The sequence below is a fragment of the Ursus arctos genome, unplaced genomic scaffold, assembly GCF_023065955.2.
Source record: "Ursus arctos isolate Adak ecotype North America unplaced genomic scaffold, UrsArc2.0 scaffold_14, whole genome shotgun sequence".
NCBI lineage: Eukaryota > Metazoa > Chordata > Mammalia > Carnivora > Ursidae > Ursus > Ursus arctos.
Window position 1 is genome coordinate 116,215 of NW_026622808.1, and position 52,223 is coordinate 168,437.

Here is a 52,223-nt window from a genome sequence, read left to right on the forward strand (position 1 = left end):
AAGACAGAAATCACAAAAGAATCCGTTGACATGTTGGATGACAAAACAGTTTAAAACGTCTGTGGATAAAAACGCCCTGAGCAGAGTTAAAAAGGCAAAACACAAACTGTGAACACAATTGACAATACAGAAGCCACAGAAAAGACCAATCTCCCCATTATACGAAGGGGTCTATCAAATTACATAAGGGAAGAACATGGTCCCACACCGCAGTCCTAATATGAGTCGCACAACGGTGTAAGATGGCGATACAGTCAGTGTGCCCTCGCGGTCTACAGAAAAGCGTGTACCCTCTCACCTGGAGAAGCCACGGTAGGAATTTCAGCGGAGGGGACAGGCAGAGATGTGCAGCAGCACTCGTGTACGAGATGTCCTTCACAACCGTTTCTACAATCGGGGGAATGCAGGGGACCTAAATGTCACACAACAGGGACGGTTTGATCTATCAAAACCGCCGAAGTCGTGTTTCGGGAAATGTCTCCCTTTGGCAGGGTGATACGAGTTGAGATAAAAGGCAGTTTCTCCTCTGACAGACGGATAACTGGACCGCAAACTGGGACACCCGTGTTGGAACACAGTGGACAGTGTCTTCTCTCCAACGCGGGCTTACCAGACAACCCAGAAATGATTCTCTTAGACGTTTACCCAAGAGAAATGAAAACGCGAGCACAAAAACTTGGGCACACGTGTTCATGAGTTTTATTTACAATAGTCAAAAAGTGGAAATGACCCAAATGTCCATCAGGTGATGAGCAGATAAACACGGTGTATCCATACAATGGAGTACTATCGCCACTAAAGAGGAACGAACGTTTGGCTAAATCTCAGAGACATCATGTTAAATGAATGAGTCGAGACACCGAGGGCTAGCTACAGGATGATTCCATCTATACAGCAGTCTGGGACAGGCAAAACTACAGTGACAGAAAAGAAATCAGTGTTTGCTGGGAGCTGGGGGTGAGAATGGAGGTCAATTGCAAATCAGCAAGAGGAAGTTGGGGGATGAAGGAAATGTTCTATATCTTGACTGTGGTGGTAGCTACACCGATGTCCATATTTAACAAACTCATCAAAATGTCACTTAAAATTGGTGGATTTTGTTGTCTATATACTATTATATTTAGAGACAAATATTTTATTGTCTATGAATTATACCTCAACAAAGCTGAGGAGTAACGGTTTTTCTGAGCATGTTCTTAACAGCATGGTTGGTACGAGCTCAATTTTGTGTAAAACATAAATAGTACACATCTCTGTTGGTCAGGAGAGACTAAGATACGCTATGGTAACAACCCCCCACAATCTTGGTGGCTTGAGACCGAACTGAGGTGTGTCTCATACTCCTGTCGCAGTCTCAGATAAGTTGGAGGACTGTCCAGGGCAGCTCTCCTCCACATGGTGCATCCAGGCAGCCGCCATCTTGTGGCTCCACCATCTTGACACATGACTTCCACAGTTACCACCAACAAGGGAAAAAGGCTGGAGGAGAGTTCCAGTTCCTACCTGTGTCAACTTGAAATTAACCTAGGTCACGTCTGCTAGTGGTCCGTGGCCAGAACAAGTCACCTGACCCCGCCCCAGTGGCAAGGAAGACTGGAAATGTGGTTCTTCAGTGAGGACTAGTTGTTTCTGCCCTAATACTCCAAATACGCCTTGCTCCCTCCTCCCCACACAGAGAACACTCCCTGCCCTGAAGGGAAAACATCTACATCCCACCCAGGCATTGCCTCCAGCTGAGAGCGCAGGATCTGTGAGCAGCATGCCCTGGTCATCCTCTGTGTGGGGCTCCTCTTTGTCCAAAGCCTTCTGAACTAATGCCACAAGTCACATACATGCAGTATACTCCAAGTGGAACAGGGATCAGATAATCACAGTAAGCATTTCCATTTGGAGTCCATCAAGACATTTCAAAATTCATCTAGAATTTCTAAGAAAAAACTTTTAGAGTTTCAAAAATTATGGCAATCTTGAGAACCCACCAGGCACACTCTGTGCAGCCCCTACCTTGAGGGTGAGAAGGTTCTCGACTTAAGCCCTGAGTCGTCTCTCTGAGAGAATCTCCAAGTGCAGGGTCCTCTACAGCCCCTCTCTGTGCCTTTTGGGGCTACTCTTCCCCCACCCCCACCCCCCACTGTGTTTTATTTTGCTTCTTGGCCATATCTGGAGTGAGCATTCTCACTTTATCAGTCTGCTTCCTGTCTCCGAGAAGGGGTGAAGACTCAAACGTCATTTCATCCCATTTGAAGTCGCAAATCATCAAAGGCTTTTGTAGGCCAGGCCTGGGATTTCCTTGGAATTATATTCCCTTTAAAAGCCTAGCAGGTGGGGTGCACCCCAGTGATTCAGTTGGTTAAGTGTCCGAATCTTGATTTCAGCTCAGGTCATGATCTCAGTGTCCTGGGATCGAGCCCTGTGCCAGGCTCCATGCTGGGCACAGAGCCTGCTTGAGAGTCTCCCTCTGCCCCTCCCCCCACTTGTGCACACGTGTGTGTGTGTGTGTGTGTGTGTGTATGTGTATGCGTGCCCACGCACTCTCTCTCTCTCTCTCTCTCTCTCTAAAAACATTAATTCTTGGGATGCCTGGGTGGCTCAGTCAGTTAAGCATCTGCCTTCAGCTCAGATCATGACCCTGGGGTCCTGGGTTTGAGCCCCGCATTGGGCTCCTTGTTCAGTGGGGAGCTTGCTTCTCCCTCTGCCTGCTGCTCCCTGTGCTTGCTGTCTCTCTCTCTCTCTCTCTCTCTCTGGCAAACAAATAAATAATCCTTTTAAACAATAAAAATTAATTAATTAATGAATTCTTAAAATTCACTAATTAATTCAAAGCCCAACAGGCATCCACTCTATCTGCCTCAGGTCTGTTCCGTGTGCTGGTTACTACATGTGAACTTCTTGACAAGAAATAATTCTCACCTATATGCCTTTGCTTAATCACTCTGGGTCTACTACTCTCAGTTGAGTGGTTGACTCTATCGGACACAACAGGTGAGAAGGCCATGCCCTACTGTGATATTGCCCCTCGATCACCTTAATCAAATGAGACATGTTACCCAAAGCCCTTTAAATACCACCTCTGGCTGTTGGGCATGGAGAAGCACCGAGAGCATCATGTCAGCCCTACTCTGTCCTGAACTTCTGACTTACCCCAACTCCTGTCCATTCCTCTTGAGCTGCTTTCTTCCTTGTAATCCTTGCCAAATGCAGTCAACAGTTGCAAAGAAATTTTACCTGCCTCTTCTGTTCCAACCTCTTCCCCTAGAACAATAAATCCAGGAGTTCCTTGTGCTTTCCAAATTGTCAGAGGAGACAGGTTTGTGAAATGCATAACACGGATCTCCATCTTTCCAGTCTCCAAATCAGAGTCCTTACCGTCTGCCCCTCCAGTGCCCCCTCTTCCAGGACTTTGTGATGGCAGCAATTCTCCTTCGTATCAATTTCTTTGTGAGTCAGAATAGGAGAGGCTGTGTTAATAAGCCCCAAAAGTCCAATGGCTTACTGCTAGAAAGGTTACTGTTTGCTCACGTTCGGTCTGATATGGCCAGATGGGGGATCCAAGACTCAGGGGTCCAGGCCCTTCCATCTTGGGTGCAGCTGTGTCTTCTGAGATGACCACAGATGTGAAAGAAAGAGCCGGAAGTCCACAGCCGGTCTTCGCTGCTTCAGCCCGGAAGTGATATATGACTTGCGGAAACTGGGAGAACTCACCCCACACTCCCAATGTGGGTGAGCGCAAGTGGCCCACAGAAGGATCTGAAGGGGCCAGAGCAGCGCAGGCTCTGTGAACTCTCAGGACTAATAAACCATAAGTCCCTTTCGGGGCAGGGCCCCACTGAGAAGGATCTGCTGAGAGGAGAAGCCAAAGTGGGCATAACAGAGACAATAGGAACCACAAAACAGAAACAAGAGAAAGTGGGGGGGGGGGAGAAGGTCTACATAGAAGGGAAGAGGGGATACAAGACCTTTTTTTTTTAACATTTCATAGACACAACAGAAGAGGGAACTCTAGAGCTATGAAGCTAACGATTCTGACCCCGACCTCCTCTGGAAAGTTCAGAAAACTCCTTTCATATAAAAATGAGAATCAGAAAAACTTGTCATTAAATCCCACACAAAGTTATCTTCATGAAAATTAGAATAACAGGCAACGTCCCTGCAGATAATGAGGGTACCCCCAAAGCGTGCGCCCATAGAACGCATGCCCGAGAACAGAAAAACCGTACCGTAGTACGTAAAAATGAGTCAACAGAAATTTTAAAAGGAATAAAAGACACACACGAGTAACAAATCAAAATGAAAAGACCTCAGAAAAGATGTGCTAGGACTGAGGAGAGAATCAGAAATACAAGGAAGTCCTCATTAACCGAAAAGGAACACGAGAGCACATAACACACCAGATGCACCTAAGGAAATGAGAGGTGAGTTGTAGGGGCATTGAGACGAAAATGGGAGCGATAACTGGGATTCCAGAAAAAGTGCCTATGCAGAGAAGAGGCAGGAAGAGCTAACATACGTATAATAGAAGTCCCTGAAGAAGATAACCAGGCTGAAGATTCAAACTGTAAACACTGCAGTTAACACACACACACACACACACACACAACAACAACAACAGCAAAAAAAACCTTTCCTGAAATGACTAACTTGAAACGATATTGAACACCTGGAAAGTCTGGCCCAGAATACCCGGCAGAGGACATGTTCCACGGATGCGTTTGCGAATGCAGGCGGAAATGACAGTCACTTATCAGGAAAATCAGGCTCTCGTCAGACTTACCTACACCAACACTTCCTGCCACTAGAAGGCTTATTTACAATGAAGGGAGTACAGCATGAGCCCAGGATGGTTTATCTAGCCAAACGGATTTCCAAATATAAAGGTTATAAACAGCTTTCAACACGCGAGAACTCCAAGGATATTGTTCCTGTGGGCACCTTCTGAGACCCTGTCGGAAGAGAAGCTCAGACAAGTGAAATGACCAGAGAAACATGAACAAAAGGTGGGCGAGTGGTAAACATATGGACCACATAGGTCCTTGGACAGTTAAGACCGAATCGTGGCTGTAAGAGCGATAGCATAGTCTGATGCAATACAGCCGCCAGGTATTTGAGGGACCGCGAGAGGAGCGGATAAAAACTGGGATCAGCTCGCCGACTGCCTCGCGGATCAGGTCTGCGAGGAAAAGGATATTAATTCAAATCAGATGCTGTGGGACGAGGGTCAGAGCAAGTTCCGATACTGCTCGTGGTAGAGAACCAATGGGCAAAAAGAGAGGGGACAGGACATTATTTCATACAGAGATGAGTATGAAGGTAAAACGGGAGCAGATATAGGAACCTTTCCTAAGGACCAAAGAGATAAAGCCAACGAGAGGGAGAAAATAAACACCGTCCTGAAAGACCATTTGTTTTGAAAACTTACATGGGTATAAATGTGTCATAAAACAATATGACAGAACTGAGGCTACACGTATTGATTATATGGTCTTAGCTCACCTATTAATAGAAAAAAGGTTTTTAGGTTGGCTAAGGAAGGAAACTCCAATACTATGCTTGAAATCTCTCCGGAGTGATGGCCAGAACATACCGTCCAGTGAAAAACTGTGAGGTGCGGGCAAGTCGCTGTGGTGTGGCCATCGATCTAGTAAGGGAGGCGGACGCAGGCAGACAGGAGCCAGCTTATGACAAAGACACAGAGGAAGAAGGTTCCGATGATCCGTTGTCCCGTGACTACCCCAATGTCAGCCTCAGACGATCATTTTATTATGAGCTGATTCCGTGGGTCAGGAATTCAGGGAGGGCTGGCTGAGCGGCTTTTGCTTTTCCCCATGGTGCTGCTGTAGGGTCGTTCACCGGCATCCCGGGGGAGGTGAGCGGGTCTGGAAGGGCCGGGATGCCTTCACTCACGGGACTGGTGTTTGGTGGGGCAGCAGGAAGGCTGGGCGGCCGGGGCCTGTGAGTCGCTGCGTCTACACGTGGCCTCTCCAGCAAAGGGTCTGGGAGCGGTGAGGGGTCCAAGCACCCGTGTCTGGAGCGAGTCAGGGTTAGGCTCTGTGGCCTTGTACAGCCCGGCTCAGAAGGACCAGAGCATCACTTGGGCCACACTCTGCTGGGGGCTAAAGCAGTCACAAGTCACCCAGAACCAAGGGGGGACACAGAACACATCTCTCAGTGGCACGAATGTCCGAAAATTCCTGGCCATGTTTCACAACCGCCCCCGAGGATAAACCATATATTGTTTTAATGATTACCTGCAGGGGAGAAACCCTCAGTAAGGGTAATTATCACAATCCATTGAAACATATGAACCATCTTTGAATCTATGAGTTCATAGGTATTTTTTTGATCCCTACTTGACCACCGTTGGAAGACCAGGGACATCTAGACAGCTATTACAGGGACCACACAAGCATGTATTCTTCCTTTCCTTTATACCGCCAGGTAGGCAAAGAGTAGCGAAAGCTAAGTTTCTCTCCGTAGGAACACAGAAATGAAGTAGTGATAACAGAATGAGATGTCACCAGTTTGCAACCACTAATAAATTAGCAATCACTCACTGACCGTCAGCAGCTGCTCACGCCGCAGAGACAGCGGGACGCGGTGCCTCCCGCGAGAGGAACACGGAGCTCTCCACCAAGAGTTCTTGCCAAAAAAAAGAAAAAATCCAGCCTGCATCTGATGGAGTCTCTAGCCCCAGGTCCCAATCTGCAGGAAGTACACAAACCATGGGAAACTCTACAGGCCTTTCAACCCAGGTTCTCCAACAAAGAAATTACAAGGAAACACACACGGCCGGGCAACCTCCAGATGAAACATACTTGGGAGATCCGTCAGCCAGTGGGACGTGGGGACCTCATTCAGATCCTGCTTCAGACCAGGTTTTGCTGCATTTTGACATTTCTGAGACTGGGACTGGATACGTGCTGATATTAACGAATGATTGTTGCACGTGAGGCATTAAATAATGATATTACTACTATTTTCTTAAGAAAACGTTCATAAGGACACTCTGGAATATCTGTAGATGAAATTGTATGATGTCTGGGATGAACGGGGTGAATGCCCCAATAATTTGGGAGGTAAAGAAGTAAAGTGGGCAACGGTAGAGACAAGACCGGTGTGCACCTATCACTCTTGAAACTGGGTGCTCGGTACCTGCTGGCTCATTACTTGCTCTAATTTTATGTATGTTTTGAACCTTTCATAATCAAAGGCTATGTGTGGGGGCACCTGGGTGGCTCAGTCCGCTAAGAGTCTGCCTTCAGCTCAGGTCATGATCCTGGGGTCTTGGGATTGAGCCCCGCATCGGGCTCCCTGCTCAGCAGGGAGTCTGCTTCTCCCTCTCCCTCTGCCTGCCGCTCTCCCTGCTTGTGCTCTCTCTTTCTCAAATAAGTAAAATCTTTTTAAAAAATAAAAGGCTTTGTGTATAAATTTTTGTACCATAAAAAACTTTATATAGAAAAAAAGGCTGGAAAGATATACATCAAAATGCTAGCTATACACCGAAACTTACACAATGTTCTGTGTCAAGTATGTCTCAATAGAAATAAATTCTAAAAAATGCGAACCATAAATTGTTCTGGCAGATGGGATTATAGGCAAGTTTTCTTTTTAAATTGTTCAATAGCTTCTAAAATGTGTACAATGAACACACAGCACTTTAAAAATCTGGGAAAGGAAAATTAAACCAAACCAGCATACCCTTCCCAGGGGGCAAAGCTTTCTCCCGGGCTCTGCAGGTGTGCGGGTAAGTTGGCAGAACCGGGCCAGGAAGCCATTTGGCTGCACACACCGTGGCCCTTACAGGCAAATGTGCTTCCCTTTGCCCCACTTCTCTTCTGGGAATCGTGCCCAGGGAAATCATCTAAACTCTGCACCATTAACCAAGCTGCCGGCTCAACGATGTCCACGCCGGGGTTCGTCACCGGAGCAGACGCTTGGAGTCAGAGGCCACATGCAACAACAGGGGATTGTCTCAGTAAAGGATGGAACGTCGTGACGATGGAATGCTAAGAAGCCCTCAAAATGGTGATCATGGGTCAGAAAGCCTCGGACGGAACGCTGCGTGAACCAAGGATGCACATTGGTATGTCTGACATGATCCTAGTTTTGCAAACATACGTGGAAAATGGGTAGAGCCCAGCGATCAGCCTCACAGAACAGCCCATCATATTTTTAATTTAAATGCCTTTGCTCCTTATAAGGGAAATCTGGTTTTCTCAGAGCTCCTCTGGAATTCCTCGGGAGGCAGACGGCTCCCTTAACCCCCACTTGTTGCGGTGCCCTGTGACTCTCACACCATCAGTTTGACTTTGTCTCTTGCAACTGTTCCCACTGCCTGTCTGGTGAAACTCCCGTGGACACCTGGCCCCTTCCCTTCATCGGTGACGCCCTCCCAGGCTCCGCTGTGTCACACCGTAACTGAAAAGTGGAGAAGCTTGAGGGTACCCTCACTACAGGCAGCCCCCCTCTGGCCACTCCTGTCCCTGGTGCACCGCACATCTGCAGAAAACGTCACAGCTTCCTACAGCCCCCCTGCTGTGCCAGCCCTCCAGGACAGGGGTCCCCTTTACACATCCACAGAATTCTTAGCATATTTTCTTCAAGACCATTCTCACTGAAAGAAGAATGCCGTACCAGTACCATTCGTGCCCTTATCTGTGGTGGGACTTGATAGATTTCCCCCATCTCGACTCCCCCTCCTTCTACAGGCCTAGACCCCTGGGGCTCTACGTGGGGCTCTGGCTGCCAGTACAAAAACTACACTTCCCAGCATCCCTTGCAACTACAGATGACCATGTGACTGAAGTATGGCCAATGGGATGGGAATCAATGACGTACCACTTCCAGGTTATGCCCTTCCAGGGAAGGGATACGCCGCCTCTTCATCTCTGCCTCCATCCTGCCTCCCAGAACGTGGGCTTGGAGCCCAGTGACCGTCCTGGGTCATAAGGACGAAGGCATCAAACACCCATAGGCATAACAGAGCAACAAGATGGAAGGAGCCAGGCCCGGACACCATGACGCTGCCTGTGTTGCCACAGATCACTGTCCCTCAAGCTGTTGTAGACCAGAAAATAGTCATCTGTCTGGTTGAAACCATCATCAGTGTGGTTTTCTGTTGTTAATAAGCAGCCAAACGTGCATCCTAACTGATAAACTTGCTCCATCAAAGTGCCCCCGTGGCCCCCAGCGCCAGCAAGCCCTCTCACGTCAGCTTCTTCGAGAAGCAGAGTCCGAGACAAGGATTCAGCTGCAGGTGATTCACGAAGCGAGTGCTCGGAGCCGAAGCCAGTCGGGGAGTGAGGGGAACAGGAGAAAGCCGGAGAAGCCAGGCAAGCTTGCATTTCGGTCCCGGCCCGGGCCCGACCCCAGGGAGCTCTGTCCGTTTGCACTGTCTTAAGGCAACGGGCTGGGCTTTCCTGCCGCAGTAGATTGGCCGAGGGGAGCCGGGAGGTGGGCATCGACTCTCGGTACTTCCACTTTGCTGTCTGCGGCGATAAAGGCCCCCGCCATTCTCTGAAACAGGCCCGAGATGTGAGTGGTCAGTCAGCACAGAGCAGAGGGGATCAGGTATGTGGTTCCCACAAGGAGGTCCGCAGGCTCTGGTCGGGCGCCAACAGTGTGCTCTGTGTGGGGAGCTCAAGCCTTCTGGGACTGTGTGATTCCCACCCTGTCCACCTCTTTTCCCAGCCTCCTCATGCTGTGGCCCCAAATGAGATGAAGACTGACACCCCCAAAGGTACTCCCCCGGGACCCTTAGCCGGGAGTGCTGGCAGATGCCATGAGATCTAGCATTCAGGAGCCCAGTAAACCGTGCTCGCATTTTCCCAGAGAAAGCAACAGGGCCCAGCACATGGGTCTCAGAACGTGGAGAAACAGAGAGGCACAGCACCGTGCCCCAGGCCACACGGCTAAAGCCGAGGCACTGAGGTGGGTGCGTGAAGGGAGGAACAATGTTACAGAAAAGCCTACAGCGGTGAGAACCTGGAGAAGCTGACCCCAGGCTCTGTGGGGAGCCAGGAGAGCTGCTGGGGGCAGGGTGGCCCCACGCGGGGGGGTTTAGGGAGAATCCCTGCAAGGTCTTCGGGTGTCATTCACTGAGCATTCCTGCAAGCTACAACCCCGACCTCTGTTGGCTTCTGCGTCCCCCACTGTACTTCAAGGAGTCACCTTGCGTTCACCCCGGAGCGGACACGGAGAGAAGAGGGCTTGGGAGAAAGGAAGCCTGGGAGATATCCACAGGGAGGTGAGACCCAGGCCGGAAGGAGCCCATATGGGGTGTTTTCTCCCCACAGTTCCCCGGGGGCTCCTGGAGCTCTGTCCGGCTGGGGAAGCCTGGGACAGCCCCGGCCTGTGTCATGCCCTCTTGAGCAGCGCGCTGGCCCAGGGGAAGCTCCTGGGCAGAGGCGAGGAGTGGGGGGCGAGGGCGGGCACGGCAGCTGCTGCTGTGGGCAGGTGCAGTGATCGTCCGGCAGAGGGGCGAGGGGCTGCTCCTGGCCACACTGCTGTAAGGCCCTTTGACCCGGGGCACAGAATCTTCCCACTCTTTCCAGCTCTCTCTCCTCTTAGTTCTGAAAACAGCATTTGCCAATGTTTGGAGACCTGTGTGCTTTCTTTATTCTTACAACTTCAAGACTTGAATGACATGGAGCTTTTCATTTAAACATTGGCATTATATTTACTCGGTTCCATTAACCCACTCCGGGGGGAAGGGAGGTCTTCAAACACCTGAGAGGGCAAGAGCAGCCAAGGAGCGGCCAGACCCCACTCTGAATGAGGGCCGGACCCTCCCTCACTCAGCCCTTAGAGCCCAGCTACCTGGGTTGGGATCCCCGGCCTGCCCTTCATCACCCGTGTGACCTTGAACAAAATGCCTAGCATCTCTGTGCCTCGGTTTCATCCTCTGTAAAATGGGAACCCGCTTCCTAGGGCTGTTGTGAAAGTTCAGTGCAATGCCCCACGCACAGCGCATGGAACAGCGTGAGGCACAGCATAAGTGTTGCGTGAGGACCAGGTCAGCCTCTGCTTCAAGGGAGCGGAGTCCAATGTAGGAAGCGAGCTTGGACTTGGACTTGGACTTGGACGTGGCCAGGCAGTGTGATTGGGGTTTGGGTAGAGGGAAGCGAGGGGCCATGGGAACCCCGAGAAACAAGCAATGAATACAGGAGAGCCGCACAAAGGCAGAGTTGGAGGAAGTAGGTCTCGACGGATGCTAGGAGGTCGCAGGCGGAACAGGTGAGGGTTAGCGAACATGGGCCTTGGGGTGGGGTGGCTGGCCAGCAGCCAAACCTCGTCTCACCTGGGAGACGGCTCCTGGGTAGCATCCCAGCTGGGCAGTGTCCTGTGTCCTACCGCGGAGTCTGGAAGGACCAGACTTTGGCTTGGCCAATAGGCCACTCCTGCCTGGGACTTTGAAGCTTACTATTGGACAAAGGCCACAGTAGACTCCCGGCCAGGCTGGTGTGGAGGCCCAGGCCCCTGTATCTTCCTTAAGCAGCGAAAGTCCTCCCACCAACTCAGTAAGCCGCCCTGAGACCGGGCCAAGAGATCCCCTCCCCCCACCCTTGGTTGCTTGCAACCAAGAATTCTGAAGGGAATTTCCAGCAGAAAGACCAGAACGAGCAGGAAATGGAAGGGAGGGACTGCTCCAGTGATCCTGGCCCTTGCCCCCCACCCGAGGCCCAGCACCAAAGCCTGTCCCTCGGCCACACTTTCCTCGTCGACACTCAGTGAGATCGTACAAGGAGGCAGGCTGGAAGGGACTCCGTTGGAAAACCAACACAACTGAGCCCCGAGAAACGGTGATCTGCTCAAGGTTGTCCATAGACGGGAGGCACCAAGGAGGCTCCGATGGAGGGTCCCACACCTGGCCAGGCTCTGCCCTGCTGGAGTCAGAGGCCCCGGGACCCCGAGATGGGAGGTCTGTCCCCGTCTGCCATCGCGGCCTGTGAAATCTGACAGACCCAGGACAGATGCTGAGACCAAGGTTAAAAGGCAAGCCTATCTCTGCCGTCCTGGGGGACTACGGGGAATGAGGTTTTAGTTTAAGAGCAACTATGAGAACGAGGATGAATCTGGAACCCACGGAACACAGTGCCTGGTGCTCATAATACCCTGAGAGGCCTGGAGCTGCCCAAGAGCAGCGGGTAACAACAGGAAGCAGAGGCACGGGTTCATTAACTGAGCACCTACTGTGTGCCAGGCCTGTGATGGGCCTCCAGGGTTTCCTTGAAACCACCTACAATCCTGCAAGATCGATGTCAGCGCCCCCAATTTGCTGATAAGCACACTGAGTCTCCGAGACGTACTGTGACATCTTCAAGGTCACACAGCTTGGGGTGACAGAGTCAAGGGAGGGCTGTCTGACCCAAGAGCTGGGGATGGAGGGTAGATAGGCCTTCAAGGAGGTCGGGGCACGGAGCAGGGCTTGGACGTCCAAAGGCCTTATGTAGCAGACAGGACAACAGCTCAGAAAGGCGCTATTGTTGTTCTTAATGTAAGTCTGACTGCCTCTCTCCTCCGCTTAACACCCTCCAGCGATGTCCCGGAGGCCCTGAAAATGAAGTCTGGAGTCTTCGTCATGGCCTGCAGGACCCCGCAGGAGCTGCCCCTAACCCTTGATTCTCGTCCGTGGCACCAAGGCCCCTCCCATCTCGGTACAGACTATTCCGGGCAGGCTCTCTCCACGCCTCACCCACTTCTTTCCTCCTCCTCCCCCTGCCACTCCCCTCACACGGAGCTTCTGAGGCTGCGGACTCTCCCTTGGCCGGGACCCAGTAAGGGTCCCACTCTCACCTGTCGCCTTCTCTTTCACGACACTGAGTGCGGTTTGTATCACTCTTAGCCATACATTTGGCCAAAGCTGGCTCTCGGGGGAGTGAAAGAAAGCTTCGATGGTACAATAACTTGTGGCCCTGCGTGACAAAATCTTATTCCTTATACTGTATCTCCCATTTGGGAGAAATTAAATGTAAATAATTTACCTAATTAATCAAATTACTTATAATTATGTTTAATGAATGTAAATGATTTAATTAATTAATTTAACGTGGTGTTTCTCCTTAGGGAGTGATCATGGAAAAGAGGTCGGAAACGCCGCTTCAAGCATCTGGCAGTTGGCCGGTGCCCGCTCTGATGCCCTCGCTGAGCTCAGCAAGGGCCGGCCCAGGTGGCCTCAGCCCCGCTGGAGCTCGGGTTCTAGAACGCAGCCTGGCGCACAGTGGGTGCGCAGACAGCCCCTTCCGTGTGCCAGGCCCTGCGGGGAGCAGTCCAGACCAGGCTGTGCCGTGGAGAGTCCCCACTGTCTCCTTCGCCTGCACCCCCGGGCAATGGGGAGCCATGGAAAGGAAGGACTTCCTGGGCTGGTGCATCCCCACCAGAGGTCACAGCCGCCGCTGCCTCCCGAGCCTGCTTCCACCTGAGTCTCGTGGCGAGGCCGGCCCAGTACAAGAATAGAGCAGCCCACAGCTTCGGCGAGCCTGGAGGGGGCGGGCGCCGCTGAACCTCGCTTGGCAGGTGCTCACGCAGGGCAGGGCCAAGCTGGGCTGGGGGCGGGGGGCAGGACTCCCGGGTTGCTGGGTTCCCCCAGCTCTGCTTCACTGTCTGGGGGGCGGCGGGCAGGGCCAGCCCCTCACTGGGCCTTTGTCACCTGCAGGAGAACCCGAGTCCCCCGGGCGTGAGGAAGCATGAGCCGCGATAAACATAGCACAGCTGATGTATATATAGACCCTCCCACCTGGTTTCCAAAAGGATTCGAATCGGCTTTCACAAGAGGCAAAGAAATGAACACTTGGAGCGTGCCAGGGTTTACACATGAGGCCCTCACGTCACAGGCCTCAGGGAGTAGAACCGGGACAAGAAGCGTCTCTGATCCCTCCGGGAAGCACGTCTAAAGGAGAATGAGCTCCCCATCGGGGGAGGTGTGGGAGCAGAGGCCACAGACCCCGGGTGGAGGGGGTGGAGGGGCTGGCGGGGGAAGGATCAGCCCCTCACAGGAGGGCTGGGCCCGGTGCTGCGTCCCTGCGGCTCAGTTGCCGCCCCTGCCACAGGCAGCCGGGCGGCCTGGAGCCATTTGCCAGCCCCTCCCCCCTTCCCTGGGCCAGAGTTACGCAAACAGGCTTAAAAACTGGAGCGGGGGAGTAAACCTTACTCACGGTGGTTCTCGGAGGCCTGCGCTCAAGTCCGCAGCGCCACGGGAGCCCTGCCCTCAGACCCCGAGCGAGGGGGGATGTTTGGTGCAGCTTTGGTGCTGCCTGCTGTGTGGCCTTGAGCTGCTAGCTTCCCTTCTCTGACTGCAGGGTCCCCAGGCGGTACAGTCACGGGGTTACCTTGTTCCTGCAGAGCCCTCCGAGGACTGATGCCCCAAAACAAACAGAACTGCAGCACCCCCTCCCCCGCCCACACCTTGGCACGGTTCTGGCAGGGCTGGGCTCCCGGGGCCCCACTGCCTTGGTTCTAGGTTCAGCCTTGAGGCCAGAGGGCACCTTCCCTGCACCTGCCATTTCCTGTCGGTGCCAGAGCCCCCTCCATTCCAGGCTCTGAGCAAGACAGACCCATCCAGGCCCTAGAAGAGCTCCCAGTGTACTGGGAAGAAAATGTGCTAGGGTGAAGGGATAGAGTGACAGGGGGGTCAGGGAGGCCTCTGTCAGGAGGCCGGAGGTAAACAGACATCTGATGCAACCAGGAGGACATCTTGGGAGAGTGCTCTGGGCAGAGAGAATAGCCAGTGCAAAGGCCCTGAGGTGGGTCCAGGCTCGGTGTGTTTGAGCGCTGTGTGTCTGAAGACCAGGGAAAAAGTGGGAGAGTGGTCAGAGGGCGTGCCAGTTGGTGTGGGCCTTCTGAGCCATCAGGAGGCTTGGACTAGGGGAGGTGGGAGCCACAGCATAGTTCTGAGGAGAGGAGAGACTGGGCTGATATTTAACAAGGGAGGCTGCCTTCCCTGGCCTTTCCCTGGCCTCCAGAAGGGAAGTCGCCAAATCTTCCTTCTAAGGCTGCCTTCCCACTCCTGACCAGGCCTGAATGCTCCTTTTTTTTTTTTTTTTTAAGATTTTATTTATTTATTTGACAGAGAGAGAGACAGCCAGCGAGAGAGGGAACACAACCAGGGGGAGTGGGAGAGGGAGAAGCAGGCTTCCCACTGAGCAGGGAGCCCAACGCTGGGCTCGATCCCAGGACCCTGGGACCACGCCCTGAGCCGAAGGCAGAGCCACCCAGGCGCCCCAGGAATGCTGCATTTTAACGCTACCCGATGAGGACGCGCTCACCACTGTCATTGCAACAGAAAGTCCACGTGCCTCTGCCATCTGTCTATCAGTGTAGGGAGACTCATTAGCCCCAGGGATAGGCCCCCCCCAGACCGCGCTGCCTGGAGAGAAGCAGAGACATCCAGCCCTGGCACAAGAGCCTTTGACCTCCACATCACAGCCTGGGGACGTAAAGAGGGGACCCCGCCGCCTTCAGTGAGGTCATAGGTTATACACACTGTCGAGGGCCCCGGGACAGTGCACGTCCTTTGTAAATGTCAAAATTATCTGCACACTGGCAGCCACACTTGGACGCCTGGACACCCTTTGTAAAAGCGGAAGGACTCTATAAATAGTAACTGAACCTGTAAACAAGGGCTGTTTGAACTAGTGCGCGGGAGTCCGAGAACTCTAAAGTGCTTTCTGATGGGGCCAGTACTTGGCAAACTACAAAGTGCTTTATAAGGTACTACAGGGCTTTGCAAACGTAAATTACTTTGCAAACTGCGTCGTAAAGAGCCCCGAGCTTTGCAAAGTGCAAAGTCCTTTGTAAACCCTATTGCGCTCTGTCAACTGGGAAGCGGTTTGCCAGCTCCCGAGGGCTGTGCACCCGTGAGCTTCTGCAGATGAGTCAGGCCTCTGCCCTGTCACTCTGCATCAGCCCCACAGCTCCCTGCTCGGCCCATGCACGCGGGGAGAGGGCTGGGCGAGCACGGGCGGGCCAGTGGGCGTAGGGTGCAGAGACTGAGCGCTGCGCGGAGAGGTCGGAGCCTCAGCGCGGGCCCCCCGCCGACCCGACACCCTGCTCCCTCTAAAACCTCGAGTGCGGATGAGGGGTGGGGAGCGGAGAGGGTAGGCAGGACGCTCGGAGGCTGGGCGGGGCTCCGGGGACACTGGGGTCAAAGTCGGGGCTCTGCCGCCTCCTGGTGGCGGCAGGAGGAACGACGGGGGCCGCGCCCCTGGGACTCGGGTCCTGTCGGTCCTGTGCGCGCACACGCGTACTCTCACAGGCGCGCGCACCCACGCGCCTGCGGGCTGATCCGCGCACGCGCATACGGCCACGCGCGCACCCACACACAGGGCTTCGGAATTCATTGACGCCCTCGTCCTTCCCTTGCTGTATTCATTCATTCGCGTTTCCATTCAACGCAGGTTGACTGAGTGCTTGCTAGATGTCAGCACTGGGGACACAACAGTGGCAGGTCAAATCTACCCAGATAACAATAAAGACGCGCTAGCTTGGCTGGACCAGATCGCGGGAGGCCTCCCTGAGGCAGGGGCGCGGCCGCCCAGGAACGTGGTGGGGGTGCCAGGCAGCTACAGGATCTTGAGCTGGGGGGCACTCCAGGCAGAGGCCGGAGGTGAGGAGAAGCTGCCTTCACGAGGGAAGGAGGGAGGAGCACAAAGTGCCTTGAAATGATTAAGTGCTGTGCCAGGGAAGGGTTAATAGGCAGAAGCCTGTCCCACACTGCCGGCCAATTTGGGGGAAAAAGACTTCCTTTCTGGCTAAACTGAGGCTGAGAGGAGTGTGCACAAAAGCAGAGGAGAGATGGGCCCCAAAGGGATCAATCAGTGCCTCCTTCTGGGAACATGCCCCAATTTCCCACGGAGGACTAGGGAGGCTCTGCTCTCAGACCTTGAGATGTAGGTAGGCGGACTCTCTCAAGTTTGACCCTCCCAGCCTGTGACTGGCAGGACGAGCATGTGACCCCTTCCTACGGAGGACAGTCAGCCTGAGACTTCTGCAGGAGCTTTGCTAAGCGGGTGGGAGCCACCGGCAGCTGACTTGTCCCCATGAGGGAAGGGTGAAGCCGAGACAGAGGAAACAGAGCTAGGCTGGACACAAGTTCTTCAGGATATTAACCAGGCTCCTGGATCTAACTATGCCTGAAGCCAGTTCTTACATGAGCAAAAAAATTCCCTTCTGCTTCATTCTGTTGGAGGAGGGTGTCAGCCCTAGCCCAGGCCTCAAGGATCACGGGATTGCAGAGCCACCCTGGACCCTGGCAAGGAGCCTTCCTTGAGCTGCCCCCCCGCTCTCCTCAGAGCCCTCTCCAGGAGACCTGTATCTGTCCCCAGGCCTGTTTCTCCATCTTCCAAGGTGTATGGCTTTGAGCAAGTCACTTCAGCTTTCTGGGTCTGTTCTCTCATCTGTAAAGTGGGGATAACGTAACCTGAGACAATAACGTAACACCCTGGATGAGGTGACCGCGTCAAGGCCGGGGCGCAGTGTTTGCCCTGTGTTCAGCCCTCTGTGCCCCTGGCAATGCGGTCTTCACCCGCGGCGGCACCGGCAGTTCCGCCAGGGGCCCGGCCCGTGTCTGCCGCTCTGCCCCGAGTCCAGCACCGGGCCTGGAGCCTCAGCTGCGAGCTTCAGTGTCCTCACATGTGGAAGGTTCTGTCCCGTGCAGGGCCTGAGGGGCTCGGCAACCACCCCACCTCCGCCGCCACCCCCCCCCCCAATCCTGCTGCCCTGGCCCTGGCCCTGGCACAGGGGCAAGAGCGCCTCCTACGGGCCACAGAGCTTCACCAAGGCGTCGGACTCGCCGCTTGGACACACAGTCTCACACAATCTTTGTCCCACTTTTTTTTTTTTTTTTTAATTAAAACAACAATCAGGTAACTGCCCCAAACCATCAGGGATAAGACCCTGGGCAGTCCTTTCTTCAAAAAAATATATTTTCTTTTTCCTTTTTTTTTTTTTTAAACAACACCAAAAGCAAATCCACAGCCCCTGTTGAGCTGGTCCCCAAGGAGAGTGAGCTAGACAGCTCCCCTAGCACCTCTCTGAGCAGAGACCTTGGGACCATCCCCCTAGACCCCAGACTGAGCAGAGAGGGGTGTCTCCACCTGCTGATCCCTAGAGGGTAGGAGAAAAGTGATCGGCTCCACACCATGCAAGAAAAAAACCAGCCAAACCCACAAAGCAAAAGAAAAAAAAAAAAAAATCAAGAGGATAAATTAAAAAAAAAAGTGAAACAACCCCCCCCTCCCGAGGCAGTGGGCAGGAGCCAGGTTGAGCCCCATGTGCCCTCAGAGGCCCTATTTGCCAGTGCTGGGGTGAAGGCGTGGGCAGCTGTCGTCTCACTCGTGGGGGCTCAGGAGGATTCACATGGCTCATCCCCCGACTGTGTCCCCCGACGCTGATGCCAGGACAGAGGTGTGGCCACCCTAGGCCAAAGTGTGCAAAGTCCTTTCAGTCAAGAGATAAAAAAAAAATATACAACTTAGGTGGCATCCAGGGCTGGGCCCGGGCAGTTTCCCACACTCGGGCACTGGCTGCCTTCTCTGTGAGGGGCAGCTCTCGTGGAGGCCATCAGGCCCGTCCAAGTCCAGGATCTTGGGGGCTGGAGACTTGGGGTCCAAGGAGCAGCAGGGGCAGAGGCACTGGTGGGGCCCATGTGGGCCTGGCCGGGGGCCCCGGTGGTCTGGTTCTTTGGCACTTGGGACCAACAGCCCGCTGCCAAGTCCGGCAGGAGCGGCCCCCTTGAGTCTTCCCCCAAACCCCCAAGGCTGCGCTGGCAGTAGCTTACGGTGTGGGCAAGTACTGGCCCAGCAGAAGGGGCGTGGGGCGCGGAAGGGCCAGAGTGGAGTCCACGGCCCCGCCCCCTACGAGTCCTCCCCCAGGATCTCCTTCACAAAGGCAGCAATGTCCGTCTTCTTGGTTTTGTGCAATGTGAAGAACGGGTGCTCCTGGTGGGAGAAGAGAAGGCAGTCACCTTGGGTCCGAGTCCCCAAAGCACCCCCGGCCCATGTGCTCCTCCTGCCCCGCATACCTGTCCCTGCCTGGCAAACTCCTACTCATCCTTCTAGGACCTCCCTGTTCAGGAAGCCCTCCTTGTTAGAGATGGCGTGACGGCTTCCTCCTCCGTCCTCCTGCAGCCCTCCTCCGGCCACACTGACCTCACTCTTCCCCACCTGTACCAGGCCTCCAGGCGAGTGGAATGCCCTCTCCATCAGCAGGTAAGTCCTTGCAAGCCCGGTTCAAATGTCACCTCCTCTGTGAGGCCCTCCTTGATAGCTTCGGATAAAATGGCTCCCCTCCCTCCACCATCCCCCACCCCATCCCTCTGCACCATCTGAGGGAGCACTGCCTGTGTGCCCCTCCACGAGGCCTGGTGTGGAGGAGAGGGGAGGAAGCCGGGCTATGTCTGAGTGAACATCTGAGCGCCCGAATGAATTCGAACAGAGGCAAGCCAAAGGTGCTGCCATCTCTGTGCACAGGGCTGTGGCCTTCTCCCCAGACCCCACCAACCCACCGCTGTGCCCGCACTCACCATCAGCTCCAAGTAGCTCATGCGCTCCGCGGGGTTCTTTCTCAAGCTAGGAGAGAATGGGGCGGGCTGAAGCCAGGCTGGCATAAAGGAGGTCTCCCGGCCGGCCAAGCCAGGGTGGGCTCACCCCTAACTGGGCAGTGAGGACACATTTCCTCCTGGGGCTCTGGGAAGAAGGGGTGGGACTGCTCTGGGGGGCTCCTGAGGATGGAGTGGGACCTGGGCGTACACATTACAGAAAGACTTACACCATGTTTCTTTGCCCCTTGGAGTATTAGTTTTTTTGTCTCTAGAGTGATCTAGGGGGGGCGCCTGGGTGGCTCAGTCATTAAGCGTCTGCCTTTGGCTCAGGGCGTGATCCCAGAGTCCTGGGATCGAGCCCCACATCAGGCTCCTCCGCTATGAGCCTGCTTCTTCCTCTCCCACTCCCCTGCCTGTGTTCCCTCTCTCGCTGGCTGTCTCTCTGTCAAATAAATAAATAAAATCTTAAAAAAAAGAGAGAGAGAGAGAGATCTAGGGAATTCCCAATGATCCCAGCACCAAATGACACTGAAACGCAATAGTTAACAATCGCATACACGGTGTCCTTAATCAGGAGGGACACTCCTCATCATGGTCCGGGGACAGGGCACGCCCCAGTGTAAAGGGCCAAGGTGACCAGCGACTCTGCTTGCCAGGCTCATTTGTTTTCAGTCTTTCTTATTTTCTCATAAAAGAAAGAAAGGATACAAAGTTTCCTCTGAGTATCTCTTTGCCCACGATACAGATATGTTCTGTCTTTCACTTCTGAATACCCTGCAATTTTATTTTTCAAATCTCTTTCAAAATCCAGGAGTTGGGGGGTCCTGGGTGGCTCAGTCGGTTTAGCGTCCGACTCTTGGTTTTAGCTCAGGTCCTGATCTCAGGGTCCTGGGATCCAGCCCTGCTTCCGGCTCCGCGCTCAGCCAGGGAGTCGGCTCGGGACTCTCTCTCTCTCTCTCCCTTTACCCCTCCCCTCCCCTCTCAAATAAATAAGTCTTAAAAAAAAAAAAATCCAAAGGGAGGGAGTAGGGAGATGGGGTGGCTTGATGGGCATTCAGGAGGGCACGTCATCTGATGAGCTCTGGGTGTTACACACAGCTGAGGAATCACTGAACACAACATCGAAAACTAATGATGTACTAGGTGTTGGCTAACTGAATTTAATTAAAAATAAATACATAAATTTTTAGAAGTCCAAGAGTTGGTCAGAAGAACTTACTTTTCCCTCTCCCTCCTTCCTTTCTCCCTATTTCCTTTGTAATCTCGAATATAATTTTTTTTTTTTTTAACAGAGCTCCCATGGGCATTCTTTAACTGGGTACAAAGTTCTACACATCAGTAAAGCAAGTCTGTTTATGCTTTTCAAGCCCTCCGTTGCTTTGTTTTCTTTTCCGGGCTACCGGGTCTGCCCATCTCTAGGAGGACTGTATCAGTAACTCACCAGGACCACCGTTTGCCAGAGTTTCCTTGGGCTCTACTTCTGCCCTGCATACTCTGATGCCGTGTCGTTTGGACGTGTGTTTGCTAAATGAGAAGGGGCCCGGGCCCAGGGCGGAGCTGGAATCGGGCCGGGGCAGGGAGGGGGCGCCAACCGGGGCTCGGGGAGGCCCCGGAGCCCCTGCAGGGCTGCAGACTCACCACTGCGCAGTGAAGTCCACAAACTCAGGAGAGAAACGGTCGGCGGGGAGCTGGGGAGACGGCTCCTCTACGACCTGCTTCAGCTGCTGGAACGGAGTCCCCCAGGATTCATACGGAAAGCGGAGGATGGCCATCTCGATCTGCAGCGAGGCGTAGCGCGGGTCAGAGGCGCGCACCCGGCCCTCGGACGCAGGGCGTGTGGGGAACCTGGCTGGCCTGGCTTGCCGCCCAAAGCCGGCCCACAGGCAGCTCGAGGGGCAGGCACATGACGTCAGAGCACAGATCAAAGCCGCGGGAACGGCAACCGTTGGTTCCTCTGACCCAGCCGGCACAGACCACGGCTCACGAAGCACGTGCAACCCGGGGCTGTGACTGGTGTGAGTATCATCGGGCTTTGAAACCACCTCCATTCAGAAGGCTTTCCAGAAAAACCCACGTTCCAGCTTATCCGGAAAAATCAGAGGAGCTGGCCAGCCTGGGACACCCTCCCACAAGGCAGCAGTGGGCACAGGCACGCGGGGCAGGCAGTGGCTTCCCTGCTCGCCGCAGGCCTCCCCTCCCTGACGTCCCCACGGGGACGGAAGTATCTGCCGCCGTTTCTTCGGGCAGTTGTTAGGACAGAGCAGGCAGATGGGAAATGCAATTATCCTCCTAAGCCTGTCTCTCCCCGGAGCTGTAAACCGTGAGGCCGGCGTTTGGTCAGCCTCTTCGTGTTGGCAACAGCCCCCCGGGGCCCATCAGGAACTGAAGTTGGCAGCTGCTCCTTCTCCTCCCCCCCCACCCCACCCACCCTCCTCCTCTGGGAAGACCTCCCCCTCCCTGCTGAAGCCCTGGACACACGGCCACCAAGGCCTTGTCAATCCTGCTGAACCCAGAACTCCCTGCAGGTGACATCCAGGCCACCTGGCCTCTGGACCCGCACCAGGCCCCCCACCACATGCCTCGCCTGCAGTTGGCGGGAAGTCATTTGTGGAAAAGACCAGCTATCTTACGACAAACTCTGGGTTCTGATTTTGACTGCCGAGTTAAAAAAAAAATCAGGTCAGCCCAGGCCCCCGCCTAGAATAGCACAGCGACTTCTCACTGACAGGCCATAATCACCATAATGAACACAAGAGACCTCAGCTCAAACAAGTGCTTCGTGTTGGCAACTGGCGGCTGAACAGCTCACTAATTATTGTGCTAAGAAAGGGCCTTCCCATTAGGCTAAAGGCCCCTTTCCAGCCAAGACATAAACACACCCCACAGATGAAGGGTGTGCGAACTGCAGCGGGTGGGGTTGTGACCCGGTGTGTACTTTCCCAGCACAAATTCGGGGTGCTTTTTCCTAGAATGTTCACCGATTCCAAGCAGCAGAAGTGAGGGTCCTGTGTGGGTTTCCACGGAAGGACCCAGTGGCCTGCCGGTTACCATCAGGAAAACCGAAGACTGTCCAGACTCTTGACCGTGTAATCCTCCTCCCCCCCACCCTGCCGCCCCTGCTAATTTTTTCTAAAGAGCTCAAAATATGCAAAACAAAACAAAACAGCCTCTGGGCCCAAAATGTGTGGTGCGGGGTGACTTGTAAGAGGGAATATTAGGAAGCAGTCGAAACAGCCAGCGCCAGCGACCGGCTGAGTCCCGGCCATGACCCTAAAGGCCACGCTCTGCGATACCCCATTCAGGCGTTCACATGATCGGCATCTGCTCGACACCCGTCGTGGCCAAGAGCCTTCCCAATCACATCCCACGTCTGCACGTTCGGCAGCCGTGGTCACGTGCCCGCAGACGGCCACCCGGGACGGGCTCCGAGGCCGGGGGAGAACCACCCGCGTTGGCAGGCCCGGCACCCAGGGCTTCACCAGTCCCTCCCCCAGGTCGGCCAGGGATTTCGAAAGGGAAGAGGAAAGCAGACACAACTGAAACGTCCCCGCATCAGGGACCGGCTGGGCAGTGCCGGCAGACGGCGTGCAGTCTCTTGAAGAGATGCCCATGGGGGATTCTGACAACCCAGAGAACATGAGTGATATGGTGCTAAGTGAGAAAACCAAAATAAAAACCACAGAAAACATCTAGAAGGAAATGCACAATGTTAGCAGTGGATGGTAGGGAGCAGGGGCTCAGTGCCTTTGATGTTTTTCTCCCTTTTACTTTTCCTCTGTGTTTTTAGGCGGCGTTTCTAGGGCTTTCGTAACTTCTGGGGGGAAACCAAACCTGCACTGCGACAGCCGGGTTCTCCTGTGCTTGCACGCCAGTCCCCCATCCAGACACGGACTCTACTTGCCCTTGACCCTGGCCTGGCCCCGGACGCTTTGAGCAACAGGAGGCAGAAGCGACACGGTGCCAGTCCTGGAACGGGAGAGCCCCTCTCTCGCGGAAACCGCCACAAGACTTCGACAGCCCTCGAACCCAGTGAGCGGCTGGCCATGAGGAAGTCACAGGGAGGCCCCACGTTTGTAGAGCCTTCCTGGACCTTCCAGCCCAGCCCAGACCCGGCCAGAGCCAGGTGGTGCAGAAGAACTGCCCAGCTGGTCCCGCCCAGACCGCAGAACCACGAGAAAGAACCACCTATCGTCGGCTTGTGTCACTAGGTTCGGCAGCAGTTGGCGACACTGCACCTGCTAACAGAAACATGCACCGAGCACACGCTCCAGCCCGAGTCCCACTGCAGACATGAGAACGTCACGGGGATGTGGTGGGTCCCCAGTCATGACGGACGGACACACGGATGGGAGGAAGGGATGGAGGGAGGGGAGCGGGGCTGTGTACGTGTCAAGGGGTCATGAGTGGGGTCTCTAACATCCAACCAGTTCTGTGTCGTCTGGAAATCCAGCGAGAAGTTGCTCTTATTTTTCAACTCAGGAGTTGGGAGACGCTTATCTGCAGGTACAGTGAGCACCTTCAGACTCTGACCATTCCTCTCCACTTCAGAAAGGAAAACGTTCACTTGAGAAAGGATGGTGTCGGCATTATTAAGACAATTGGAAGGTATCATCCAATTCCATGTCTCTGACAAAATCGGAGACTTTGCTTTTGATCCTTTCCTAGTCACTGCACACAGACACCACTTACACGGTGACGGTCACACAATGAGGAAGGGGGTCAGGATAATAAAACTGCGTTATCAGTAAGATCCAAAACATATACGTTGACCCTGAACTCTCACCCACCCCTTCTCCGACCTCCCCTTGACTCTGGCCGCCCAGGCACACACTGGGCACCCCCTGCCCACCTCAGGGCCTTTGCCCCCAGAGCCCTGCGAGGCCCTCCCCTACCTCCTCAGAAACTTGTGCTGCTCTGCTCCCACCCCTGAGTCTCCTCTCCATACCCCTTCCCACTAGGTACTTCGCTGGTTTGGGTTTTGATTACTGATTGTACCCCCCCAACAGCAGGAGGCCGAAGGGGCTGGGGCAGGGAGTGTCACCATGGAATCGTCCACACAATGGACACTCCCCATTAGCTCCAATGGCTGGGATGGGGATGGGGGCCGATGACCCCTCCGCCAGCTCAGTCGGTCCCTTGTGCATCCGGGGGCCATCACGACAACAGCATTTTCCTGGGTACCCTGGTGGGGGAAACTCGCATTCTGGTCTTTTTCCTGTCGCTTCAGCCCATTCTCCACATGGGAACCAGAATGGGCTTTCTAAATTGATATCTAAATAAACCTTGACCCACACCTGAGCCAAGCCCTGACTCAGGCAGGGGTAGGCGTTCCCTGGGCAGTTCCAGAAAGAACAAGGGGCACAAGGGCCCAGCCCACCTCCTGGACCACAGATGTGGGCATCCCAGCTGAACTAATAAGGACTGGGCACCCGCCCTCACCCCTCCCGGCCCCCACGGCCCCCACGGCCCCCACGGCCCCCACAGCCCCAGGACTGACAGCCCACCCACCCCATCCCACCACACTCAAAGAAATGCACCAGGACCTCACGAGCAACAAACTTCCTGCCACAAAAAAAAAAAAAAAAAAAAAACCTTAAGATTTTTGCCATTTTCCTTTTTAAATTATTTGGGTACCAGGAGCTCACTTAATGTGGAATTGACTATGACTTCTCAACAAGCACCAGGAGCTCTGGGGCAAGTCTAACAGACGAGTTATCACAAACTGTCAAGAACTTTCATGAAGGACACACCTCCCCACTAGGGAAGGGCATTCCACCACTACAGATACACCCTAAGTTTTGACGGCACGTTTTCCTCTCAGATTGTGAAGCCAACACTTTTTTTCAGGCCGAAACTATTTGACGGGCCCGCCAAAAGCTCCGGGACTGAGCATGGCCCCGCCCTGGCCCCACCCGACCAGCGGCTGGACCCAGCGCCAAGCAGTTACCATGGTGATGCCGAGGCTCCAGACGTCGGACTTGACGTTGTAGCCTTTCTGGTTCAGCTCCGGGTTGATTCTCTCGGGCTATGAAAAGAACCAGAGAGGCGTGAACACCCACCTCACAGTAAGGGGCCACAGGAGGGGCCCCCTAAGTTACCCTCAGCTGGGTCTTTCCTCCCCCACCCCAAACAGAAGGGTCAGTGCTCATCCTATCCCCCCCCCACACACACACACAGAGCAGGGGAGAAAACCGAGACCAGTGAGGGCCGGGGTATTGCGGTGAAGGCCCAAACCATGCCTCACAGCCAGCCCTGCCCGGGGCAGAGGGGCACCCTCAGGACACGGGGAGAGGGCCAAGACCTACACGAATCCCACAAGTCACCTCCACGTGGGTGTTCATGAAATTTATTACCCAAATGGGCACTCTGGGGACAGCTAATTCCAGGGGTAAAGAGGGGCTCCTTGGCCAGGCTGGGTGGCAGGTCACCCCTGCTGTGGCAGGAAATGCAGGGCCTCAGAAGGCCCTGTCCCCAGTGGACAGAGGACACGGCCTGACCATGATCTCCCAGGCGTATCCCTCCTGAACCTCAGCTGTGGGGGGACTCAGAGTGCTGTGGGGACCACTCACAGCCATGTAGGGCTTGCAGCCAGCGTCCAGCGTCTTGGCCACAGAATCCACCAAGTAGCCACTGATACCGAAGTCACACATCTTCACGTGACCCTCCTTGTTGATGAGGACATTGGACGGCTTCACGTCTGCCACGGACAGAACACACCTTTTCACCTTCTGGGGTTGTGGGCACTGCAGGAGGCCCACAGGCTCCCCTGACGCCCCAACTGCCCAAGGGGCAGATGATACAGGGCTCAGGGAGTAGATGAGGGACGAGGCTCTGAGAGGTGCTGCCCCGGTCTAAGGCCACAAAGATGGGAGCAGCGTGGCCAAAACACGCCCTGGCCACTGGTCACAGTGGGGAAGGGACTGAGTTTCTACCAGGACCTCGTCTTGGCGCCCACCGTCAGCACTCTGGACACAAGGTCCAGAGGGGGGACTCAGCCTGTCTGCTGGCAGAACCTCCGGCTCCGGGGTCCTCCTGCACTGGGGCTCTGGCGGGGGATGGACCACTGACCGGTTGAGCACCCGGAACCCACCCAGCATCCACGCTGAGAGGCTGGGCGGTTCGGCCAGGAGGCACAGGGCAGCAGCACAAACAGGACAGGGGGCTGTGCAAATGCGGAGGCCACGCCACAACTCGGGGCCCATACAGAGTGGGCGACAGGCCACACAGCAGGGAATCTTCCCGCGAAAGCACGTGAAGCACACATGCAACCTCCATGCTTTCGTACAGGGACAGGCAGGATAGAAACGCACAGGAAAAGGACCGGAGGTTCCACGCTGGGCTGCCAACAGGGGCGGGGGGCAGGGGCTGGGGTGGCCGCCGAGGAGGCACAGCGGGAGAAGCGGGGCGTCCAGGTAAGCGAACTACTCAGAACAAAAGGGAAGGGACTACGACACACACGACCCAGCTGAGCCTCAGAAACGTTGGGCCGAGTGACAGAGGCCGGAGAGAGGCCGTGGAATCCCTTTACACGAAGTTCAAGAACAAGGAAAACCCACTTACTGTGGGAAAGATCAGAAAGGCAAAGGGGGAATATAGGGTTAGGGACAGACCGAGAAAGGCCCAGAGAACTTTCTGGAGTGGGGTAGAAGGTGCAAACACCCTGCATGGGTTCTGCGGGGCCTGGGTTCTGCGGACGTAAACTCCCAATAGATTCATCACATGCTAACTACGGCTCTGCGCATTTTACGACACGTAAACGCTGCGTCAACACGACGTCAGTCAGCATTCCCAGGACCAAAGTCCGATTCTTGCTCCAGTACCGGCAAACCTAAGGGCCTAGGAGGAGTGGCTGGCGGGGTGCGGCCTGCATGGGGGGGCGGAGCTGAAGACAGTGGCCTGGACTGGGAAACAGGCTCAACTCGTGACCCCTATGGGCACCTCACTACCTATCACCTCAGGCGGCACGTCCTGACAAAGGGGAGAGGTCCCCCCTCCCTGCAGGGCTGGGCAAGCACGCGCTCTGAGCAGCCTGCGCTCCCCCCCCCCACCCCCACCCCCACCCCCGGCAGGGCACTGACCTCTGTGGATCACGGACAACTTGCTGTGCAGGTGTTCCAACGCCCTCACGACCTGCCGTTTGGAGCAGGAGGAGAGAAGACAAGGCTGCTGTTACTCCCCGTCCCGTCAAGCGCGACAGAGCAGCAAGACCCCCTCCCCGTGTCCACCTGTCTCCTTCCGCCATATGTGCACGCCAGCCCCCCCACCCCAGGCTCCGGCCCGCAGCCCAACGCTGACCCCAGTGTCGTGGCAATCTCGGTGCAGACACACCCGGCCTCCTGCTTCTCTCCCTCCCATGAGAGTGGGCCAGGCTCTCAGGCCCAAGCCTTTACCAGGGAAATGATGTACCCAAGACCCTGCAGAGGCCCAGGCCTGTGACCCCTCCAAGGGGCTGTCACTACCCCCTACCAGGCCCTTGGGTAAAACCCAGGCCTTCCGCAGCATCCCCGGCCCCTCTCCTTCAGCAGAGCCCAAGGCCGTATGCTTGAGCTATTCCCCTGAGGAAGACACAGTGGGGAAGCCTGGATGATTACCCCAAAGATCCTGACTCGGTAGTCTGGCACGGGTGTGTTTTATGTTCCCAGATGCGGTCAGGATTGAGAGCACCATATAACTGACTCCATTTCCTTTTTTCCTTTAGCTGCCAGGACGCTCAAGGCCAGCACTGCCACCCTCCTCTAGAAAGGTCTTACCTCAAAAGGCAAACACTCTGGATGCTAAGCTTCCCTCCAGTTTAGCTCGTACCTCTGTGAGCTGTCTCAGGGCATTTTTGGCATGACAAAGTTTTAAGTACTAAGTCCTTTTTTAAAAAATGGTGTAGAGGGGCGCCTGGGTGGCACAGCGGTTAAGCGTCTGCCTTCGGCTCAGAGCGTGATCCTGGCGTTCTGGGATCAAGCCCCACATCAGGCTCCTCCGCTGGGAGCCTGCTTCTTCCTCTCCCACTCCCCCTGCTTGTGTTCCCTCTCTCGCTGGCTGTCTCTATCTCTGTCGAATAAATAAATAAAATCTTTATAAAAAAAAAATGGTGTAGAAAGCTCAGGAGTGGGCACACAAAAGCTAGAAGCCCAAGATCTTTCAAATCTGTGTGGCTCTTGGAGCCCCAGGTTCTGGGGTCTCCTCAGCAAGAAGGCTCTGATCCAGGGTGGGAAAGTTGGGTCCCTGGAGGGCAGTCGCCCAGGTTCACAGCCCCACTGGGGACCCAGCTCTGCCCAAGCTAGCACCATGAGGCTGGGCTTTGCGCCTGCTGGCGCCGGGCTGGGGCCCCTGGCCAGGGACCTGGATCCCCCAACCTCTCCCAAGCCCAAGGTCACTTACAGACACAGCAATTTCCCCCAGGATGTCCTCTGGAATGGTCATGTTTTTATCGAGCACCTTCCGGTAGAACTTGTCCAGGGATGTGTCCATGAGCTCCATGCAGATCCACACATCTCCCTGCAAAGGACAGCTGGAGGTCAGCCCGGGTCGGCGCGAGGCAGTACGGGTGTCTGGACAGCCTGCCCTGGTGCCCTGTCGCACGTGCCTGCCTCCCCAGCTCTGCTCAGGCCTCCCCACAGACACATCTGCCTGCTCCCAGCCCCTCCTATTCTGCCCCCCAAAATCTTTCAACTTCTCCTTCTCCACCTTCCACACTTGTCTACACTAGTGGGTAACACACCTGCCAGCCTCACCCAGCTCTGTCGCCTCTGGTCTCCCCCATTTGATCCCCAAATCCCCCAGCTTCCAGAAAGAAGTGACTAAAACACATACCTAACTGTGTCCCTCCCAGTGGGGGCTTTCAGGCCCAGCTGCAGCTCAGCTCCAGGACCCAGCCCTACAGACCCTCCTAACCCCAGCCACTACGGCCCCCAACACACATGGGTCATCCTAAGCTCTAGCCCCGATGGATGGTTCCCTTCTCCTCCTGCAAAGCCCTGCCTCCCCCACTCCCAGCTCCCCCCACAAACTCTTATCTATCTCTCAGGACAGTCTTCTAGGAAGGGTGGGTATGGCGTCTCCCTGGGGCAGCCGCAGGCCCACGCGCCTCCCTGCCAGCTCTGACCCGGCGCGGCGCGCAGTGAGACCCGGGTGTGTGTCGTGTCCCAGCAGCAAGGGGACGAGCAGCCTGCCCCCGGCACACGGCAGGTGCCGAGCCCGTCAGACAAGTGGACGGCGAGGCACTGACCCAGCACTGGGTCCACCGCACCCAGCCTGCCTGCGGACCTGGCAGATGCTCAGGGAGCAGCCAGCGGGGCCGTCCTTCGGCTGCAGCAAGCCACACTCCCTGGCATCACCCTTGATTTCTCGCTCACCCTTTCTCTCGTGCCCACAGACCACGAACTGGACCCTTGCACTCCTCCCTGGCCACCCCTGCTCGGAACCCCACCCTGCCAGCCTGGATGCCGGTGAAGCAAGCAGGTGGTCGCAGAGGCAGACTGAGTGCCAGGCTCTGGGTCACATCATTTTATCTTCATGCGACCTTGTGAGGTGGATACGATTACTGGCTTCATTTCACAGAGGAGGAAACCGAGGCAGGAAGCAGGGGAGCCAGGCCACCTGGGTCGTGGGACTGAGCCCTCGAGAACCCCACACGTGCTGTCTCACTCACTCGGTGCCTAGTACCTGGCACACGAGGGCGCTCAGCAAGCGTCTGCTGGGGGCCCAGAGTGAGCAACGCGGACAGCAGGCCAGGCGTGCAGAAGGAAGGTGGGGGTGGGGCAGCCCGTGCTCCCAGCCTGCAGCCCAGCCCCCACCCCTCCTGCCCACCAGGGCCGCACCTCTCTGAAGAGGGCCCCATAGAAGGTGACGGTGTAGAAGCAGTCGACCGTACGCATGTTGATGTCCAAGTCCATGAGCAGACGCTTCTGCTCCTGTGAGTTCACGGTGGCCCGGATCCGCTGCAGGACAGAGGTTACGGTTCAAGGGCCATGCGGCAGAGGGCGACCACCCCCATCCCCTGCAGGAGCTCCAAGGGCTCCCCGCAGGCTGTACCACAGGCTCAGCCTCATGCCTCCTCCAGGAAGCCTCCCACATGTCCGCAGCCCAGAGCTCCCTGGCTGCGCCGGGCTGGGACCCGGCGGGGCCCTGCTTACCTTGACGGCCATGATGGTGCCGCTCTGGGCATGCCGCACCTTCTCCACCACCCCATAGGCTCCGCGGCCCAGCTCGGAGATGGTCACCAGGTCATCGGCCTCCACCTCAAAGTTCTTGGGGGACAGAAAGAAGAGAGGCCACGAGTCAGGAGCTTGCCCTCGCACCTTGCTCGGTGGAGAGTGTGGGGGCAACAGCAGGAGGAAAAGGCCAATCAGTGAGATCTGAGCTCAAATCTTACACCAACCACCTTCTCCTGTGTGACCCGGGGCGAGTCACGCCACCTCTCGGATTCACACCGCTCTCCATCAAGCAGGCACTGCCCTAACAACCAAGGCTATTGGACGGCATAAATAAGACCGCCTATGAAATGCCCCCAGCTGGCACAGGGAGCTCAAGAGATGCCCTTTCCCTCTTGCCCCCACCCCATTCAGGTGGTGGGATGGAATCACTCATTCGCCCAGGACTTAGTGAGTCCCTACCACGCGTGCGTTCTGCTTTAGGCACTAGAGACAGAGCACAGAACACAGGTCCTGTCCTCACAGTGAGCAGTGTGGCCCCAGCCCGCCTGCTCTCCCGCTTGCCCTCTGCGGTGCGGCAGACCAGAAATCTGGACGTCGCCCAGTGACAAGCATCGGGAGGGGGTGTGCCTGGGAGGGGCTGTCAGCCACGGAGAGGCCTCCACAGCAGGCTCTCTGCCTGTCAGCGAAGCGCGGTCCCTGGGCCAGGGTCGCAATCCCTGGGGAGGAAGCCACCCAGAGGTACGCGTGCGAGGCAGGTTCCCAGGTGCTGGTTCTGAGCACAGAGCTGGGAGCCCATGTTCGACACGCCATTCCCACAGGTGACGTGGGCACCAGCGGCCCCAGGACCCCAACTCTGAGATCAGGAAACTTCCTGCCAGCTCTGGCTCTCCAGGGCCCCGTGAGGCAGGCCAACTCTCCCCATTCCGGAGGAGAGGGTCTGAGAGTGCGCAGCCCAGGGCCACACAGCCACCGTCTGGGGAGTGAGGCTCCTCTCCAAAGCCCAGCTCTTTCCGCCATCCCCAGCCACCTCCCAGTGGCCCTACAGGGTCAGCAGGGGCCCACTTGTCAGGTGAAGACGCCGAGGTTCCGACACATGAAGGCCCCGCCCCAGGTGTGCAGGCGGCACCCACCCTGTCTCCGATGGTGATGAAGGTCCGGGAGTCCAGGTTCCGGGGGGGTCTGTGGGGAGGAAGCAGACCCTGTGAGCCTCAGACAGAAGCAGGGAGCAAGGCAGCCCGGCACAGCGGCCGGAGAGGTGTCCCATCCCCGGGAGGCAGCTTGAAGGAGGGGGCGCTCCTCAGGGCCCCTAGTCCCAGTCACTGAGCACCTGCTGTGCCAGATACAAGGCATGGTCACCCAGACATGGCCAGAGCCTCACCCTTCCATCTCTGAGATGGGCGAGAAGGGGACACAGAGCAGACATGGGATGCCTGCGAGCCCCGGGGGCCAGTTCGCAGGAGGTGTTACCCGGGACATGCTGCCCCCTGCCTGCTCCCCGCCCCAGGGCCCCCTCCGGGAAGCCTCTCCAGGCTGCGCCAGGGGAGAAACTGAGGTAGACTCACGTGGGGTTGGGTACGGGCGGCTTGGACAGGCAGGATATCCGTAAATCCTTCTTCCTTTTGGATTTCCCTAAAACGGAGAGAAGGTGAGGCACCTGGTCAATGCTCAGTCTATCAACATCCCCGGGGCACTCCCTAGGCTGGACAAACCTGGGGACAGAGATGACTCAGGCCCCCTGCCCTCAAGGGGCCCCGAGCACAGGTGCTGAGGGTCAGGGTGGGCAGTGCTCTGAGGGGGCCTGGAGTCTCTGGGTACCCAGAGGATGTTTCCAGCTCAAGCCCCACTGGCCCTCCTGGAAGCTGGCCTCAGGTCGTCACCACAACCGCCCGAGAGAAGACAGGGCCTCCAGAGAGTACCTCCAAGGACGGTCGCTCCATTGCAGATCTGCCCCCGTGGGGCAGACATCAGGCTACCACTGGACACCCCCCAAGGGAGTAGGGCCAGGTCCGAGCAGCCGAAGCGCTTCCAGGGTCTGTGCTCCCACCCCCTGCAGAAGGCCTGCGTCCTAAGTGCCTGGTAAGGGCTGAACTGTGTCCCTTGAACACCTACATGTTGAAGTCCTAAGCCCTGGTACCTCAGAGTGTTACCCTATTTGGAGCTGGGGTCTTTACAGAGATGATCAAGTTAAAATGAGGTCATGAGGGCGGGCTCTAATCCAGTAGCACTGGTGCCTTAGAAAAGGAGAAAGTCGGACACAGAGACAGATAGGCACAGATAGAAGACAACGTGAGGTGACATGGGGAAGACGGCCATCTGCAAGCCAGGCAGTCCCTAAGGAATCCAGAAGCTAGGGGGAGGCCTGGAAAGGGCCCCCCTCACAGCCTCGGAAGGAACCAGCCCGCCAGCACCTCGACGGGACTTCCGGCCTCCAGGACTCGAAGGCAGGAAGTTTCTGCGGAGCCCCAGCCTGTGGTGCTGGCAGACTGACCAGCCTCCTTCTCCCACTGGCGGCGCTGCCCTTGGTGAGGGGGAGGCCTCTGAGGCGGACAGAGCTCCTTTCAGGTCCCCGCTCTGCTGCCCACCCCTCTTCTGAGCTTCGCTTTCCTCATCAGTCACCTGGGAACGCAGAGGCCCATCTCGGGGGTGGCTGGGGAGTCGCTGGCTGGAGCCTGGTGCCTATTTCTCTGCCACCCCCACCAAGCTCCCCCCTTGCTGGGAGCTTCTCCGTGTGGGGGGAGGGACTGGCCTGCTGCACTCCCCACGAGCTGAACAGGAACCAGAGGCTTCCCTGGGTTTCCCAGGGCCCAGCACATTCTCCATGCAAGAGGAAAACGGAAAAGCTGAAGTATACAGGTCAGTTCCTGAGGCCACTTCTGTGCTACCTCTGGGTCAGACTGAGTCACCACTGACCTCTGGCGGTGGGGCAGGGGGCCCTGGGCTGCAGGGCCCGAGGCCTGAGGAGGGCACTCGCCAGGCCAGTGTTGCTAATGCGGCACGTGACCTGCGGCAGCCTGAGCGAGTGCGCCTCCGACCCTCCCGCTGAGACCCGCCACGGTACCCTGCTCTCGGCCCCTCAAGTCCGCATCTCCGAAACGCACGCCGCCCTACGAAGCGGGCTCTCCTGCTGGCCGCTCAGCACAGGCTTGGCGCACGGGAGGCAGGCCTATGTCGTGGCCCACGAGTGGTCACCGCAGTTATTACCAGCCTCTCCACAGAGGGGAAAAAAAGCCACCCTATGTGACAAGAATTACGGGGAGCTCTTATTCTCCACTTGAAGCTTTTTGTAACCGGAAAGTAAAACATTTCATGTTCAAAATGAACAATCCAGGGGCGCCTGGGTGGCTCAGTGAAGCGTCTGCCTTCGGCTCAGGTGGTGATCCCAGGGTCCTGGGATCGAGCCCCGCGTTGGGCTCCTTGCTCAGCGGGGAGCCTGCATCTCCCTCTCCCTCTGCCCCTCCCCCTGCTTGTGCAGTCCCGCGCTCTCTCTCCCTCCCCCCTCTCTCTAATAAATAAATACCCGTCCTGCACTAACTGCTCTTGGCCCACCTCACCTTTCTCCGGCCCTGACCTGCACACCCATCTCCAACCCTGAGATCTGCACATGTCAGGAGACGGGCTCCCCCTCACCAGGCCTCAGTTTCCCTAACGGTAGAGGAAGCCTCTACTCCTGCGGCCGGGCCAGGTGGGGGAGGCACTCGGTAAACGGAGCTACCACTTGCTTCCCCTGGGCCTGTGGAGGGACTGACGTTGCTCCAAGCACATGGGCTGGGGGTTCAGAAGGAGGAGGCTCCTGGCCTTCTCACCCGCCAGCCCGTCAGGGTCACCAGGCCTGTGTCTGGAGTGACATGGGCTCTGTGGGGCAGCTCCCCAGCTGTCAGAGGGAGTGGGTGAGGCCTCAGGCCACCAGCCGCCGCCACTGTCTGCCATCCACGTCAGTGCTGGGCCCGGATGGCCAGGCAGCCCAGGGCTGCCCAGGTGTGGGCCCGATGTGACGACCGTCACCACAACAAACACAGGTTCACAGGCGGCCACCAGCAAACCACGGCAAGCCTGCCAGCCTCAGCCTGCAGGGCCTCTGGCACAGGCGGGCACAGTGCCAGGCATCTGTGTGTCCTCGGCCCTGTCCAGCCTCCCAGCAGTAGCACAGGCAGAGAACAAGGAAATTCCGCCACTGACGTACAGGACAAGACCGCGAAGAGAGGCACCCGGATTCCCACAACTCCTACCCCTGCCTGGTCCTGCTCTCATCTCCTCCTGCTCACCATTCCTTGAATAAGCTGCCTTCTTTTCCACCGCAGTGCCTTTGCACGTTCTGTTCCCTCTGCCTAGAACGTTCTTCCCTGCAACTCTGTCCTAACTGGTCTATGATCCTCACCTTTTGCCTAGTCAGAGAGGCTTTCCTGATCACTCCAGCTAAGCTCCCTTGTCCCTGGCTCTCCCTGGGTCCCGCTGGCTTTGCTCCTGTCACGTCGCACAAGTCATGGTTCTGTAGTTACTACCTCAGGGGCAGCTAGAAAACTGCTCATGAGCACTGACTCGAGTCAGGCAGCCTGGGTTCAAACTGCAGCTCTGCCACTTCCTAGCTGTGTGCCCTCAAGCGAGTGACTTAACCTCTCTGGGCAGCAGAGATCAATGGTAAAGTGAGGATAACGGACCCACAGTTAGCCTAGGTTATCAGGCGTGTCCTCCCAGGTTATCAGCGCCACGCTGCAGCGGTGCTGGACGGGCGAAGATCAGACTGAGCCATCTGGAAACCCGCAGGACCCCAAATAACAGAAGGCCCTCGGCCCCACACAGCCACTCTGTACCTGTTGTACCAAGGGGGTCAGAGAAAAGGTGCAGCTTGACCAAGGTGACACAGTGAGAGTCTGGTAGGGCGCAGACATGAAGACGGGCCTGTTTAGCTCCAATGACCAAACATCAACAGAAAGCCTGAGAGAGGGGTCTCCCCACCCCCTGCGTCGCCCCTGCCCTGAGGCCTTAGGGAGATTCTAAATAGACTGGACTGTACCACCTGCTCTCAGGGTCCGTCCACAGTGGGAGGGGGAGGGGTGGAACATCACTCACCATGGACCCTGCTGGGGCCTCCACTCACCCACACACGGTCACGTTTAGTCACAACCCCGGATTCCCAACGACAAAAGCAACACCGGCTGCTCCTGATTTATTACTCCCACCGCTTACCCTTGAGGTATTTTGGGTGCTTCCTGAGCTTTCCAATTCCAACCGGGGAAGTCTTAGGCCCTGAGCGTCGGGCCCGCCACAGATGTGGCAGGCCACACGGCCCAAGGCTGCCCGTGTCCCCTCCCAGCCCCTGCCCACTTAGCTTGTCACCTCTATCCTATGTGGGTCCCTTAGAGAAAGACCACCCGGGCTAACCTCCTCCCACTGTGCGGGGAGCTGAGAGCTGATGTTTGATGGCTCCATGCGCCAAGCCCATGCCCCCACCTGAGAGTCACGATCTCCACTCACTGCAGACATCACACCGGCCCCAGCTACTGCTCCGTGGGCGAGTCCAGATGAAGCACTCGGAGCACCCAGGTCACAGCACCACTGACGCTCCAAGACATTAAGCAGGAATGGCAGAGCCAGGCACTCAGTCCCACCTATGTCTGAGGCTGGAGTCTCGACCCCCTGGTACCCCTCTGCGAAGAGGCCACTGAGGAGCTTTCGGGGGCCACCACCAAGTGTTGGCAGGGAGCGAGGACACACCTGGCTCCCCCAGGCAGGGGACCAGTTGGATCCGTGGCGCTGTGGCGCCCTGTCCCTAAGGTCCCAGAATAGATGAAGGGCTCTCTCGTCTACTGAGCATCCATACGTGTGGCCAAGCGCGCCGTGTGCTCTGTCCCACAGGTGGGAGACAGGTGATGCCGCAAGGGGCCACTCAACCCCAAGGCCCTGCCCTCTCTCCTGCGGTGTGCTGGCCACCTGGGCAGGCCCTGGCCTCTGAGGCCCTCGGCTCCTGCCCCTTCCCTCCACCTCTCAGGGCCTTCCTCATCCGCAGAGCAGGTGGGGAGGACTGCGCCTGCCACCTCGCAGCGCCCGTCCCTTCTGCAACGAGCAGACGGGACCCTGCCCAGTTAAGCTCCAACGGCGGACACGCGGCAATGTCTGTTGGGGGGGGGGGGGGGCGCCACCAGTATCTCATGCGTAGAGGCCGAGATACTGCTCCAGAACTCACAGTGCACGCCCAGCCACGATGACCGAGAAGGACCCAGCCCAAAATGGCAACCGCGCCAGCGCCGAACCTAGGGCTGATGGGACACACAGGCCCACAAGCGAACAGCAAACTAACAACAAAACCCACACGTGTAATGTGTACACAGAACGCCAAGCATGCTAAGGGCCCTAAGAATAAAGGAAGCTGGGGACAGGTACAAGGTGGGATTTGACCTGACGCTGACACACGGCGGGCGAGAAGGAGGAGTGCTCTAGAGCCAAGAGGGCCAGGCACGGCACACAACTGCACAGGATCCGGTCCGAGGAGACAGAGGGAAGGGGGAGAGCGCGGCGGGTGTGGGGAGAGAGGCCGGCTCTCACCTGGGTGCAGGACCCAGAGGGCGACGTGAGTCGGGCCCCTGGTGCCGGTAGTTGGGAGCTCACAGGGCCGCCAGCGTGACGCAACCCGGCACTACCCAAACCCACCTAAGGAACTCATCCCTAACGGACCAGTCCCACAGGAGAAAAAGAAGAGCGAGCCGCCAACATTTGCTGAGCGCCTGTTGTGTGCCTGGCCCGTGCTAAGCATCACCACATCTCACTGGATCCCTTCGGCAGCAACCCCAAGAGGCAGGGGTGAACAGGTCTCCATTTTCCAGGTGAGGGCACTGAGGCCCAGGGTGTGTAAAATCGAGAGACTGGCCCAGGGAACTGGCAAGGATCTCGCGGGCCCCTGGGCAGGATGACGGGCTGAGCTCTATGCAGGAGAAGCACAGATTTTGTGAGACAGAGAACGATGGTCTGTTTACAGAGGAGTCCAAGGAGCAAGAAACTGCCTTTCTACCCCTCTGAGATTTTCCTAACCACACTCAGTGTCAGCTGGTTAAATATAAGTAATTGAAACAAAAGAATAAAAAAGAAAGAACACCTGCATAAATCTGTGTCCCGGGTTGCTGTGCGTCTGGGCCTCGGGCGCCTCCTCCAAGTGAAAGGGGGAGCCGGGCTCGCTGGTGTCCCTCCTGGGGGCCCTCAGCAGGAGGACTTGCTCACAACCAGACGGTGCCCCAGAAACAGCCCAGTGCAGACACTGGGGCCAGGGACCTGGACACCTGTGCAGGGTCACGTGCCAGCACTCGAACACAGACCCCAACTTCCCAGGCCCCCAGATCCTGGCTCCGCACGCCTCACCCGCAGCCACAAGAGCATCTCCCAAGCCACCGGGGCAGAAGCCGATAGACGGTGAGCGCAGAAGGACAGGCCGGGCCACCAGGGGACTGGAGCTGCTGAGCTGCTGTGTGACTGTGGGCAAGCCACACCCCCCTCCCTGAGCCCATTTCCTCCCCTGCTGTTCTGGCCAGTGCAATGGCCTTGACCTCCAGGTCACGGTGAGGACTAGTCAGGGGTTGTTAAGACAGACCTGGGACTGGGGCGCCTGGGTGGCTCAGTCGGTTAAGCAGCTGCCTTCGGCTCAGGTCATGACCCCAGAGTCCCAGGATCGAGTCCCACGTCAAGCTCCCTGCTAGGCGGGGAGCGTTCTTCTCCCTCTTCCTCTGCCGCTCTCTCTGCTTGTTCTCTCTCTCTCTCAAATAAAATATTAAAAAAAAAAAAAAAACCACAACAGACCTGGGACAGACCTGTATGACCTTGGGCAAGTCACTCCCCCCTCTAGGCCGGTATACTTGTAAAACTCAGGGATGGCAACACACCCGTGTTGCTGGGTAACCATGACAGCTGAATGAGACAGTGCGCATAAAATGTCTGCTACAACACGGGTCGGATCAGTGGCCACCCTGGTCCAAACGCCCTCAGTCGTCGAGGTGGGCCCCAGACTGCCAAGTAAGCCCCCGGACTGCAGAGTCCGGGCTTCAAGAGCCTATGACGACGGAGGGACATTCCCGGAGTGACACCTAACCTTCCCAGGGCCTCGGGGAGACGGGACACTCCTCTTGCTCCGGCTCGTGAGCTGAGCTCCCACAGGTCTCCACTTGGGGCCACTGTGAGGTCACCCAGGCCACCAGAAGGCACTGCCTGGCCGCATGCTCCTGCCCCTGCAACATGGTAAAAGCACCTTCACTTAACAAAGGCCAGTCTTGCTTTTATTACCATTTGCATCAAAATAAAATCGTACAGAACACGGGGTCGATGGGGAGAAGAGCTACAACAGTATTCTCGGTGGTAAAAACGCCAGAACCTAGCTCAGGGTCCAATTCAGCACTGAAGGGCACCTAAGGTGTCCCTGAATTTGAGAGGTCTCATCACTCCTCACTCTCAACGGCAGCCTGAGAGGTGTTTTCTTTCATTCCCTTCGCTCAGATGAGAACACTCAGGCCCAGGAGGCCACAAAGGGACTTGGGCCAGAGCTGGGCCTAGAAGCAGCCCCTCCCACCGGAAGTGCCCACAGGCTCCCCCAGCAAGGGTCCCCTCGCACCACCCTGGCAGTCGGTCTAGGGCAGGCTGGACCACTAGTAGGAAGGCAGGGGTACCGCAGAAGGCCAAGACACAGACACGCTGAAGGACGGGGAGGGCAGGGAACGTGCCCCCCGCCCCGCACCCACGGCAGTCTCGGGCAGGCCTCCGACCACCACCAAGGACGGGGCACCTACTTAGTGGGCGCACAGAAATGCTCGTCAGCCCTCTACGTGCTTCCTGAGAGTACCCAAACATCTCCCCTGACATCCAAGGCCCTTCACTGGTCACCTCCCAGCCACTGGCCTACACAATCCTTAGGACGCACCTTGGAAGCCGGTGGCATCAGCACAGTGACGCGGAGGAGGAAAGTCAGAGCTGTCAGGTTCCAGCTACGCAGGCCCGGCACCGCACAGCTTGGGCCCGGGAGTTTCAGACCCGCTTAAAGCAACAAGAACAGCTGCGAACACTCAGCTACACGAACTCTGAGCCGGCCCCCTACCCAGCACTTCCAAACACCAATGCACTGAATCCTCGCCACGACCCTGCCACGTAGGTTCTAGGATCGTCCCCATGATACAGACTGAGGCCACACAGCTCGTGAGTGGGGGAGACGGGCGCGAACCCAGCCAGCTGACTGCAGCCTCTCGCCACCACCACACAGCCACGTAGGCCCCATCCTGAAGGATGGTGAGCTTAACTCTGCCCCTCGTACGTTAGAACTCAAGTTCAAAAAATAATAAAGAAGTGATTAATCCAGGGGCGCCTGGGGCTCAGTCACTGAGGCATCTGCCTTCAGCTCAGGTCACGATCCTGGGGTCCTGGGATCGAGTCCTGCATCGGGCTCCCTGCTCAGCGGGGAGTTTGCTTTTCCCTCTCCCTCTGCTGCTCTCCCCCCCCCCATAAAATCTTAATAAAAAAATGATTAATACAAAAGTCAGGACCGTTGTTAGGGAGGTACAATCCTGGGGGGGACTTTGGGGTACAGTAACGTTCAATTTCTTTAGCTGGGTATTGGGTACACAGATTTGATTTTATTTTTATTCATTAAAATACAGAGGTACGTTTTATATATCCTTTTGGTGTCTGTGATATAGTTACAATTTAAATGTTTAAAAGGAAGGGAAGGCCCCACCTGCCAGGGTGGGGCTCAGCCAGGAGGCATTAACAGGGCCAGTGCAGAGCCGCCCAGGAGCAGGGCACCAGCCGGGAGAAGGACAGAGAAGCCACGACGGCCCCTGGAATGCCAGCTCAGCCGTGACATCCCAGAAAGGGACCCTCGGGGCAGGGAGAGGGTGACAGGAACCTTTCGGGGGAAAGAGGGGATAAAAGCCCCTCAGGGTGAGCCTGGTGACCCTCCTCCGAGTTGGATACAGCCCCCAGGCTTGGGGTCTGTGAGCTGCAGAGGGGCCCACCAGGCTGCCACTGCCCAGCCCTGAATGTTCTTCGTGACTTTTATATGAAGCTTTTTGGGGTTTCCATGGTCAGTGCTAGGGAGGGCATCTACAGAAGCAGCTGGGCAAGCCAGCCTGACTCATGTGGGCCATGCCGAGAAGGCAGGCCGAGGAGAGGCACGGACAGTCCCCAGAGGGCTGCAGGCTGGAACATCAGGAGCTGAGCTCAGGGCAGGCCCGCCGCATCGCCCCGTCTGGCAGGGCTGGGCTCTCCGCATGGCATCTTCTGTGCTGCCCCCCAGCGTTCTTCCTCTGGGACGGAACAGTGACACACAGCACCCCTCCTGAGACCCTGACAACACTCCACATGGCCGCCAAGGCCCTGCACCCAGCCAGGCCCTGCATCCCAACTGCTCCCCCTCCTCTTGGCCCCCCATCCACTGACACGCCTGACCTTGGATCTGGACTCAGAGCCACGACTCCCGAGGCCTCCTCCTGCTCCTCAGATGGAGCTCTTTGAGAGTCAGGGTGCCCTCGCTTGCCCCTGTATCCCCACAGCCAGCACCGTGCCTGGCACCGATGAAGTTCTACCAACTGAGAGGCTGGCCCATCCTCCCGATCCCCTGCCCACACTTCCCTGTGCTCAGGGGAGGCAGACCTGCAAAAAGAGGCCAGCCGCAGTGCTCTCTGTTGCCCACAGCCCCCCCCCAGGAAGGTCCAAGAGGCAATGGGAGGCCCCAGCTCCAGCCTGGGGACCAGTGGGGAAAGAGCCTGGTACATCCTAGCTGGCATTACAGGACCCTGCGGCCAGAGTCCTCGTGTCGTGGGGCTTACGAGCCCATCTCCAGAGGTCAGGGTTCTACTTACTCACCATCACCAAATAGCAGCCATGACCATAACAAGAACACAACAACAGATGCCGCTCATTACACAGATACTGGCTCCAGTCTCTACCTGCAAGGCAGGAGTGTTTACTCCCACGTTACAGAAAAGGAGACTGAGGGTCAGAGAGAGCACGAGAGGAAGTCAGGAAGCGGTGAAGTGAGTCAAAATTTGAACACAGGCCTGTCTACCCCCTGAGCCCAGGCTCTGCACCTCCTTCCTGTCTGGCTGAGGTTCTTTGGGGACTGAGGACAGTCTTACTGGCCCACTACCTAACACTTAGCAAGACCGGAATGAGGCTGTCTGCATCCATCCTTGTGGCTGCCAGCAAGACAGGCAGGAAAGGTCCCGCTTCCCAGTCTGCAGGTGAGGAAACTGAGGCCTCTCCTCGGAAAGGTGGGCCTAGCCCAGGGCACTGAAATCACCTACAGAGTGCAGTGAATGTAACTTTGCCAATACACACAGCAGAAGACCCTGGCCAGAAATCTGACCGTGGTTACCTCTCCACACCGGGAGCTCAGGCCAACCCCATACGACCACTCCTCCCCAGCCTCCCAGAGTCCCCAGCAGTCCATCCGAGCCCAAGGATTCCCTGGGCCAAGGGCGGTGAACAGCCGCCACCACCTGCTTCTGGTCCATGAGCAAGAGGAAGCAGGGTCCTTGCCTAACAGAGGAAGTTCCTGGGCGGGGCGGGAACGGAGCCAGGCGGGCCTGCCCAAAGGTCCCAGCCTAATCTGAGGTCCAGGAAAGGGGCCACCTCTGATGCCCATCTCAGGGCTAGATGCTGACCTGCAAGGCCGGGGCTCACAGCCCCCCTCCCAGCCCACCAGCCAGCAGGCATCGCCCCTTTAAGCAGCAGCCAGTTGGGCTGGCATGCCCGGCGGGTGAGTCAGCACCCAGTGCCCGCTGACTCACCCACCGGAAGCCTCCCGCTGCCCCAGCCTTCTCCCCACACAGGCAACTGAGAACTTTGCTCCTTTCAGGCCTGGAGCCATGGGCTGGCTGATAGAGAGTTTCCTGTGCGTCACACCAGGGGTGGGGGAAGTCCCCAAGGTGTCACCCTCCAGTCTTTCCGACAGCAGGGACGGGACAGGACGGGGGGTTGGTGGGGGGGACAGCAGCCATGGCTGGCAGGGCCAGGACACAGACAGTGCTCCTAAAGCCTCAGTTGTCCCCACTGGGCAGCCTGGAGCCATGTGAAGATCAACCATGACACGCCTGCATGGGCGGCACTCACAGTGCAGCGGGGCGGTGACAGGATGCATATGGTATCCCCAAGGACAAATGTGGCTTGAAGCAGCAGACCCACCATGCCAAGCAAAGGTGCCCCTGACCACTGGCCCCCACGCCAGCCGCCCTTGGCCTCTGACTCCAGCCAAGGATGGCATGTGGGCAAGGAGGCTGGGGAAAACCAGCAGGGCTGTGGGACCTGGGGCCTCATGCACTCCCGGAAAACTCCCCAGGCCTGTGGCACAGAGGATGGAGCAGCGCACCAGCTGCGAGGCAGGAAGCTCAAAGGTAAAGCTCCCTTAAGGTCAAGTGCCAACCACGCCCTGTTTTGTTCAAATTCCTCTGAGAAGGTGGAGAAGAGCACAATGCTGGAGGGCCCTGTGCCCAGGATGGGGCGGGCACAGGTGAGAATCCCAGCTCTATGGACTCAGTCCAGCCACTCCTCCTGTCTGGCCCCAGTTCTGTCATCTGTCAAATGGGTCAGACTGCAGTGAATATAAAATGTGCCAACTGTAAAGGGCTGTGCACACAAGAGGCATCACCTCTGGCTCAGTCCCTGCTCAGGGACTGCAGACTAGACAAAGGCATAATGGAGTGTCCCACCAGCTGGGACGGCGAGGTGGGGAAGGGGGGTCCCCACCAGCTCAGTTCAAGCATCCAGCACAGGAATGGGACATAAAGGAGCACTGAGGAGACCTTTGGAGAGACACAGTCATGGACAGAGCCCTAGCTGCACCTGTCACAACTGTATGACCTCACGCAAGGCACTAACTACCTCCGAGCCTCAATTTCCTCATCTATAAATGGGGCTGTGAGGAATAAATGGGAGAGTACATGGAACACGAAAAAAAGCTTGGTAAGTGGCAACTCAGGATTTTTGGCGAGGGAGTATTATGGCTCCCCACCATATCCTTCCACAGACCCCCGAAGAGGCTGACAAGGTCCCTGAGCCTTGCAGAGGCTCCTGACCCTCCATCTAACCCACCCAGGATCATCTATTACCTGGACCCACAAACTGGAAATTCATCTTGGTTCTCTCTCTGCAGAGAGGCTCAGAGAGGGCAACACCAGGACTCAAGTCACACAGCACATGGAATTAAACAGTGCCTCCGCAAATTCCCTTTTCCCTCCACACCTGTGACCCCTCTCCCTTCACAACTTTACAACTTCAACTTTTATTGTGATGAGGCACTGCCTGCCTGGAAAAGCTGAAAGAGCATTCAAAGACAAACACTGCTTCCAACCTCTTCGTTCTGCCTATGAAAACACTGTGGCCCCGAGAAGCTGAGGGACCTGCCCTAAGTCCCACAGCACAGACCAAGCCAGGCACAGACCCCAAGCCAGACAAAAGAAGGGTCTGATTTCCTGGTTCTCCAGAATGGAGAAGCGTATGATTTCCCGGTTCCCAAGCTCCACGAGGTCTGTGCAGTCCAAGTCCCTCCCCAGCCGCCTCCCCCCTCGAGTGCCTCCTGAGTTACTCACCGTGGTTGGGCAATGGTCAGGGATCCGGCCTCCCACTTACGTAAGACGTAATTACCCTGCCCACCGGGCCGGCCGGGCTCTGGCCCAGAGCCACCGCCGTGGCTGGCAGCAGGGGCAGAGATGCACCCACACCATGCCCAGGACCCCACAGGCCCTCCTGCTGCCCCGGCCCCTCTGGGGAAAGAGAGGCATGATCCACCCCCGAGAAGAGCCCCACTGAGTGCCCTCTGTTCCCTTTCTCCACCTCACTCTGCAGCTGCAACCCAAACAGAGGCAAGGCCTTGACCCCACTTGGCTGAGGCCTTCCCAACAAGGAAAGCGGTAACGAGGTGTGGGCAGCTGTCCCTGCCTGAGCACCTACTGTGTGCCAGGTGCCATGCGGCGCTCTTCACCTCCTCCCCTGTGCTCGCTTGAAACTCCTTCGTATTTGCTACTTCATATCAGACCCAGAAATCCACGCAAGGTACGCGGGATTACTCCCATTTTACAGATAAGGAAACTGAGGCCCAGAGATACTCCTGCTGCTGGGCTGAGGCAGCAGCAGGTTTAGAGAGCCGGGAGGCAGCCCATTCATTACAGCTATGTCCGGTTTGGAAATCTCACACAGCCTAGCCTGCCGAGGCCCTGACATGCCAAAAACATCCTTTCCTCTTCCCTGCACACACACACACACACACACACACACGCACAAAAATCCCCCTTTCACCCTCCAAGTTTCACCCCCTCCCCCTGCCCCGCATGACAAATCCTGCTGCCTTGCCGCCACAGCCGCCACCTCACAAAAATTTCCAGGAAGGCAAGCTACTTGGAGAAGACAAGAGCGAGCCCATTGCACAGCCAGCACCCTGGCCTAGCGGCTGGCCTAGGACCCAGAGGCAGCAGGGACAAGCCCGGTATGGATCAACCCTGGAGACACAGGGGAGCAGAAGAGGGTGAGCTCCCCAAGTGCAGAGAGAAGCTTGCAAGTCAAGACAAGGAGGAGCTGGGGGTGGGGGGGGGACTGTGTGTTAGGATGTGGGGGAGGCCAGGAGAGGTTCCTCGGAGACAAGGCTGCAGGGCTGCAAGCGGCCAGGGATGGGGCAATGAGGGGCCTACAAGGATGGAGAGAGTTGGGGGGAGAGGAGTGAGTTCTCAGCTGGAGTGTAGCCAGGGCACCCACATGGGGCGGGGGGAGTTTACAGTGAGATTCCCCAGCAGGGCAGCACTGCTGGGGCTCAGACGGGGAGTCCTTTAAATCCCAGCGTGGATCCAGCCCTGGGACCAGGGAGTGCAAGCGGGGGCTGGGTGCAGGATCAGAGTGAATCCCACCTGGATCCAGCTGAGGGACCCAGATTGGGAGAATGCCTGCTCTGGGTGCAGTTAAGGCCTACAAGAGGAGATCAGAGTGAGGTTTCTGACCTGGAGCGGGGTCATCAGAACGAGATCCCAGCCTGAGTTCGGGCCTGAGTGCCGTCCCAAGGCCTAAACTGGGGGTCCAGGTGAGGTCTAGGCTGAGACCGAGACCCGAATAGGGAGGCATTCTAGGCCGGAATGCCGCCTGGGTCCGGGACGGACAGGAACGGGATCACACAGACGTCGGGGTTCGCAGTCCGGGCCCGACTGGGCGCGGGGGGCAAGCCCCGCTCCCTCCCAGGCGTTCCTACCTTTGGTCTGGGGCATGCTGGCCGGCTGACTGGAGTCGGGCGACTCCATGGTGCAGGCGGGTCCAGGGGCGGCGGCAGGAACTAATCTAGAGGGCGGCGGGCTCTACCCGGGCGGAGTGCGCTCATGGCTGCGGGCAGGGGGCCCGGGCGCGGCGGAGGAGCAGAGGCGGCGGCAGCAAGTACGCGTCCGCGACGGGCGGTGCCGGAGCCAGACTGGGCAGCGCCGCGGGGGCCCCGGCCGGACGGCGCCGACGTAAGCCCCGCCCCTGCACGCCGATTGGCCCGTCCGTCTCCAGGGCCCGTCCCCTGCCTATCAAACGCCGGCCTGCCCTGCCTGTCAAGCACAGGCCTCGCCCCTGCTGGCCCCAAATCCGGCTCCTCCCACTGTCTGTCAAACCCCGCCTTCCACCCGGGAAACCCGGGCGACTCAGGCTCGGTCTCCCCCCCGCTAGGCTAGAGCCGGGTCCCTCCCGCTGCCTGTCAAGACGCAGGCTCCGCCCACCGGCCGGGACTCGCCGAGCCCGCCTCGCGCCTGTCAGGCACTAGGCCCCGCCCCCGCGCTCTCCCCGCGCTCTCCCCGCGCCGCCGCGCCCCTCCCGAGCGCTCGGTGGGCCCGCCTGGGGTGCGTAACCTGGGAAAATCCCCAGGTATCCTCGGGTGGCGGGAGCGGGAAGGCGGGGTGCAGTGGCCGGGTTAAAGTGCGCCCCCGGGGCGAGACCTGGGTTCAGATCCCTACTTGGCTACTTTCCAGAGGCGGTGACCTTGGGCCAGTCTGGTAACCCCTGAGCCTCAGTTTTCACCTGCGTGAAAAAGCGACCGTAACGGCCCTGCCTGATCGGGAGCACGAGATCGGGAGTCGGGCTTTGGCAGGCCGTCAATCCTGGTTGACCGAAGGTTGCGAAGGGCTTAAGCACAATGCCCGGCGTGCGCGCGTTTGTTCCCTGTCTCTGCAAACATCCACCGAGCGCACGCCACCGCCGTGGGTCGGGCACCGGGGAACGGATGGGCTACAGGACTGAACTTTGTGCTTCCTAGTGAGACGTCGGTACACGTAGCGTTAGTGGTTGTGTCTTTGCTGCCCTCCTCTACACGGTGAAAGTGAGTCTTGGGGGGAGTACGGTGGGCCTTTGGTTCTCTGCTCTTGGGGCCTCGTCTGTGTATACAGACTGTGCTGTGTGTAATGGCCACAGAGGCCGGTCCTCCCTTCTGCTCCCACGTGGAGCTAGGGGGATTTTAGGAGCCACTGACCAATCTGGCCCGGGGATCAGGTGACTCAGATGGAAAGCTACGGACTAGTGAGGGCGGGAAGTTCCTGGCAAAGGTCAAGGGGTCAGCCCCTCGCCTCTGGGCAGGCATGAGTATGCGGCCTCCCTGGGACCTCACGTGAGGGAAGCAGATTCCACCACCTGCTAGAAATGCTTGGAGCGGGCAGCTGACCTTTGCTTGCCCGTTTGTAAAAAGGGGTGATCCCTGCAGGGCCCCACCCACACAATGATGGAGAGGGCCCGATTAGATAAGGAAGGGGTATGTTATTTATATTATCATTATTCTCTTCCTGCGTCTCTTGCTCACCCTTTCTGGGCAGTGGGTGGAAAGTCATCATCTATGGACTCAGACAGGTATGGGTTCAAATGCCAGCTCTGTCACCTAGTAGCAGTCATGGAGCAGCTCCATGCCTCAGTTTACTGACCTGTCCCACGGGGACAATGAGACCTCTCTGAAATTGGTTCATGAACGTGGGCTTGGAAGTGCCTGGCTTAGGGCCTGGCACTTCCTAAATGCCCGGGAAATATTTGTAAATACACTGCGGGCTACCTCCTCCAGGAAGCCATCTCAGCCTTACCACTCCTGGGTGTGCAGAGTGCTCTGTTCCCAATGGGTCATGTGACCCTGGGCTAGTCATTTCACCTCAGGACCTGCTGCTTATCCATCTGTAAAATGGGCATCCAGCAGCAGCTACATCCCTACCAGGAATGTAATCCTGGTCCCACAGGTTTTCTAGGCTCAGGCTCCTGCCATCCGCTCAGACTCGCATGCTTCCGATGAGCCCCCTCACCCTCTCCGTTCCTTGCTATGTTCGAAGGTCTCAGTGCTGCTCCTTGAACATGCCAATACCCACCTGCCTCGGGCCCTCCGCCCTCACCGTTTCCTCTGCCTGGAACCCCTTTCCTCCCAGGATTCCTGTGGTGGTTCCCTTCCAGCCTGCAGGCCTCCACTTAAATGAACTCCTCTAAAAGGCGTTCCTGGTCATGTCCCCATATCAGTTTTAATTCCCAGCCCAGAACTCATGCCACTGATGCCTTTCCTATTTGCTCTGTTTTTTATCCAGCTCTCCCTCTGGACCGTCACCCCTTGCTGGGCAGGCATCTTGCCAACTCATTCCCTGCCGCAGTCCTGGTGCACAGCCCAGGGCCTGGTGCATAGTAGGTGCCTAATAAGTACTTGAGGAATGAACAAAGGAAGGATGAAAAGCATGCCACAGATATCGATGAAGTGACTCTAGTCCCGTGCCAGCCTCCCGGGCACCCATATGACTCAGGCCAGGCCCTTTGGTTGGAGGAGCTGACGGTTAGTCAGGGAGCCTGACAGACAGCCCAAGAATCACAAAACTCCATGCACGGTGCTATAAATAGATTCATGAGCAAGAGTCTCAGGAAGGCGCCAGACACCACCTGGGTGAGGTCAGGGAAGGCTCCTCAGAGGAAGTGACTTTGAGACCGGACCTTGAAGAATCAATAGGAGCTTGTCTGGCAGAAAAATGGAGTCTCCCTGGGAAGGGCTGGAGGTGCGAAAGGGGCCACGAGTAAGGGCCAGATGGGGCCGCGGAGCTGCACTGCGGCCAGGAGAGGAAGCACCACACCAGACCTTCTTTCTCTCTTCTTAGCTACTTGCGGCAGCATCTGTTGGCCACTCTCTGCCTCTCGGGAGCAGGGGAAGGCTGAAGAACGCCACGATCACTCAGAAAGCAGAAGGAGCATTCGATGGGTCACAGCAGGTTGCCTCTTACGCAGACTCTGAGAAGGAATGTCCCTAACAGCCCTCTCTGTAGACTCAGGGAAACTGAGACACAGGGGGCAAGAGGGTGTGGCCAAAGTTAGGGTGTGGGTGTGAGCCGAGGCGGGGAGGGACCCGGGATGACAGAGGACGGGAAAGAAAGGATGGTAGGAACCCAGGGCTGGGGAAGCTCATTCATTCATTCATTCATTCAACTATTTATTGAGCACTTACTGTATGCTTAGCACTGAGGGCACAACATTGAACAAGACGGACACAATTCCCTGCTCTCCGGTAGGTGATGGTCTGGTGGGCAAGCCAGGCAAGCAAAATGCCTAGGTTATATCATTATACTCTGTCAGAGGATAAGTGCTATGGGACAAAGGACAGAAGGGGCAGGGAGTGGGTGTGGGTGTGGGGACTATACTCTTAAAGACAGAGGTCAGGAAAAGGGTCATGGAAGGTGACATGTAAGCGCGGAGCTGAGGAGGTGGGGGAAGAGTCATGAGGATGTCTGGTGGAAGGGCATGCAGACAGAGTGAACAGCATGTGCAAAGGCCCTGAGGTAGATGGCTTCTACGGGAATAACAGTGTGGTTGGAGTAGTGGGAGATGGGGGGCTGTTCTCACCTACATGTCCCCCTTGCACATCTCCCACACATACACCTGCACAATCAAAGCCCCACGAGCCCCCTTTCACACCTGTGTAAGTCCACGCAGCCCAAATACACATATGAACACAGCAGGGTGTGCAAGTGTGAACACACACGTGGAGTGGCCACACGGGTGTAGGCACATTAACAGACTCAATCCACACGCTCAGCTGTGCCCACGCACCACCTGACACGAGCAGGGGCCTCCATGGCTCGCAGATACACAACGCCCTCTGGCGACCGTTTCTGGCATGGCAGCTGGACGTGAGCCCGTCCCTTTATGGAGTCCTGGGCCTAACAGCCACCCTCTCTACTCCTCCCCCTCCTCTCTTTGCTTCCTGCCCCCAGTTCCTCCACACCGTAGCCGGAGAGCCTTCCAAAATACAGGGCTGGCCGAGCTCCTAACTCTGCCAGGGCTGCCTAAGTGGGGCACTTCCCCAGGCGCCGTCCCATCGCAACCACTCCCAGCGCAAGCTTTCCTCCCTGAACCTTTGTTTGCAAAGGCTGTTCCCTCAGCCAGGAGTGCCCTCCCTGCCTTCTCCGCCTCTGTCTCCCCTCCTTCAAGGCCCAGGTCTAACATCAAATGAGAAGGCTTTCCCTGGCACACACAGCCCCGGCACCTCCCCCCCCCCCAGCCTTCTCATCGAGGACCCCGGGTCGGCCAGCGGCGGCACCCCCATCTGCCTCTCCATTGAGCTCGTGCTCCTCCAAGGCAGGAGCTGGGACTGGCTCCTCCGTTGGTCCGAGGTGCTCTGAGGCAGGGGGAAGGCCCGTGGGCAGAGGACGGCCGCCGGGGGGCCCTCTTCCTCAGGGTCAGCCTCTGAAGCTGAGGTGCACAGAGGACAAAACCGAGAGGCAGGGCAGGGGCTCACCTGCCGATTTAAATTCTCATCACGCTCAGGTATCCGAGGGTGACTTCGTACAAGCTAGATGACTCCGCCAGCAAAGCAGCAAATACTATTATTAGAGCACCTACGACGTGCCCATCCCTCAAAACACATCCTCTTACGGACTCGCTGTGACGCAAGGTGCATGAGGGCAGTGACTGCCTCGTCACTGCAGTGTCCCCGCACCCAGCAGGAGGTCAGTAAATGACTGTGGAGCGCAGAAAGGCTCCCGACAGCCCAGAAGAGGCATACTATTACCACCACGTGGGTCCATTGAACAGAGAGGAAAACTGAGGCCCAGAGAGATGTCTAAAGCAGCTGGTCATGGCAGAACGGTGGGTGAAACTGGCAGACGGAGACAAGGGTTCCCCTGCCTTTTCTGCCGCGCTTCTGTTCCATGGTTCTCAACATCCTTCTCCTGAGCAAAACAAGCTGTCCTTGAGCTCCCGCCACTGCTTTCTGGAACAATGCCGAGCTCTTGATCCTGACGGAGCCCTTGGGTCTTTCCAGCCCAATATTCTGCAGGCATATGCTCAGAAACCCTGAGGCTGCCCCAGGAGCACGTCCAGGTGCCCAGGCCAGGGCCTGTCTGTCCCCAGGTCATCACACATGGCCTGCCTGCCCAGGAGGCAGGGATGGGTATTGATCGACGCCTGTCACACTCCAACGCTGAGACTTCGCCTGACGCGCTGAGGTCAGCATGCTTAGACCTTCATCTCACAGACAAGGAAACTGAGGCCCAAGGGACGTTCACTGCCAGGAAGAATGAAACCAGACTTTTAACCCACTAGGCTTGTTATCATGCTTGTTCTCAAGAATCCAGGACCTCAGAGTTGTCCTTATCGCCGTGGTATGGTGCTTGTGCCACGTGCAACGACAGAGACGGACAAGTGGGCCAACTAGACCAGGGAGAAGAGAGGCGGAACCGCATGCAGATCGGGCTGACCCCGTGACCGGAGCACAGCCCGGGGCCTGCCTGCAAAGAGCCGTTTTCGGATCTAGACGCCGCCTGGCTTCCCCAGGAAGTCGCGGGGTGACCTTGAGCCAACGACTTGTCTCAGCCAGGCCTCGGAGATTAGTGCATCTGTTCTCTTCAATGCTTCTGTACCCGTTCAGCCATCCCCAAGCCTTGACTTCCATCCTTCCCATGACAGGGGTCTCACTCCCTCACTAGAAGTGTCTTCCATTCGCAGGGAATGCTGACCATTAGCAGCGTCTGCCTGGAGGCACGCTGAAGTTTGCCTCTTGGAGGTCCTCAGCTCAAACCCATCCATCCAGTCAACGTATATTTCCTGAGCACCTACTTTGGCCTGACACCACGTTAACTACTGAGGAACAAGGTCCCTGCCTTCATGGAGCAAACCTCTGGGGCAGGTTGGGAAGGAAGGCAATACGTCAACGAAGAATACATAAAATAATTTCAAAAAGTCAGGGCTACGAACAAAAGGAAAGTACGGTGATGTGGCAGAGAGGCACCATTAGACAGGGTAGTCCAGGAGGGCTTCCTGGAGGAAGTATCTTCTGAGCTCCGACTTGGGTGGAAAAAAAAGAGCCATGTGAAACTGGGGGTAGGGACACAATAGGTGCTCAGAGGAAAAGGTGAAGGGGACTTCTAGTGAACCATGAACCGAATGGGGTATTTTTCTTCCTTCCCTCCCAAAACCCTTCTAAAATGAAAAATAAAATAAAATAAAATAAAATAAAATAAAATAAAATAAAATAAAATACATCTTTAGGGCACAAATTCACGAGGACAAAGAGACAATCACAGGATAAGAGGAATCCACAACGTTTTTGAAGCTAGCAAATAAAC

At 56.9% G+C, this 52,223-nt stretch overlaps 1 protein-coding gene across 2 annotated transcripts; it reads right to left on the reverse strand.

Annotated features, from left to right (window-relative positions):
- Positions 1-17,813: 17,813 nt before the first annotated feature.
- MAP2K3 (mitogen-activated protein kinase kinase 3) lies at positions 17,814-46,096 on the reverse strand. Of its 2 annotated transcripts, XR_003322118.3 has the most exons (13): positions 45,878-46,093; positions 32,244-32,310; positions 31,812-31,860; positions 30,661-30,774; positions 30,346-30,465; positions 28,907-29,023; positions 27,613-27,664; positions 26,104-26,231; positions 25,482-25,559; positions 21,173-21,312; positions 19,517-19,562; positions 18,773-18,932; positions 17,814-18,432 (listed from the first exon to the last, which is right to left on the reverse strand). XR_003322118.3 is itself a non-coding variant. In XM_026521197.4 (12 exons), the coding sequence occupies exons 1-12, from the start codon at positions 45,924-45,926 to the stop codon at positions 18,849-18,851; spliced, it is 1,044 nt and encodes a 347-aa protein (XP_026376982.1). In that variant the 5' UTR covers positions 45,927-46,096; the 3' UTR covers positions 17,814-18,848. The 2 variants fall into 2 exon arrangements, 1 of the variants encoding a protein (XP_026376982.1); XM_026521197.4 differs by having other exon boundaries at positions 17,814-18,932; positions 45,878-46,096.
- Positions 46,097-52,223: the final 6,127 nt, after the last annotated feature.

What these genes read in the sequence shown, in the direction of transcription:
- MAP2K3 (XM_026521197.4), bottom strand. Translation starts at nt 45,926, where the DNA reads ATGGAGTCGCCCGACTCCAGTCAGCCGGCCAGCATGCCCCAGACCAAA. An exon ending in CAGCATGCCCCAGACCAAAG is followed by an intron (nt 32,311 to 45,877) that starts GTAGGAACGCCT and finishes TCTCCGTTTTAG; the next exon opens with GGAAATCCAAAAGGAAGAAG. An exon ending in GTGGACTTCACTGCGCAGTG is followed by an intron (nt 19,563 to 21,172) that starts GTGAGTCTGCAG and finishes ATTCTCTCCTAG; the next exon opens with CTTGAGAAAGAACCCCGCGG.